The sequence below is a fragment of the Manis javanica genome, chromosome 4, assembly GCF_040802235.1.
Source record: "Manis javanica isolate MJ-LG chromosome 4, MJ_LKY, whole genome shotgun sequence".
NCBI lineage: Eukaryota > Metazoa > Chordata > Mammalia > Pholidota > Manidae > Manis > Manis javanica.
In genome coordinates, this window is record NC_133159.1 from 101,295,290 (window position 1) to 101,367,378 (window position 72,089).

The 72,089-nt window shown below is 42.4% G+C and overlaps 1 protein-coding gene and 1 long non-coding RNA gene across 4 annotated transcripts; one reads left to right on the forward strand and one right to left on the reverse strand.

The window, feature by feature from the left end:
- Positions 1–5,545: 5,545 nt before the first annotated feature.
- Positions 5,546–17,846, forward strand: CD2 (CD2 molecule). 2 transcript variants are annotated; one of them, XM_017650327.3, is made up of 5 exons: positions 5,546–5,684; positions 5,810–6,112; positions 9,924–10,157; positions 13,961–14,083; positions 17,070–17,846. In XM_017650327.3, the coding sequence occupies exons 1-5, from the start codon at positions 5,624–5,626 to the stop codon at positions 17,381–17,383; spliced, it is 1,035 nt and encodes a 344-aa protein (XP_017505816.1). In that variant the 5' UTR covers positions 5,546–5,623; the 3' UTR covers positions 17,384–17,846. The 2 variants fall into 2 exon arrangements, with proteins under 2 accessions (XP_017505816.1, XP_017505817.1); XM_017650328.3 differs by lacking the exon at positions 13,961–14,083.
- On the reverse strand, positions 17,825–36,317 carry LOC140848955 (uncharacterized). Of its 2 annotated transcripts, XR_012130292.1 has the most exons (3): positions 36,191–36,317; positions 20,323–20,453; positions 17,825–18,202 (listed from the first exon to the last, which is right to left on the reverse strand). It is a non-coding gene; the product is annotated as an uncharacterized lncRNA (long non-coding RNA). The 2 variants fall into 2 exon arrangements; XR_012130291.1 differs by having other exon boundaries at positions 17,825–20,453.
- Positions 36,318–72,089: the final 35,772 nt, after the last annotated feature.

Sequence of the window (72,089 nt, forward strand, 5' to 3'; positions counted from 1 at the left end):
CCCTGGACGACATCCCTGTAAGTTTTTCACGGCCTCTCTCGCCATACAGCGTTGTCCCCGCTTTTCTGGAGTACAGTGAAGGTTTTCATCAGTGATCTTATCTAGCCCTCACCACAAATCTTTGAACTAGATTGAGCATGCAGAACTATTGCCCCCTCCCACTCCTCACCGATTTAGACCTGATGAAACTGTTCAAACAGGGACTTTGAAGATCACACAACTAGCAAGAAGGAAAAGTTAGAATTCATTCTTGAAACCTGGGTCTTCTAGCTTGAATTCCATGACACCACCACATTTTTTTTTTTTTTTTTTTACTTTTTCTGTTCAGTCGTTCATACAACCAGCAGTTATTGGGTTCTTGCTGTTTGTGGGACCGCTGCATGGGCATCAGGCCATTTAAGCCACTGTGCACCCGCCCCCAGCCCCAGCCAGCTCGCCTCTCCATCTCCATTCTGCTTTCCACTGCGTGCAGGCTTGCAGTCTGTTTTCCTCTACTCTGGGCAGCTGGCTCCATCTCCTTGTGTCCGGGCTGGTGTCCCTGGGCCTGGCATCTGAGAGGTGCTCTGTTGCCCTGTGTCCGCTGCATCACTGCTTAGGTCACAAACTCCCAGGTCCTGATCGTGTCCTAGCTAAGCAACCCTGAGAAATAAATAAGGAAGGGTATGACACAAAAAAGTAGAGAAAAGGAATACGCCTAAGAAATCTGGTCAAGCTTCCTAGTGCATGTTGGTATCAAGTTCCCGACTTTCTAGCTGGAAAATATCCAGAAGCCCTGAGACCCACAAGCTTTCCGGGCTTATTTCTGAAGGCAAAGCTTCTCAATTTTGTCCCCACCCTTATTCTCCTAAGTAGCCCCCTCATCAGGCACATAGCGGCAAACAAGGAAGAAAGCTGATGTTTGTTGAGCGTCTCCGTGGATCCAGGCACTGCTCTAGACAGTGAACACACATCACCTCATTTGACTCGCAGTAAACTTGGGAATGAAGTATTGTCCTCTCTTATAAATGTGGAAACGGAGGCACAAAGACATGAGCTGCGTGCCTACATCCAAATATCTGTTATGCAGAGGGCCAGGTCTTTATGGTTCAAAGCTCTCTTCTCTACAACCACATGGTTATACAGCTGATGGCAGACAATCATGTGCCCCCCCAGGGGACTTCCAAGCGGGGTGAGTCTCATCTCAGAAATTCAGACTTCACACCGGGACTGTTTCTGTGGGTTGATTCTGTCCACCTGACTATATGGGCAACAAACACAAAAGGAAAAGAAAACTCAGTTTTTGTCCCAAAGGAGACAACACCTTGGCAGAGGCGTAGGCTCTAAGAGATGGGGGGTCTCTGTCATGGAATGTGTACTAGGGCCAGACGGCTCGAGGCCGCCTGGTGAGAGCACCCGGCTCCTTGCCTTGCCCGTCAGTGAGAATGGTTGCAGATTCTGTTGCTGGTTCGGACGCCACCGCTGAGACACAGCCACGTGGGACAGAAATGGGACCGGGCTGCATGCACAAGGCGAGGCCTTTCTGGTCATCACGGAAGCCACGACATACTCTGTTTTTAGTACAAAATGCTGCATGCTAGCCTCCTTTTTCATGTTTCTCGCCTGAGTTTGTGGGAAGATGTAATGAGGCATATGCAGAGGTGCCCAAGAGGAGATGCATGGTGGGTAGGAAGGCAAGACAGGAAGAGATTCCTGAGTTGAGGCAGCACACAGGGTGTGGCTGGCACAGAAGACCCTGAGGTCCCAGTAAGAAGCAGACAGCGTCCCAGAGTCTGGAGCACAGGTCCCAGAGGCTGGGGAATCAGCTGCTGATGTGTACCTGGGGGTCAGGCACCAGCCTGGGCTCAAGACCCTCATCTGAAATGTGAAGAGGAGACCAGGTCCCTTCCTGAAATTCTTCCTTTTCTGAAATTTGACAAGTCAAGACATCCAGTTGGGCACAAACTGCCAGTGTTAAAAACACACCTTAGTTCGCTGACAGCACTTTATTTTCCTCGGCACAGGGAGAGGGAGGTGGGAGTCCGGACTCAGGGTTATTTCCCTGGTCAGGGAAAGGGTAGATGCTAAAGAAAGACCTTTGAGAATGTTTCTTCTTCCTCCTCCTCCTCTGCTTCTTCCTCTCTTCCCTTTAGTCTATGTTCGCAGGAGTGTTAGTTTGGGTTAGAAAAGAATCCATGAAGACAGAGCAGGATAGAGCCCCAGACTACAATGAGGATGGTGAGAGAGAAACTGGAATGAGTCATGGGCCAGATTTTCCAGACCTCACCCAAAGGCAGAACCGCCCCCGTACTCTGCACTGGGAGCTTTTACCTAAGTGCTAGGCCACTTCAAATTAAAAAGAAATCCACTGAAAAGTAATATATGTTCAATTAACAAATATTAGGATAGCAATGACAACCAAGGACAACAGAATAATAGCCCTTAGCCCACCAGACAGGGACCAACATGCTGGTGGATGTCCTTCCCAATCATACCCAACACGCTTTTTGAGAAACACAAATGGGATTATACTGTTTATTCTGATCTGTTTTTTCCATACTCAGTTTAGCCATATCATGATTTGCTCAACTAATTTCCTCCTTGGGGACTTATAAGTTGTTTCCAATTTTGACTTATAAAAATGCTGCAGTACATAAACATATAGCCAATTTATAAGTCCTTCATTATTTCCTTGGGATAAAATCATTGTTGTGAACTTGTTAGGTCAAAATAGAAATATTTTTGATGCTTCTAATTCACAGTGACAAATTGTTCACCGGAAACTCTATAAATGCACATTTCTATGGGTCATGTACAAGAATATCTGTTTTCACCATGATTGACACTGTATATTTTCACTTTTAAATGAAAGATGAGAAGTGTGTGTATGTTAAAATTTACATTTTTTTGTTTATTAATAAATTGACTACATTTTCATAGGCTTTTTGTTCAACTGTATTTCTTCTTTTGTGAATTGTCCCTTTTACAACCTTGACCCAATTTTGTATCAAGGGGTCTAACTTTTTTGTCTACATTTACGTGAAAATTTTAATTTTAAGAACACTAACCCTTATTATATAGCTTGAAATAATTTGCCCCCTTTAGTGTTTGTCTTTTATTATTTGCTATGGCTATGTAAATAAGTTTTAAATTTATGTAGTCATGTCTATCCAACCTCTTTTTTTTCATGGTTTCTGCCTTTGAAACCATGTTCATTATTCAGAATTTAATGAGATGAGAGAGTAGTAGAATTAATGTTTCAAAAAGAAGGGCAGAAAGCTGCTATCTCCTTGCCCCATGAGTTCTTAGGAAAAGCTCAGGAAAGTGGGTGCAAAAAGGGGCAACTTCCCTTAAAAGCTGCGGCAGGTTACATGATGGCCATCACATTGTCTGGGCTAGGCCTTAAAAAGCTGGAGTTGGACAGCTGGCTGGTGGGGTAGCCACTTACAAGCAGCGAAACTAGAGGCTAATGGTTTCATGCATATGCTCTTGAGAAAGCCTGTATTTTAAGCATCCTTTATGAAAAACACTTTTTAAAATTTTTCATTACAAAAATTACATGTTCATTAGAAAATTTCTAACTTCAGAGAAGTTAAGTAAAAAGTGAAAGTTTCCATTCGGCCTTCTCAAAATCTAAGGCCTGAAAGGGGAGCACTATTAAAAGGTGAGTATGAATCCTTCCAGACTTTTTCCCATGTACACACTAATTACAATATGATACAATATGATATAGTCTTACTTTTAGGTCTACTTCATTCTATTTTAGCTTATATAATATTTCATAATGTGACTATACAATAATTTTAGTTGTTTGCAATTTTTAATACAAAAAAAAGCTACAACAAATGTCCTTAAAGAGATTTTTGCACATTTATGCAAATATTTGTGTAGGATAAATTTCTCAAATTAAGATTATTAGGTTAAAGAAATACATGTTTTTTAAAATTTTGGTGAAAATTGACAAATTCCACCCCAAGAAGTATGGATTTACATTCTCTCCAATATTGTATGAAGGTGCCTGTTTATTCCTATATTCTCACCAATAATATAATTATTATCTTTTCTATTTTGCCAATCTGAGGGTAAAAATGGTATTTTGTGGCTATGAGATACATATATATATATACACACACACATATGTGGTGGCATTAGATATCATCTCATATATTTATAGATTTTTCTTCTATAAACTCATTTATATCATTTGCTCATTTTAAAAACTGAGTTTTTATTATTGATAGGAATAATTTATATATTTTGGATATTAATAATTTTTCACATATTTGCAACTGTTTTCTGTCATGTTTTTTCATAATGTATATTGTCTCTTTGCCTATACTTATATGTTACATTTTTTTGTAGTCAATTGTGTCCATCTTTTCTTTATTACTTTTGGATCAAATAGTATATATAGGTAGGCTTTCCATACTCAAACATATGAAAATCTCTCTCTCTATATTTTTAGCACTAGCATAGTTTCTTTAACATTGAAAAATATAATCCAACTGTAGTGTATTTTTGCGAATGATGTGGGTTGGTGATTTATCACTTAAATCATGAGGTAAACACTCTATTTAGGTTTCCTTTTACCCAGTCAGTTGAGATCCATGCCTTTGACATAAATTTCATTTCCTGGGCAACTTTCAACCATATTTGTACTTAAAACTGAAAAAGAAAATGAGCACAATTTTAAAGATTTTTTTACTCACTCTGTCCTAAAGAATCACAAAGTGGAAGTTTGCTTTGGGAATCCGTCGCCGGGGTCCTCTGCTCTGTGCCCGGGCCTCAGCATTGCCCTCTGTGCAGCTGGAGCAGCCTGCAGCACATTTTTCTTCTCTCTCCCAGTCTACTTGCTTCTTTTTCTCCTTACCTCTTCTTTTCCTTAACCTTTAGAGTGTTAGCCTTCTTAAATGCTTTTTGAATTATTCTGGTTGTTTAACAGTGTTTCATAGACTTTATGCATTTTTATTTGGGAACAAGTTTTTTTCTACTACCTAACTGAATTTCAGCAGAGTTGTAAAATGTATGTTACATGAAAAATTTAGGGATTTCGAGCATTTACAGCTAAGACCCTATTTATGTGTGTTTCTTTTGATCACAGAACAACTTTAGAACATTAAAAACACCTTATGAAAAAGAGAAAAAATTCCATTTTCATAATTATTTCATATGTATACAACCTCTGATATTTGTAATCATAGGATAAATATTTGTATTCTGCTATTTACTCATGAACATTAACCTACGTTTCTCTGTGGTCTTATTAGAGACAATATAAGCACAATGGATAGAATGAACTGTGTGGTTGAATTTAGCTTCTCATTAACCAAAGGGTAATCCTGAGAGATTTCATTAGCCTCTCAGTTTCTGTTCTCTTCCATGAGGATAATAAAACTCACCTAAGGTTGTTGTGAGGATTAAAATGTGATAAGAAAACAACACCCTTAAAACACATGTGCTTTGGCAAAGGAGTGCATTGGCGAAGTTACTTTGGGGACTGTCCATGCGTGTGTTTTCTATGCTTCTGTAAAGGAAACAAAAATGAGAGGCACGTGGTTAAGCTCTCAGGGGGTGGATTCCACTGGTCTTATTTCAGCTGCTTTTTCAAGAAGAGCTCAGAATCACAACAAGGAAACTAACCCCCAAAATGAGCCTCACAAGTAAAATCGTAGCCCACTTCCTTGTGATTGCCATCCTTTCCCTCAAAGGTAAGTTGGTATGTGGGTCTCCACTAGAGACCCTAAAGTGAGTGTCTTAAGAGTCAATGAGGTCACAGCCCAGCTTTCCCTGGCAGTGAGTCTCAAGATTTCAGTAACTATCTTGTTTTTTATAGGTGCAGTTCCTGAAGAGATTAGCGTCTGGGGTGCTGTGGATCAGGACATCAACCTAAACATTCCTGGTTTTCAAATGAGTGGAAGTATAGATGATGTGCTATGGAAAAAAGACAAAACCAAGATTGCACAATTCAAAAAAGACAGGACACCTTATGAGCTAAAGGAAACATACCAGATACTAGCAAATGGAACTCTGAAAATTAAACAGCTGAAGAGAAATGATAGTGATACCTACAAGGTAACCATTTATAATACGCAAGGAAAAAACTGGATGGAGAAAACGTTTGTTTTGAAGATTCTAGGTAAGTCTCTGTTCCCTAAATTGCTCTATCTCAGTATGGGTGCTATTTAGCAAGTTGGAGAATCTGTGGAATCCCCAGCCCTGACCTCATCTGAGTGAGCCCTCAAGGAAAGCTAATGGAGCCCTCCCGCCCCAATGGAGACTCCAGCCCTGTGGGTCAGAGGGAATCCACACATGTTGGAAATCGGCAGCGAGTAAAGCTCAAGTCTATCTGCCTAAAACTCTTTCTTCAGTGGCTATGGGGATATGGCGCTGAGAGGAGATCCTGGATTCAGGTGGCATTAATCAGGAGGAGGGGAACAGGTGGGAAAAGGAAAAAGGTGGCTGTTCCAGGTGGTTGACGAAGGGGCAAGCTAGGCGTGGGGCAGAAGGGGAGACTGACGGGAGAGCAGAGGGTCTTCCATCCAGAGGGACAATTTCAAACCAGGATACCCTGAAGGAGTGGCTACATGGCAGGAAATGGATAAATAATGAATGTAAGGATGAATAGCCCTTGTTTCCAATCTACTCCATGTCAGGCTGATCAAAGGTGGAAGATTTCTGCTGACATCTGTAGAAAGCACACGAGGTGTGGCTCGGTGTGGCTCTGTATGTTCTGCAAGGGCAGCAGTGGGTATTGAAGATGGCGGCAGTGAGACTAGCCTGGAAGCTACTGCTCAATCCAAGTGAAGTGGGAAGGCGCCGGCTGGTGATTCTGAACACAGGAGGCCTGTTAGAATCAACTGGGATGCTGTTTTAAAGTTACGGACACCTTGGTCCCATCCCAGACGGATTCTATCAGAACTGCCTGGCCTGGGGCCGGGTTTTTCTCATGAACAGCCACAGCTGATGACCACTGGTCGAAAGGGTGACTGTAAAATGAGGACAGTGAGTATACTGAGGGCCACGTGTCGACAAACGACAGGCAAGCTGGCTTGTGTGCAGGATGAGGGAAGAGATAACAGAACTTGGAATGTCATTGAAATTTAAAGTCCAGGGGACACCTGGTAGGGGTGATGATAAGTGACAAGAGGAAACTGCACTTGGCTTGGAGAGGAAGACAGGACCCCCGGCATGAGCACAAGCTGGAGATCCAGTGAGGAAAAAACATTTCTGTGCTTCACCCAGGAAATATTGCCAGAAGCAGGACCCCTTTCTCCTATCCAGGGTCACTCTCCAGCCCTTTCTTGACACATGCATCTGGCAGCAGCCCCACTCCAATAATGCCAGCTCCCCCCAAGTGACAATTTTCCATACCCTGGCCTTGCAACCTTGAATGGAAAGTACGTTCTAGAAATGGGGTGGGAATGGAGCCAGAAGGGGCCTCTGCTTACGGGCTCTGGGAATCCCAGATCTCAGGACTCCTGCCCGCAAGGACTCCAGATCCTGTTTTGAACATGAGCCTCCCATTCGTGTTGTGTTTGGTATTGCAGTGGTAGTACTGGCTGCCTGCTAGCGGTAGGCTGTTGCTACATAAAAATAAAATAATTTTATTTACAATCCCGAGAGACAGTTGTTATTATTCCCTTATTATCTGTAAGAAAGCAGAAGTGACTTGTCTCACAGCTAGTCAGGACCAAAGTCAGAATCCAAACCCAGGGCTTCTTTTAGCAAGAATGGTGGTATTTTTTCCCAAGCAGTTTTATTGAGATGTAATTCATATACCATGATAGTCACCCATTTAAAGTGTCGGATTCAACGGCTTCTCCTATATCCACAGTGTTGTGCAATCATCACATGATCAGTTTTAAAACAATTTATTCCCAAAATTAAACCCCACACTCCTTGGCCAAAAGACGGAGATTTTTCCATGACACAACAGCCACCTCACTGCGTGTGTGTGTCGATGCCACACCGCGAAGTAATTCAGTTGGTCCAGTCACCCTTCCTTGACTCATGACCTTGGGCAAATTCTCTACCTGCTCCGCGTCGGATTTTCATAATAATAACCCCAAGGGATTTTCAGAGAGACAGCTAAGCAAAGGGGCCCTGCAGTGCTTGGGAAAGAATACCACTGTGCTCAGTGCCAATGCTGCCCCCGTCTCTTTGTTTCTCCATGCTTCTCTCGCAGCTTCAGTCTTAGTTCCCTCATCTCCTAATGGGGGGACTGCTGCTCCTGGCTCAGGAGGCAGGGGAAGGCCCCTCATATGCAGGTGGTACTGAAGGAGTAAATTCTAGCAACCTAGAATTAAGGATTGCTCATCTATGAGTTGTGCCCCCACTTAGTCTGGTGGTGCCTCTTCTAGGAAGCTCTCTTACAGAGAAGATAAGTACAAAGATACGATTTCGAGAGGCCGCTCATCCCTGTGTGGTTTATATTAGTGAAATAATGGAAAGGATTCAAAAGTCCCTAGCAGTCAGAAACTTATTCATTAAATTAGGAACGCATCATTTAAAAAGATGGTGGAGATGTGTATTTATTGATGTTCTTAAAGGGAGTAATTTCATTGTAGACCATCAGTAAAGGAAAAATCTGCAGACTGCAAAAATCATATGATCCAGTTTTAGTTTTTAAAATATTATTTATATGTGTATGTATGTACAGAAAACATGTAGCAAAGCTATACTTTAAAATATTAGTACGTATTGACTCTGGATAGTGGAATTGCAAGTGATTTTTAATCTTGAAACTTTAAAAAAATTTTTGCAATGATTGTACTGTATTACTGTTACAATGTATTACTGTTGTAAAGAGAAAAACGATTACTTCCATTTTGTAAAGACAACACCTTGACCTGTGTCCTACACACTATGCCTTGACCCTGTCTTATTGTCTGGTCACACTGAAGCCCCTGATGAGAAGAAAACTTAATTTCTGCACGCCTGAGTACTGGGGCAGAAATGTGGTTTGGTGGGAAAAATCCTGGAGCAGATATTGTTGCCTGGGAGGCAGACAGGGAGGGAAACACTGAAAAATAAGCTTTCCAGCTGCATAAGGAATGGAGAGAAACTGAGAGGGAAAGTTGGGGTCCTGCAGAAAGAGAGCAAAGCATGAGAAAAAGAACAGAGAAGAAGAAAATGGAAGTGGGGCCACCCAGCCGGGAATGGTGGAGTCAGGATCTGGACCTGGCCTGTCTGACACCAAGAACAGGCTGTGTTCTTTTATGAGACAGCCTTTGAATATTGTCACACAGGAAAGGTGAGGCCAGAAGTTTGTGTTTATGAAAGTAACAACTACCAACAATAACGTCAGTACTTAACAGTTTGCCCAAGGCTTTGTCACATGCTGTGGCACTGTGACAGGTGGTGCATATCTTCCTTGCCTTTCTCTCACAGATGAGGTCCAGGGAGGCCTGGTAAGTGGCCAAGCAGCTTAGGGAGCAGAAAGGGGCTCATGACTTTGAACCTCACAGCTGGAGCTGCACACCCAGCCCTCCACCCCCAGGGCCCTAGTGGTGGGGTGGAGACAGGGCGTTCATTTGTGATCAAGGTCCCAGACCATACATGTAACAATTGCCCCAAGGTGGGGTTTGCGGCTGCCCTCAAAGTATGGCCACCCTCAAGTCTGTGGGTGTCTGGAGATGGTATGAAATGATTAAATGCTCTCATGATTAAATGATATCATGTATGTGAAAACATTTTAAGGTATAAAACAACACATAAGCATTTGCTATGGTATATACTGATATAATTAATCTATGAACTTCATCAGAAATAAATTTCTGAATGTGATATATAAATAAGGTAAAATGAAAATGATTTTTGAAAATAGCAGGTGATCTTTGAAATTGTTCCCTGGTCCCAAACCAACCCTGTGTCCCTCTCTATAATAAGTATGTCCATTAAACTTAGAAAATTACCTAATATGAACTGGATCTTTATTTTCTTTTCAGAGATGGTGTCACAACCTGAAATCTCCTGGAATTGTACTAACACAACCCTGACCTGTAAGGTAACAAATGGAACTGACTCTCAATTACAATTGTATCTAAATGGAAGCAATGTCACAAAGAATAATCAGACGATCATCACATACAAGTGGCCCACCAAATGGAAGGCACTATTCAAGTGCACAGCAAGTAACAAAATCAGTGAGAAAACCAGCACAGTGACCATCAGTTGTACAGGTGCGTGACCGGCACTGGTCAGATGCCCTGAGTTTGCTAACCTGGCCTGCCCGGCCCATGGCACGGCCCTCTCCAGGGCCTGGGCTGGGAGGCAGCCTTGGCTCAGGATGAGAACTGAAACAAGGGAAGTCTTAGAGGAGAGAGGAGGTGGTGATCTGTTCTTACCCATCTTGGGCATCCTCCCATGGAGCACTATTTAACCTCAGGCAATTAAAAAGATCCTCTTCTGGAGAAAGAACTGCCAGATGCAGAGGGTAGAAGGAGCTGTAGAGGTTATCTTATGCAAATCCCCATTGTTCAGTGAGGCAAACTGACCTGCCTGGGGTCCCTCAGCTAGTCAGTGAGGGTAATGATGGAGAAGGGAACAAAAAGATTCCTTTCTGGAGGAGGAACAAGGCTACAGTGTCTGCAGAGACCTGGGAGCTACCAGGGGGTGGGGGGTGCAAGCAAGAGCTTGAGGCCCATGTGACCGCGGGCTCCTCCTGCCACGAAGCTGGCAGCCCGGTGTTGCCATCAGCACCAGGAAGTCCTGAAACCTAAGACTCTAAGCTCTTCTCCCACATCCCAGGTTGACATCACTCCCCAGAAATGATTTTTGAGAGGCAGCCTGCTGAAGTTCTTAGCTCTGGGAGCCAGAGGCCTGGACGTCTAGTCTGTGTCTGTCCAAATTTGTCAGGGTGACCTTGACAGAGTCCTCTCCCCTCTGTGGGCATCAGCCTCCTGGCCCCCACACAAAGTGGGCCCATGGATCCTCAAGCGTTGACTCATCTCCTACTCTGTGGTTATCTTTCCAGTGCCATCTGGTAAACCCCCCTGAAGGGGTTAAAAAAATAGTCATTTGGTCAGAGGCTCTGAATTTCTATAGCCACTATAGCTGGTCAGTGGGCCTAGGATGCAGAAGTCAGAGTTTTTTTTATTTACAGCTTTTTTATATATCCTTTGAATGAGTTACCTGTTGCTGCATAACAAATTGCCCCCTAGGTAGTGGCTTAAAACAACAAGCAGCTGTTATCTCAGTTTCCATGACAGATGATCTGGGAGGAACTAAGCTGGTCGGTTCCAGTTCCGGACCAGGGTCTTTCAGGAAGCTGCCCTCGGGAGGCTGAGAGGGGCTGCAGTCATGTCCACCGTGTCCAGGCTCCGCTGAGGGGGCCCCCACCACGCTCCCTCATGTGGGTCATTGGTCTGCCTCACAACATGGCAGCTAGCTTCCCTCAGCACTCTCTGAGAGAGAGAAAACAAGTGCCGAAGACAAAAACCATGGTCTCTTTATAACTTAATCTCGGGAGTGAGAGCCTTTCACTTTGGCTGCATCCTATCCTTTAGAAGCAACTCAAAAAGCCTAGTCCACATTCAAGGGAGGGGATTGCATAGAGGTGGAATGCCAGGAGGCAGGGGTTACCAGGGCCCATTTTGGCATCTGCTAGCACCAGCTTAGATCGGCTTCATTTCAGCCCCAGTGTTTGTCACCAGTCACCCCTCTGCGCTCGCCTTCACTGGGCGCAGTGAGCGAAGCTGCCTCTCCCTGACTTCAGGGGCTCTTTTGCCCTGGGTTAGTGCTGTAGATTTAGCATATAAGAAGATAGCATAAACAGGTTCTAAATGTTGCATGGGACATACTGAGAATTATTTATTGTTTACCTGAAATTCAAACTCAACTTAAAATACAGGACATCCTGTATTTTATCTGGCAACCCCATTCTTTATGTGTATTTTAACTAGATCCCACCTTTATAGAAATGTATGCACATTAGGGACGGAGGGAGAGGAAAGTCTTCAGGGGAAGCTGGGGTTTGAATACTGGAACACTCAGGTCCCTTACTCTGTGGTGCAGAGCAGAAGCCCGTCTGGGGGAGTGTGCTGATGGGGCAGCTGGGGAGGTGGAGGCTGCTGGAAGACCCTAAAATGGATATAAATATTTTACCCTAAAAGGCCAAGTCAGAGGGGATGATGGTAAGACTCACCATTTGACTCGGAAAAGGTTATAATGCACTTAAATCTGAAATACAAGGAGGAAGGAACAGGTTTGGACACAAAGATGCCACCGTAAACTTCTAGGCACATTATCTCCAAGTGGGAATGCAAGATGGAGTGTGGCGGAATTTAGAGGCTGTGATGACATAGTTTTGAGTGATAGAGCCACAGCTGCCTCTGAGACAAGCTGGAATGTTCTGCACAGAGCACCCCCTGAGCCCAGGGATCTCAGAGACCCGCTCTGGGCAGACCTGTGAACAGACTGTATAAGGCATTGCCACATCCCTAGATAAAGATGCAGCCACCCTCTGTGAGGACTTTGAGAAAAGATGAGCTTGTGGCCACACAGTTTAGCCCTGAACTCTCCGACTTGTTGCAGGCCTGCCTGGGGCCCGCTGGACTGGACTGCTTAGCCTGTGGCAGATGCCAGTGGCCCTGGCCCTTCTAAGCCAGTGGAGCCTAAGGGACCCCCAGTCCTTGGCCCGGTTTCATAGCAGTTTAAGATTATGCCTAAATCTACCTTTCTGGTGGCAGCCCTTTATCCACAGAGCAGAGAGAGGCTGTATACCTGGCAAGCAGAGAATGGTTCAGGGAGAAACTTGAGGAAGGAAAGGGAGAATTAACCATTGCAGCCTGAAAATCTGTTCAGTTTGGTTTCTGGGCCTCTGCCTTGCTCCTGGGGCCCCTCCTGGACTTCATGTGTAACAATATCTTCCCAGGAAAGTTTGGCTGGAGAGGGGTTTTCTTGCGGTGCTGGGCTGAGCTCCAGTTTGTTCTCCAGATGTACAAGTCCTCTGACCCTGGCCCCAGCTGCTGCCTTTCTTATTGCCGTTAACTCACAAAGGGCAGATGGCCCAGCACCCCTCCTGGGAAACAGCTCCGGGAAACACCAGTGCGCAGTGCTCTCCTAAGACCAGGACCTCACCTTTGTGTGTTGTTTTACGGTTTACAAAGCACTTTCATATCCATTATCTGATTGACTTCCAACAGCCACCCTGTGACATAAGTTTCATTACTTCCATTTTACAAAGAATAGAACAGGCTCAGAGAGGTGAAGTAACTTGCCAAAAGTCACACAGCTCTTGCCTGGGAGAGCCTGGACTCAAACCTATTTCTTTTATCACTGAGTCATTGTTTTCTCATTGCATTACAGTGACTGAAGGTCAGCAAGCTGAAGATCAAGGCCACTGTGGCTGCTAAGTCACTATGTGACTGAGTTTCTCTGACAGGCCAGGAGAAATCTGGGAGGGGGTGCTGGCTGAGAAGTTGGAGGGCTGGGTTGGACAGGTGAAATATTTACCAAGTCCTTTGGAAACTGCCTGGTCCGAGGGTGAGAAAAACAACATGACATAGGAGGGCAGCTAGAGATGAACTGGATAAATAGTGCAGAAACATTAAGAAAAGAAGCTGCTTAAAGGGACCACTCAGGAGCAGATACTGTGTGGCCTCAGGCAGCTTGTCTTCCCTCTCTGGGCCTTGTCTGTGAAACTAGATATTACTTCAGATTGTCTCTAAGATCTCAGAGCTAAACTTCTGTGACAGTCTCCCTGATGGGAGGCAGTAACAGTGCCTTGACATATGAAGAAGGAGGCATTTCTGGCCCAGAGAACAGCTCTCCAAGGAGGCTTCTGAGGGGCTTACCCTGGACTCTGCATCCTTCTAGGGACTGACATGATTCACAGCCCTCCATGAGCTTGGTCTTTGAGTTGAAAAGTCCCATCAGGCTCTTTATCTGCTTAATGTGAGAGGCAGGGGCCCTTGGCCAGAGCAATGAAATGGCCCCTCTGTCTAGTACCCTTCCCTCCACCCCACTTCTGTTCCTCTTGCAGAGAAAGGTCTGGATGTCTATCTCATCATTGGCATTTGTATAGGAGGCACCATCTTAATCCTCTTTGTGTCACTACTCATTTTCTACAACAGCAAGAGAAAAAGACAGAGCAGCAGGAGAAATGGTAAGCTATTTTCTGCCCCACGCAGGCCCAGGCAAAATCCCCATGGGAACAACTCATGGGGATCCACTTTGAGTCTGGAAAGAAAATAATGGAGATGGGCAGTTTCAGAAGGCCAGGGTTATAACTGGTGGTTACAGTTAGTTCCATTTTGTGGTTACCTTGATTTTTGAAAAGCAAATTCTAGTGGTAACAATGTGAAAGCTTTGAGAAGCTCAATCCAGGGTGGCCTCACTGGAATCCACCACCTGAGGCTGACGTGATGCGAGGCTGTGTGGACATATTTTGAACAAGACACACATCTCTACGTGGGTAGATAGATTAGCTTCACAACCCATTTCTATGAACAAACACATCCTGTCTTCTCCTGAGGGGGGCACCCACAGTGTGTTCAGGACTAAACTCCTACGAACTCAGGTAAAATTTCAGGGCATCTGGGACTCACAGGAACAGATTTCTTCTAAAACCAGGTGGTTATAGTCCCTTTTCCAACTTGCTGCTCAGAGGGGATGTGTTAAGGACTGGGACTGTTTCTTTCTCAAATCAGGCCTGTCCAGCAACCTGCTCAGCATGAAAAGGTCATGCTCCTAAGTGGGGATCTGGCTCTAGGGGCATCCAAGCACCCAAGGCAGTGTGTTCAGGTAATGGCAGGCCAGGCATGTCTGCAGGTGTTGGGTTGGGGTGTCAGGATGCCATGCTGCAGGGGGTCCAGCAGGGGTGTTCAGGCAGCAGTGGGCCATGCGGCCATGTGGGCAGGCCCCTGGGGTGCTGTGTAGTCTTACAGTGCCGGACTTGGTCCCCTCGCGCTAGATCTCCCCTTGAAAGGGCCCAACACACCCATGCCAGCTGCCCTCAGCACTGCCCAACACGGCCCTGATCTGAACCGCCCCCAGACAGTGGTGGCCTTGGGCCACTTACGGCTTTGGTTTCCTCACTTCAGACTCCCTTCCCTGCCTCTCCCTCTGCCCCATGGCCCAGCACACCACTGCTGCAGCGTGGCGCCATGCTGCCGCCACCATCTTTCCTACACTCTCCACCCCAGGAGAACAGAACTGCTGGCTGAGTCCCACAGGCACCCCTGGTCTCCTCACCTCTGTGCCCTACTCAGGCATCTCCACTTGCCCACAAAAGCCCTTTCTCTGTTACCTACTGACCAAGGATCACTGTCCTTCCAGTGTGGACCCCACACACCACCCCACAACAAGGGGATCTCTGCCTTCACTGGGCTAAAAGGACCAACATGGTAATTAGCTCACGTTGACTAAGCAGTCACTTGTACCAGGTGCTAGTCTCTGTAATGTGATGCTTTGTATTCATCAACGTGTCCTGCTTGCTGAGTGATCTGATGAGATAGAAATACTCAGACAAATGAGATTTAGACTCAGTGAAGTTAAATGATTTACCCCCATCCTGTGGTTAGTAGGCAGAGTCAGGGCTAGGGAGAGGCAAGCACGGAGACCAGGGTGCAAACTTGAAGGAAACCCTATCCCTGGGGCTGATACTGCCTTTGCCCATCCCCTAGAGTGTGGGCTTCCACCAGTTTTGTGCACTGGGTATCTTGCTTGCTGCCCCTAGTCCCAGCCGGAGGTTAAGGAAGCCAGAGATGAAATGACAGAGGGACAGGGCCTGGAGGAGTCACTTGGAGCAGATTCTGCGGCACTGGCTGAAGTTGAGGGCATGGGCCTGCTGGGGCCCATAGCCCTGCTGTGGCCGGGCAGGCTGCACAGAACCACCACTGGCCTCACCTGCCCAAACCAGCCTGAGGTCTCAGCCACCTCGCCACACCTCACTCCTCTGCCTGGAACTCACGGGGCTCTGTGTACCTCTCTTGGTTCCCTGGGCTCTTATCAGAGATTGACATTGTGATTTGCAGTCCCAGTTTGTGTCACTCACTTGATTTCAGGCTTCCTGAGGACAGTGTCTGAGCCATCATTACACTTAGCACCTAACGCCTTACAATATGGGGAATACATGTCCGAAGAACAAGTGAACAGAACAGTGGGTAAACAGTGAGCAAATGGCCAGGCCAAGCTTGCCATTCAGAGGATGAAACAGGATCGCCATGGTTCCGCCGCTGGGAATTGGGGTTGGGGGTGTCAAAGTCCCCTCCGCAGCCTCCTGGGATGCCCTCAGCTAACCCAGGGCACCAAAGATGGCAGAGGGGATGTGTTTTTCTCTTCTGTGCCCTTTATGTTTTACGCTTAGAGCACACCCGCCTCTCGCATATGAAAACCACACCGACTTTGAGTCCTCACTTGCAAAGCCACCTGAGGCCTGGATTTCCAGCAGTCGAAAGAGGCCATTTGCAGCAGCCTCCTCCCTGAACTTGCAGGGTGATGCTCAGAGAGGGCAGCTGCTTTCTGAGCCGCAGGCAGGTCCCTGCCCCAGTGCGGGCAGCCACCCATCTACCCCAGGGAGGACATCCTCTTCCCGGCCCCCTCAGAAGCTGCAGGATGCTGTTTGCTTCTGAATTTCTGATTAACTTATAAGTGTCTAAGGACTAAAATACACAAGCCCCTTGTGTGTATTCCAACCCCTCACCAGAATGTGGGCTGCGTCATAGTGGGACTGGGTGAAGGAAGGCAATTGCAAATGCCCTCTCTGACTACTCAGATCCTTGAACGAGGGTGCCAACCCCGAGGTGCTCTCTGGGCACGGCCTCTAGTATGCCACAGAGGCAGGGACCTGGGGTCTGAGTGCCCTGTCTGCTCCCAGGAGACCCCAGCACAAAGCCCTCCAACTGCCCGCTTGCTTCCGGCTCCCTGAGTTCTCGGAAGCCCTGGGCTCCCTCCCTCCCTCCCTTGCTGGTGGGCTTTTCTGTCTCCCCTACAAGACCTGGAATCATTAGAGGGTAGGGATGGCTTCTGCTTTCTCCTCACATCTCCCAAATGGGCTGGCGTGGGGCACTGTGCATGGGAGGTACACTCCATAAATAGTTTTATTAATCAGATTTTGCCAAGACAACTCTTTGGATGTTTTATTGTTGCAGATGAGGAGCTGGAGATAAGAGATCACATAGAAGCCACTAAAAAAGGGGGCCGGAAACCCCACCAAATTCCAGACTCAACTCCTCAAAATCCAGCTGTGTCCCAACCTCCTCCACCTCCTGGTCATCGTCCCCAGGCACCTGGTTATCGTCCCGGGATTCCAGGCCACCGTGTCCTGCACCAACAGCAAAAGAGGCCTCCTCCTCCTCCCCATGGCACCCAAGTGCACCAGCAAAAAGGCCCTCCTCTGCCCAGGCCTCGAGTTCAGCAGAAACCTCCCCGTGCTGCTGCAGCAGCTCCCAGCTCTGTTTCCTGATGCAGTTGTCACTTCCTCTGATTAGAAAAGATAGAAGTCATCCTTCCCCATAAAAGGCCCTACTGAATTTCTCCGCTATGGGTGTGCACGCCTGCACTTCCACTGAGTGTGTTCTACAAGCAAAACATTATTGTCTCCTGAGCTCATGGGCCACAGCCGCGTCTGCACCTTCTAACTCATCCACGTGGTGTGACATCTGGAGTCTCTGGTGTCCTCATAGCTCTCCATCACACCAAGAAGAGAAAACAGTTCAATCACTAGGATGATGGGGGATGGAGCACAAAACCCTAGAGATCACCTTGTCTGCCTCTCCGGCCCCGTGTGGATGTGAGACATCGTGCTGTGCTGTGCTGTGTCTCCCCTCAAGCAGCCCGCCTGCTCAAGAGTCATGGGTTTCTTATGTGCTAGGTGGACACCTGCCCCCCATCGCAGGAGCAAAAATGAAATAAAAGCTTTTATTTGACCCCAGTGTCTACTCATTGTAGAAAGGAGCCCATCCTCAAGCTGCTGAATGAGAAAAGAAACTGGTTGGTGTAACAGTAGAACCAAACTTGGTTCACGCCAATTTCCTGGCATCATAATCTCCACCAGAACAACCAGAACGTGCCCTCTGGTCTCAGCTACGGATCTGGCCCAGCTTCAAACTTATTTTTAGATTTGTATAATGAATTGAGAAACTCTATGCCCAAAAGTCAACAAGAGGCACCAGAAAACATGATTGATTGGGTCTCACTTCCTTGATTGTTCATCCTTCATACCAGTGATCTTCAGTCATCCTTGAAAAGAGGGGATTGCATGAATACTGGAGGTGTCAGGAGCCTATCAAATGAAATATAAAAGGGCAGGCTTAGCGACAACTCATCCAAATCAAATCCCAAGTCTTAAGTCACCATTATTAAAAGGTCAGACCCCATCCCCAGCTAGCTGTCATGTTACCTGTATTTTATGGGAAGTGGGGAGAAAAAAAAACAGTTTTCAGTTAAGGTTCTAAAACAATAGGTGGTGAGGAGGCACCTGCTTTGAAATGTTGACACCATATTTGTGGTCCCGTCTGCCCTCCTTCTGGCTTCTTAGACTTGTTAAACCTTGTCAGGCTCTGGCAGGAAGTTCTGAGGTCTAAACCACAGAGTCTATGTATAGTCAGGACTTCCTGTGAGACCTTGCTGAAGGTTGAACTGCTTTTTCCCTCTGAACCTGAGGGCTATTGTTTCAGCACCCAGAGTTAATTATTAAGAATGATGGTAAATGAAACCCTACAGCCTCTTGAAATGCGAACACAAAATACAGCCAAGGAACAGTCATTGCAGGATCTATCCAGCAGGATAAATGAAGATCTTAACATTACCCCTTTCTTATTCCTCATTGCAGTCCTCAGCAATTCTACCAGCCATCCTGCCAGAAAGGCACACAACCCTCCCACTCCCTTCATGAAGACTTCCTGGCCTTTCCAGCCCTGTGCTCTGCCTTTCTTCTGAAATCCTGTGGTTTTGTATATCATGCATTACATAACTATAACTATTCAATCCTTCATCATTCATTGATTCAACAGTTTCTGAACTTCTGCTACGTACCATGCTCTGTGCTAGGAACACAGAGGTGGGCAACTGCATCACTGCATCTTTGCATCTTTCCAAGAAGCTCAGAAGGGTAGAACTCATTTAGGATAAAACTCAGCTTGGTAAGTGCAAGTCAGAGGCAAGTACAGGAGCCCAAAGCAAGGATTTGAATTCAGATTGAGTGGTAGGACTAGGGTAACACAGAAGGCTTCTTGGAGGAGGAGACATTTGAATGGAGTTGTAATAGTTGAGTATAATTCGTAAATCAGTGATGCAGAATTTCCCATGTAGAGGGAACAGCACGCAAGGCTCATGTTTGCTACATGTTTACGTGAGTATATTGTTCCCTTTTTCAATGACTGTTTCATCAATTTGAAGATAGTGTGGTTTTAAGTAGCACCATTATTTTATATGCCATAAGAAAAAAAAAGACACTCTCAATTTCATTGTAACAAATGCTAAGATACAATCAATTTTTAGGCACAACCCCATTTCTGATATGTTAAAATGTGGGGAAAATGTGCATTTTAGAATTGATGAGAACTTGAGGACAATGATCATTGTGCACAGCACTGTATTGAAAATATCCCTAGCTAGATGATTTAGTGGCTGAATACATCCTGATGAAAAGAACGGAAGTGAACATATGTGGCATCTGTATACATAGGACACACTCCCTGTCCTGCCAGAACCTCTACTGTGCAGCAGAAAACCTGGGCCTTGCTCAAGATGTGTGCTGCAGTCACACCTGTCTGATGTTGTGTGATCTTCCACTGACCCTGTCCCAGGGTATGCACTTTCTGAAAAATGAGCCAGCTGCATAAGAATAGATTGTGGAGCCTGCAAAAATATACCCATGATTCAGTTGGTTAGATTGGGGCTCAAGCCTCTATATTTTTAACAACCTCTGTGAGTGATTCTGATGGACATTCTAGTTGGGAACCACAGGTCTACTGGTGCTCAAATTGTAATTGTTAGTAACTGGTCAAACTTGAAGATTTTATTGATAATATATCATTGTAAGAAAAACTGTGATAGATCAATTAAATCCTCCATGAGGAATTTGAAAATACAAGGAAGTCACCCATATTAGAAAAAATATCCGGATAATTTGAGGGACTGGAACATCCTAGAGAGTTTTAGGAAGACAGAAAATTCCAGTCTTTCTGATAACCCCCTGCTCCCCTAAAGAGCAGTCAGATTCTAGCGGTGGGGTCAGCCTAGCTCCAGAGGGCATGCGCTGTGGTCTGGCAACTGCATCTCAGTCTTCCTCTGTGGGGTCTCTAACGTGGGCCCCTCAGGGGTCGCCCATGCTCGCCTGGCTGCAGCCACGTGGTTCCTCAGGGTCACCCACATCTCCCACCCACGGCCCACATTCTTCACCTGGCTCTTCATCCATCCACACTCTTCCTTTATGACTCAGATCGAAGGTCATGAGAGAGGCCCTCTGCTGCGACAGGAATCTTGTGAGACCATCTCGTCTTGTGTCTCTATTGGTTTCATTCTGTGGTCACCTAGTGCAGAGGAAGGGAAGGCTCATGGGTGCCAAAGCCAGAAGGCCCGACTCTCTTTCATCGGTTTTATAAGCTCAAGTAATTTACTCAGCCTGGCTGGATACTGATTTCCTCACCTGTAAAATGGGATAACACTTCACAGGGTTAGCATGAGGATTAACTGGAAATAATGCCTGTAAATATTCCTGGTATGTCCTGGTGGACAGAAGACATCTGATAACTGAGCTTTCTTTCTGGCTTGATACCTGACAGGGAATACCCTGGATAGCAGATATAAATGGTCTACTTACTGGCAAGAAACACAACCCATTCAAATTAATAAATAAGTGCTCTGTAAGGTGACCTAGTATGCTGTGAGTTTGAGTCACCTGAGTCAGCTTCCTAACACTGGACCACATGGGATAAATACCAGATGTATTAAAAGCTAAAGAACAGATTTGTAAGACCATCCCACAAAGCCTACATTGATCCAGCAACCTGCTGTCACCTCCTGGGCCCCATGAGCAGGGCCACCCTGATGAGACATCTGAACATTGCTCCCCAAGACAGCCTGGTGGTTTATTCATAACAATTCAGAGCAGGGGTAGGGGAGACAGGAGAAAGTCTGGTCTTTCTGATAGCCTACCTGTCCATAAAGATCTACCCACTGGTCTGGGTTGGCATAGAGAAGGTGCTTACAGAAAAATGTTTGGCAGTGGGCAATGAACTTTCATTCAAGCGAATAGTCAACCAATCCTGGAGGTGCAAAATGAAGTGATGCAGCAGAGCCCAGCTGCATGGCTGGGGAAGCAATACCTGAATTGTAAGGAGCTGTCATCAGGGAGGGGGCAGGGTGGGGCTAACAGTAAGGCAGGGGAAATTCTAGTTAAGGGTAACAGCTTAACTCATACATCAGCCTTTACTCCCTTCTGAAACCCAACAAAAATAACATTAAACTTTACAAAAAGAAAAGACATAAACCACAAGGTCAAAGAGAACAGAGAAAAGAAAAACCAGTAACACAATTTTAGTGTTGTAAAAAGTAGAGGGAAGGGTGGTAACTGAATAAGACGACTTCAAAAGTTCAAGGTAATGACGGGGAAAGCCCTGGCACAAACTTATTTATTCTATTAAATGCTCAAAAGGCATAGGAATTGGTGGCACACTAGGCATCTCCAGAAGTAGCAATTTTTATGAGGTGAAAACAGAAAGACCAGTTAAGACCTGCATAGAAGCAGTTATATTCCAGATCCCATCCTGGACACCATGCAGACCAGTTACTACCCAGTAGAGACCTGCAGGTTTATTCTCTGGAGATGGCAAAACAGAGGGGCTCTGCATTGGGGGGCTCTATGCAGAGTTGATTGAAAGGAACTGAATTAAAAACAGAGGATTAAACAAAAGTTTTCTACTGAATGTTGGGACTGAGCTCCTACGCCACTCAGCTTGCAGAAGTCAGGCAGAATACTGACGATATTTTTCAGGCAAGGTATTGGAAAAGACTAAGCAGTTTGAAAAAAATCCTATCAAAAAAAATCTTATCAGAGAAGACCTAATGACTCTGACATCCAGGGTTCCCCAGTGAAACCACCCAGCCAGCTGACCCTGGAGTGAAGTCTGCAGCCACCAAGCCCCTCCTGCCCATACAGAGATTTCAGTCTTTAATGTTTCTCTCTTAAATACGAACAGACAGTTACGGATCCCCATGACAATGAGGAAAGCCTCTAATGTGAAAGACAGGGACTCAAACAAACATAAACATCAGAGGCAAGGGAAGAAAACTTACAAAACACATAGCTCTTAATATGCTCAAAAGAATAAGAAAATGGATCCATTAAACAAGGACAGAGTGTTATGAAAAAAAAGAATATTCAAACAACAAAGAGTATTCTTAGAAATTATAAAAATAATAGCAGACGTGAAAAACTCAACAGAAAGGCTGAAAACTGATGTTGAGAAAATGCCTCAGACAGTAGAGCAAAAGGACAAAGAAGGAAAATGGTAATAAAAATTTTTTAAAAGTAGAGAATGTGTCTAGTAGGTCCAGAACCTGAGTTAAATAGGTACCCCAGAAAGAGAGCAGTGGATGCAGAAGGGTGCTTACTGTCCATGAAATAATTCCAGAACATTTCCAGAATGGAAGGACATATGTTCCCACATTAAAAGAGCTCACCAAAGACCTAACACCGTGAAAGAAACTATATCCACAGCTATTATAGCCTTGTAAAACTTCAGAACACTGAGGCAAAGAAAAGTAGGTGGGTGAGATGGAGAGAGAGAAACTCCAAGAATCAAGAATTAGAAAAAATTAGAATAACATTGAATTTCTCAAACTGTACCAGAAGCTAGAAGACAATAGAGTGACATCTTCAAATTCTGAGGAATCCCCAGTCCAGTATTCTAAGGCAAACTATCAACTAGGTGGGAGGGTAGAGTGAAGGCATTTTCAAACAGATGCACTGATCTAAAAAGACATACTCTGATTTACTCCCCGTTTCAGGAAGCTACTAGAGGAATGTGTTCAGCCAAAACGAAGGTTAGAAGCCGAGAGGAGCCAGGACATTGCACAGCAAGCTTGGAGGTCAGCCAGTCCTGGCTAAAATGGGGAAGGGGCCTGGGAGATAATTATTGAAAAATATGAAAGCGATGAAGTATCGGATGTATTTAAGATTAAGAAAAGATTTATATTTCCGAGGAAGAGTTAAGGAATAAATTAGGAATAAGAATAGAGCACATCACTCAATGAACAAAAGATAATAATTAACTGTAGGAAAAACAATAACTTGCACAGAAGAATAACTTATTGTCTCAGTTAGGAGGACTGAGATCCTACTCCACCCAGCTTGGATGGATAACCCCTAATAATAATCACTAATAACAGAAATACTAAATATTGATCTATCTAAAATTACAGGATTACTATATTGGGAAGACAAGCGGTGGGGAGTCTACATACAGTGCCTAAAATGGAAAAAATCAAGAAGCAACTGTATAACCATGTTATTTAGAGACAGGGATGTAAATACCAAAAGAACTGGTTTAAAAATCTGAGGGGGTTTCTCTCTGGAGAACGGGCAATGTGAAGAAGGAGGTCAGGAGGCTATTATTAGTTTGTTATTCTTTTTGGTAATTAGCCTTGTGGAACTATTTGACTTCTGAAAACTCCATGCATATTAAACCTTGATTTAAAATAAAAATTATATCTACCAAAGAAAATAAGAAAAAGAGATTAAGGTATATTTTAGAAAAAGAGTAGAGAAAGGTGATAGAATAGATAAACTGGAGCCTGAGAGAACCCCAGGCTGAGGAAATCGGACTATTTCAGGTTAGAGACATGCATGAGTGTCATTCAGTTATGACCCAAGAAGCAAAACAGGATCACAGAGGTCAGCCCCAGGGTACCACGTCCCGAACCAGAGTAGGGTCAGAAGCAAGATGACGTGATAAGAATATAAAATAAGAGAACTATGGTTGACACGAGGGCATGGTCTCTCAGGTGAGCCAAACTAAATTGCTGAAACTTGTCTCTATTTCCTCTGTTTGGTTTCTCTTTGTACTTTTTGTTGGTGATTTCAAAATATAAAATGGCCTCCAAGCTTAGTGTTGGTATTGGTCAGCTAGGGCTGCCATAACAAGATACCACAGACTGGGTGGCTTTGACAACAGAAGTTTATTTTCTCACAGTTCCGGAGGCTGGAAGTCCAAGATCAAGGCATTAGCAAGGTTGATTGCTGGTTAAAGCTCTCTTCCTGGCCCGCAGACGGCCACCTTCTCTCTGTGCCTCGGGTGGCCTTTTCTCCGTGCATGCACACTCCTGGTATTCTGCCTCTTCTTATAAGGGCACCAGTCCTGTTGGATTAGGGCCCCACCCTTTTTATCTCATCTAACCTTCACTGCTTCTCTAAAGGCCTTATCTCCAGATACAATCACACTGGGCATTAGGTGTTCAACATGAATTTTGGTGGACACAATGTAGTTCATACAGGGTTGAAATGCTGTCTAGTGTTCCTAAAGGTGAGAAGCCCCTGTGCCTTGTGTACAAAATACATTATGTTAAGTTTCACTGAGGCTTGATGTTAATGCAGCAACAGCATATCTTAAATAAGATGTCTTTAAACAGAAACATACATAGAACAAGGTTATGTATTGATCAGTTAATAAAAAATGTTGTGAACAGAGCTCAGAGGAGCCTGACCCTGTATTTCCCCTGGAGCAATGGTTCATTCAGTATTTGCTAATTCAGTGCTAACCCATGGTCACTTTAGAACACATAACTACTATGAATATGAGAATAGATAATGTGGACGTTTGTTTTTTCTCTTTGCACTGCCTTCAGCCTAGCTTCCCTCACTCTCTGCCACCACCACGCTGACTGGACTGTTGCCAATGAGTGCTGTGGTGATGAGGTAGACGATAGCCCCCGGCAGGGACGGGGAGAGCAAGGAGAGCCTGTACAAGCTCGCCCTGGGCCTTCTCTTCTCTATGCCACGTTATGGACACCGTTCTCCCAGTCCCCTTGCTCACCCTCCAACTCACAGAGTCTTTAGTCTTTCCAGTGCGATGGAAGTCTTCCATATCCACAGTGTTTTCTCGCCTGTAGTTCTGTAGTTTGCCAGGAGTTCATTTTAGAGGAAGGGACTAGCAGCACAAGCTGATTCACTGGCTTGTGAGACACTTGATCAGGGAGAATATATATGAAGCAAGAACAAGAAAGTGGAAATACCAACTATGAAAAATATAATAACTGAAACAAAAGACATAATAGCTGGGAAAAGTAACAAGATAGATACAATGAAAGAATGAATTAAGGAGCTGCAAGATAATCCTGAAAACTTGTTCCAGAAGCAGGAAAAAGTATAAAGAGATTTTTAAAAGTTAAAGAAATACTAAGAGATGTGAGGGATAAAAACACATCTACAACAGTATTTAGAGACAAATGTATAGTTTTAAATGCACTTATCAAGATATAAGACAGGCTGAAAACAAAGGATAATATTTAGGAAAATGGGAAAAGAGCAAGCAAAGAAACAGAAAGAAAAGAAAAATAGAGGTGGAAATCAGTGAAACAAAAATCAATGAAATAGCAGATAACAATTTCAGAAGAGATTAATAAACTGGTGTTTTAGAAAGATTAGTAAGGTAGACCTCTGGCAAGATTACTTTAGGAAAAAAAGATCTAGAAAATCCAAACAAGAAAAAATAAAAACAGAATGCAAAAGAGAAAATAATTATAGACAGAGCTTTAAAAATTAATAAGAGTATCATAAATAACTAACTATAGACTGATTTATTTTTAAGACTAAGGTAATTTGATACATTCTTTGAAAAATAAAAGGTACAGTTTGCACAAGAAGAAATACAAAATTGGAATAAACTATCAGGCATTAAAGAAATTGATTCGATCACCAGAGTTCTCCCTTTGGAAAAAACGTCTCCAGTGCATTTTCACAGGTGGCTTCTATGAAATGTCCAGGGCAGAGTTAATTTCTATCTTATACAAGTAATTTCAGGAAATAGAGGAATAGTGAAAACAGCCCAGCTCAATTTATGAGACTAATATAATGCTGATTCTAAAAATGAATAAGAATAATATAAAAAGAAAAAAATATGAGCCTATTTCACTTACGAATATAGATGAAAAAACCTTACATGAAATATTAACAAATCCAATATTATATTTAAAAAATATACATCATGATTAAGTAGAGTTTATCTAAGAAATGCAAGGAAAACCAACATAAAAATAATCTATCAATAAAATTACATTAATAGCTGAAAGAAGAAAAATTATAATTATATTAATGTATGAAAAAAAATCATATGATTAAAAGCATTAGCATAGTAGGAATAGAAGATCTGGCCTTAACAGTAATTGGTCCCTTTCTATTGATAAAAATTGACTTGGACACATGGCTGCCAAGCTAAAGACTACACTTCCCATCCACTCTTACTTCTGATGGGGTCAACCAAATGTTTAGGTTCTGATCAAAGGGACATGTTCAGAGCCATCTGGCAGGGCTGAGTCAAATCAAGAATTCATACAGCATTTGACCTGAAGTCCACCCCTGAGTGTATATATCTTAGAGAAATTCTGCACAGTCCTTAATGTCTGTTCTTACAAAGAATTATAGGTAATCTAGGAGGTGACCAGGAGAATGGATAAGTAAAATGCAGTACTTATGTACAATTTATGCAATAATTAGAAACAACAAATTAAATGAGTACCCAGCAACAGGCAGACATCTTAAAAGCAGTACTGCTAACCAATCAGTGTTTGCAGGGGAAAGCAATTGTGAGGAGGTAAACAAGGGAGCTCATTATGGTGACAGAACAGTTCAGGATCGTCATTGTGGTGGTTATGTAAATCTGTACATGGGACCAAAATACATAAAGCTGTACACACACACACACACACACACACACACACACACACACACACACACACACACAGTTCTTGTAGAAACCAAATAAAATCAGTGATTTAGTTAACATTACTGCACCAAAGCCAATATTGTACTGGTTTTGCTATTGTAATACTGTTACATAGATGTCACCACTGAGGAAGGCTGGGTGAAGTGTTCACTGGACACTGGGCACTATTTTTGCAACTTCCTAGGAATCTATGATATTTTGCAATAAAAAAACTAGAAGAAAAATCAGGTGGGACTGTCTATTGACTATTCTAGAGCAATGAGACATTTATGCAAACAATTGGAAGTCTAAAGGAGAAACCCAAAGTCAGGCCAGCAAAAGCCATCTATACAAGTACTATACAAGCAGGGTCTGGAAGCGATGGCAGAACTAGGGGCCAAGTCATTAGGGAGGCCATGAAAAACAGTCCTTAGAGCTTTGTTTTCCTGTTGCAATTTCATTTCCTGACCAGGAATATTATGATATACTTGAGCAGCAGCAGGCTGGTGTTTGGCTCACAGGAACGGGACTGTGGAGAGCCTGGTGCTCAGGAAGTTCTGTAACATCACAGCAGTGCATGCTCTACTTTCCTTATGGCAGCAGTGGATGGATTCGAGTCTTTTACAAAGGTGATTTTAAAAAAAACAGTGCTGCCTGAGAGTCATCTTATTCCCACTTCCTCCAAGAAAAGGCCCACCTCCTCACTGCCATTTTTTGAAACACTTCCCACCTGAACTCTACCAGCCCCTCCAGCGTTTTTCACATGCTTAGCTCCATTGCCAAGTTCTGGGCATAATTCAGCTTTAAACATAAACATTCTAGGTGTACTTGTTTCTTTAAACACATTTAAATTTCTCACTTCTGGGCCTTTGCACATGCCAGCCCAACTGCCTTATTTCACAAACTTCTATTTGTCCTTCAGGTTCCAGATTAAACATCATTCTTCTGACCTAAGACCCCAAACATCTTTGTAACACAGAGACCGGGGCATCGGCTCCCCTTCCTGAGCTCCTGATGGCACCCTGAGCATCCCTCTTTACACCTTACCTCCATTTTAGAGCTGTCACCTGTTTAAGGTCTGTCTTCCTTGTGGGGCCGTGTGTCCTGGGTCTGTCTTTTTGCCTCGGAATCACTAGTACTTAAAAGGCGCCTGAGACATGGTTAAGCTCCATAAACACTTTCTAACAAATTTGTTCATTCATTCATGAAAATATATTCACAGAAACACGACTCATTCTGGAATCTGCCTCAGGAATGACATCCCTGGCCTGAAGCATCGCATAACCGAGGTGGTAGGTTAGGGGCTTCCTGCGTCAGAAGCAGGATGGGCCTGGTCAGGACTCTTTGGAGCCCTGGCACAGGGCTGTGTCTGCAGGAGAGAAGATGACATGACCACCCCCCCGAGAAGCATGGAAGGTGGCAGCCAGCAAGGAGCCTGGGGACCCACGGCAGGTTCCCCACTGACTCTGCATGGTCCCCTCTTGGAGGGAGCTTGAGAAAATAGGCAAGCAGTGCTCCCAGAAACAAAGACATCAGTGTGAATATATTTATCTTTTCCATCCTCACCCTCAGCAGACTGAGCAGCCCTCAGAGGGCTCTGGGAGAAGGCAGTTGTTCTCACAGGGCTGTTTCCTGCCAGAGACCAGCCCACAAAGAATTCAGCTGCTTTGTCTTCCTCCTGCCTCCAGTCAGGCCATTGAGGTTGATTTAATAGGACACTGTTGGGGCAAAATAGCACCATGTGCATGAAGATCACTAACATTAGCAACCACTTAGCAACACCACAGGTACCTAAAGTAAGACTGCTAGGGAACCAGTGTTCTACTGCAAACACCCCACATCAGTATGTCCATCAAGGCAGGCAAACCTTGACAGGAAAAGGCAAGGAAAGTGTGACCTAGATTGGTCACTGCATCAACAACACCTGCCTTCACAGAGCTCATAGAGGGATTCGAGAGGGACTGTTAGCAACACCACAGGAGCGTTACCCTAATAATGAAAGCGGCAAAAAGTAGCAGCAGAAATTCCTGCTACTTAGCGAGCAGGCCCCAAGTGGTCCTACTACTCACCTCTCAGGGGCAGGGGTCTTCTGTGAAGCTTCAAGAAACTGGAAGAAAGTCCCTTGTGTCTTAGGGCCACAAGGAGAGCACCTGGTGTGATTTCTGAGGGGCCTGAAGGCCTTCAACTCCCTAGGTGGTTCCCTTAGCCCTGGCTAATCGCAGATTCTACTATTAAAGCTTCATGTTTCTCTGCTTGGAGTAGCAACGAGGGACCCAAGGACTGAGAGCTAAGGATGTGCGAGAAGCATCGGACGGGCCAATGATTTCAGGATGAATGCACAGATACTACCTTAGTGATTAGAGAGCCAAGCTAGTTTCTTTACTGACCCCCTTTCCTTCAGTTAATTAGGTTCTCTATGTCTTGAGATCATTCACTGTTGGCTTTTGTTTTGCATTTTCATTTCAGTGGAAACAAACAGGACCTGTACACATTTTATTTTTCCTGACTAAAAGGAAGGCTATTCACCTCTGGCTTAAGGGTTTGGGCCCTGTTAGAATGCAAGTCCTCCCAGAGAGTGCAGCCTTTTCTGTGTGGGAAGAACATTTTGGCTCTGAGTGTTGGGAGTGTAACAATGGTAGGTTGAGATTGGGGGACAGAGTGTGTAGCTTAGGGGTAGGAGGGTATTGAGAGGAGGGGGTGGGGTAACGTTACCCCTGTCAGAGCTCTGCCTGAGGCCAGCCCTGCCCAGAGCACAGCAGGCCTTAGAGCCCCGGAGCAGATGGATGGCCGCAAGCCAGCAGGTGCTCTCCTGGGCCTGTGGGGAGCCTGGCAGACCTGCGGAGCCCTCTGCGGGCAGCCTCCAGGAGCTGCCGGAGAGATGAAGGAGGAACCTGCCCTCTGAGCTGGCAAGTGCCATGCTCCAGGGAAGAGAGCATATCCTCAGCCCAGAGCTCAGGGGAAAATCTGTGGGGAAGAGACCAAAGGAGATTTGCTCAGTGAGAGTCCTCCTTGGGGGGCTCTCCTCAGGAGGAGCTCAGGGAAATTCTCCTCAGTGGGCACCTATTTCAGGGGGAGCTTTCCTGGGGGGAGTCCTCAGGGGGTGCTTTCTCTCCCTGTTAGCATGGTTCCTACAATCTCTCTGCTAGATCTGTTCCTGCTTCCCAACAGAAAGGATCAGATAGCGTCATGTGTACTCTCACAGAAAATGCAGTCACACACAATCACAATGCTTCTCTCACCAGGCCCTGGCAATTTATGGAGACCCCTGGTGTCTTCTAGGAATTTCAGCAAGTATAAGGGACAGGGCAGGGACTGTCTGAGAGCTCTTCTCCTGGTATCTCAAACCACGCTATGCTTGTGGCTGGTGCTGGAGTGTGACATTCCTTCAGGGCTCGTGGGGAGGCTGGGGACAGACAGCCTTCTCCCTGCTGCCCTGGGACGTGGGAGCACCTGGCTTGGAGCCTTGCCCGATGGAACCTCAGCCCAGGGACTTGCTCCTGAGCTGGCAGGGGCTTTCAAGAACACCCACAGTAAGCCACACGTGTGTTATGTGCTGTCTGCACTGGGGCCATGGTGAAACACACTCATGGAAACAAGCTGGGCGGGAAGGTTTTTGAAAAGTCAGAAATCTCTTTTGAATAATAAAAACACAAGTACAAAGTAAGAACTTGTTTTCAATGGAAAATAACTCCTGATGTGCCTCCTATGTGCTCTCCTCTGTACCAGTCAGGGTGCTGGCAGGGGGCAGAATTCCCCTCAGATAGCTCAGTTATGGAGACTCCAATGAAAGGGCTCCTTACGATGCTTGGACAGGTCAGGAGGGTTAGCAGAGTGCTGAGGTGCCCAGAGGCTGGGAACTGCAGGAAGCTGTTACCCCCTAGACTGGAAGGGACAAGGGGTCCGGTGAGAGCTGGAGCTGCAGAGAAGGGGTCACCAGGAGGGAGCAGTGACTGCAGAAGGACACAGCTGCCCTCGGACACACAGCACCGAAGCAGGGAAGGAGTGGGGAGGAAACCACAGCATCCCTCCCCTTCTTGCTCTTGCTGCCCAGTGGCCAAACCCCCAGCAGCCGAGTGGTAAGGGAGCCCACATGGTGCAGCCCCCAGGGGTCAGCTTCCTGATACACAGAAAGGTGTGGAAGGGTGGAGACTGAATTCTAGGGAGAATAACCAGTACATGCATTGTCTTGCTGCATGTTCATATTCTTTAGGTACAGTACTATTATAAAATATCTTACAGAGGACAGTCTCCTGCATTTTCACTTTTATGCCCCCCACCTCCCCCAGCTCACAGATACTTACTAGCAACCAGACTCATCTTCCTGGATCATGAGGACTACCTTGGACCTGCCATGAACATAAGAGGGACTATTGGCTCTTTGAGCAGCTCTTGTGTTTCTCCTGCCCACAGAAGTTTGCCAGTAAACGCATAATGAAGGGAGTCGGAGAGAGTGTGTGTCCCTCTCCACCTCAGACTTGCTGCCATCCCTGCTACCACAGGAGGCAGCCTCCTTGTGAGCACCCAAAAGTGGTGGAGAGACAGTCCTAGGACCATGTGACTAAGCCACACCTTGTGGTGCTAGGGAGGAGGCAACATGGAGCAATCCCGAAGTTTTGTTGGCATTATGAGCATGTACAATTGCTTAGAAAGTTCAGGAAATTGCTTGGGTGCCTTCAGAAGCTACCTTGCCTCCTTCCTCTTCAGCTTCATTTGTGGCTTATTCTTCAGTTCAGAAGACCAGGAAAATATAAGGTGTGTTGTTCATTTGGTTGTTCATTCATCCCTTCAGTGATTTTTTTATGGTGAATGTCTATCATGTCAGGCAGTGCATTAGGCCCGGGGATGAAAGGATAAAAAATATTGTAGCCAACTTAGAAAAGTCACCATCCAGTTGAGGCATACACACATTTATTGCCAAATCTTAAAAGCCTGGGGGATAAACAAGGGTAGGAGTAACAAATGCAGTGGTCCTTGACTGGAGCGCCCATAACAGTTGTTAAGCTCCAAGCCCCACTCTGAATCCCAGAGGCAAACACTCCCTGGAGCCACAGTTGCTTCTCACATCATTACCTCCATGTCCCAGACAGAGCCCTGTTGCAGCATGGGGGGCTCAGGAGAGCTCTTTAAGCAATTCCCATCGAACCTCCTGTGTCCACTGCGATTTCTGGACTGTCCGGAATCTCCGTTTATCTGGGCTGTCACTCTGACACGATAACTAGAAGACAGCCTCTACAATTTTTTGAATCATCTACTTATCTCACCTGAAGCAATTTCAGTCAAAATACACATGATATCAGACCCTTTTCCTGTTTTGCAAGCAAGTTGAGAGGACGAAAGTGCTGACTGAGGGGCTAGGGCAGGGGGGAGTCCCGGGGGTGGGGGTACCAAAGAGGAGCAGGAGGGCCAAGAACCACTGCCCTCATCACCCCCCGGCCGAGCTGGCCCTGTTGGGCTGCAGCATCTCAGTGCAGGCTGGGCACTCCATGTCTTGTGGGACAATAGAGACTGCCTTAGGGGGGTGCAAAGGCCTTGACAGTTTAAGTCATGCCCCAACTTGCCTGCCTTAAATAAATAAATAAATAAATAAATAAAGACCTAGTCATTCTAAGATGTCAGATGTGTCATCAAACATCAGAACATGAAATTGTCGCTGCTAGATTAACTCCATAGTCCACCCATCCACTGACAAATGTTGGTTGATCTCTCTGTACAAGGACCAAGAAATGTGTAAGAAACAGCTCATTTTTCTCGAGATGCTTACTTTCTAGTCAGAGAGGTGACATGTGGAAGGATGAACCACATTTTTTCCTCACTATTCCCTCCCCTTCCCAGAGAGTGAAGCTCCCGAGGCTAGAAGAGTAGAGAAGTTGCATTTCTTGTTGTTGTGACCCTAGGTCTTGGAACGGGACAGTCTTTTCATATGACAAGATGCAGGAGGAGGTTAACATTTGTCTTCTGAAAGATCTTGTCATAATTTTAAATATTCCATCTGATGGTCAGCCTCTCATGAAGGCTCCTTCCCTCCTTTTTTCTATTTCAGCACCCAAAGTTCCCCTTGGTCCCCTTCCCAAGAGCAGAAGATGCAGCAGAGGGTGACTCACAAGGTATCCAGAAGCTTAGACACCAGGAGAGGCAGGACACAGGGCTGGTGCTCTGGAGGCAATAGATTCAAATAATTGCCAGGAGGGAAAGGGGGTTAGCCCCAGAAAGATGCAGGGTGGACCCTGCCATCTGTAGCAGCTGCTCTGTGTTGGACCTCAAGGTTGAACAGGGAGGCCTCTACCCAAGAACTGGAGTGGGAACAAGGTGGGAGATGAAGTAAACTAACCATTGGGACCATGAAGGCTTTGGATTTTAAGGCCTGAGAGAGAAACATAGATCTGGTTTTATTCTATGTGAATCCGTTTGTGTGTTTGGCCAAATGAAACTTGTATTGTCACCTTTCCATTCCCCCTTGTCTCCCCCGCTTCCCTCACCAGCATGTTGCTGGGTGACATGGTGGTAAGGACATGAAGACGGCCCCTCCTGGAAATGACTGCCCAACACCTGGGAGACCGCTGTCCTTAGGCTCCACTACCTTCCACAAGAACAGATTGGTGCCCAGGTCACAGACATTTGCGAATCTTAAGTAGAACTCACAAAATGCTCTGTGAGTCCGAGAAGAAATGTTAATTCTTCTGCTGCGATGAAAGGAAAGTTTGATGGAGGAAACAGTATTAAAAGGGAGCTTTAAAGGACAACTATAATCTAAGTCTCTGGAGACAGAAGGGGAGGAATTCCAAGCAGAGAGAGCAGAGGTGAAATGGGAATGTAAATGAGATGTGTAGTCTTTATTTATCAGGGGTGTCATGGGATATGATGTGGAAAATCATTGTGATTATTTATCTCCATGATGCTGACCTCTTTGCATCTTTGTAATAATAACCTTGGCAGGAACTTACATAAAATCCCAACTGGAACCAAATATTCATTTCTTATTTTTAACTAAACCACAGATCAAACCAAATTTGAACTACACACACACACACACACACACACACACACACACACACACACACACACACACATCCTACATATATCCCTAAGTTTGAACCAGACAATATTATTCTGAAAATTTTGAAAAGTCATTGGACCAAATTGTTGGTAAAAAAGATACATATTTAAACTCTAAATTCTTTTTCTTTTCTAAATATAATGTCAAATTTTTCTGGTAATCTGAGTTTGTAAGCCTCTTTATTAGCACACCGAACTCAATGAGGTGGGACTATATGTAATGATATTGATTCCTGCCTGTAGCTTGCAGAATTAGTCTTCATAATTAAACCCCTGTACATTGTTATATCCACAGGCTATCAGTCAGGGTCCTTAATTGAAAACACCATTATCCACTTAGCTAGTTTAAACAGAAAAGGAATTTATTACAGGCTATCAGATATCACACAGACTCTCTGAGAGGGCCAGAGGTTGGTCTTGGAAGCTACACTACCCAGCATCTGATAGGACTATAAAGGCAAAGGCCACATGGGACAGCACTACAGTGCCCTCTGGTCATGCCAGGCACTATACATCAGAAGCTCTGTCACTTGCTCCCTAGAAAAGCAAACATGCTACTGCTCTTTGGGCCAAAAGATACCTCCATGTATTCTTGCTCTTCGTATTGGTCTTTCCAAATCTGTCTTATACTGATGCATCAACAAGGCAGAATCTAGGTAGCATGCCTGCTCCCTACACTCACGTGGGCAGCTGGGGAAATGACTTCTGGCTTCCACCTTAGGAAGTATAAGCCCACAATGTGGGAAGTTCCCCAAACACAGGAAACGGTTCAAATAATGTGGGGTAGCTACAAAGCATGGCAGAAGTCCACTGCACATGGATGTTGATGTTGTACCATGAGTCATGCTGCTATGTCAGTCAGTTTTACTTATGTAAAATTCTCTGTGTTCAACTTGTATTGCATTCTGGTGATTTCTGTTTCTGGCAGTGTTGTGCATGAAACAGCTTGAGAAAATATCCCAGTACAAGACACGAAGAAATTCTGGGTAAAATATATCAGCTTGCCTCTGAAAGCATCACCGATCTTGACAAAAAATGGTAGTGAAATATCTACCAAAATGAAGCTGAAGTCGGAAAACCCAGAGGCCAGTTGACTCTGAAGCTGTAGTTGGCCTCTGGGGATTTGCTGGTTTCTGTAATCCAGAGGTTTAGGTTTAATGGTTGTGTTAGGACTGATATTAAAGCCTTGGGCCCATCTCAGGGTGAGAGTTGGAACAAAGCCCCCCATATAATATTGAAATAGTCGAAGAGCCTCCGTGAAATTATGTACAGAAAAGTGCTCGAAAGCTAAGGGAGTCCGTGAGGGAATTTTTTTCAGCCTGCCCTGAAACTGGCTAGGGAAAAAAGCCTCTCCTAAAACTTGGAGTTTGGGACTCGATTCTGCACTATCTGTGCAGCCCATGAGGGCACAAACTGCAAATGTAGTGAAGGACTCCCAGGACTGCAGTCTACATGGTGACAGGTAGGCATAAACACTCATTGCCTCTAGAAGGCATAGCCTTGACCCAGGTCTCTCAGGATCCCCACAAATGCAGTTCAAGCAAACACAAGATCACATCATGAAATTATAAAAGACATAAACAAACAAGCCACCACAAGTGAGTCAGTAAAAATAACAAGCAGTTGAGTTAGATCATCTACTAGATCCTAGATACTAGAATTACAGTACAGTTTAAAATGCTAAAAGACAGGGAGAAAAAGGAATTGGAAATGGGACCAAGATAAAAGGTATCATAAAAAAAGATGATCAGATTATACAGAGCTGAAGAGAGAATTAGGGAATGGAAAGAAATCACCCAGACTGCAAAGAGTAAGTCAGAAAGATGGGAAAAATAAAAGGGAAATTAAGAGACATGGGAAATAGAATGAGGTCTAACATATGATTAGCTCAAATTCCAGAATAAGAGAACAGCAAGATTCAGGGATATTGGAATTTAAGGGAAAGGCCAATAAATGACATTCCATTCTCCACTGTGTTTGAAACCAGTTTTAAAAATGTTCATTGGGTTCAAGAAGATGAAGATAAAAGTGCCAAGATTTATTACTGATGGAACTGTTGAATGACTATGCATTAACAGTCTTCCTAAAATACTGCATCTCAGAATTAGGCAAGCTTACCCACCCCATCATAGGCAGTGCTAGATAATTAAAGCCCCATCTTCCCTCTGCCATCCTCCACAATGTCTGCCCTGAAAAACTTAGCACAGACGAACAGAAAAGAACCTCTTCTGACAGCTTCTAAAGAGGAAGAGCACACAGGCTTAGCTGAGCATACTCAGTTAATCCAACCTCACCTGCTGGATAAGTCGCCTTCCTTCCCAGGGGAGGAGACAGTGAGTAGACAGACAGGCCAGGAATGTTACCTTCAAAAAAATTTCCTCCTATCACAGGACAGGCATTATTTGAAGAGATACTGAATGTTTTTCAGGATTGATGAGGAACTGAATCCTTACATCAAGGAAGTATAATAAATGCTGAGCAAGAGAAACAAAAAATAATCTAAAGTTAGATACACTGTAGTGAAACTTCAGAACACCAAAGGCAGAGGGAATTTAAAAGCAATTAAAGGATAAAGACAGATTACCTACTAAGGACTGTCAGAAGACTAACCAACAGCAAAAATAAACCAGAAGATAGTATCTTCATATTGTTTAAACAAAAGAAGTGACAATTACAAATTTTTTTTATCAAGAAAAAGAGTAAAATAAAATGTTTTCAGGGCAAAACAAAACAAAAATACGCATACATACACACAAAACTGGGTGCCTTGCTAAAGAAAATTCTCAGATACTGTCATTTGAGAAAGAAACAAAAAATATATGAGAGGAGAAGCCAGAGATGCAAGATGAAACAAAGTATAGGGAAATCTTCCACTTTCCACCTTTTCTAATTTAGGCCCTTTATGAAGGTTCTGTGGCTTTATTTTGTGAATTTGTTGTCTGGGCTTTGGAGTAAAATCTGTGACTCATCATTAGTCCGGGTTCTCTATAAAACCTAAACAAGGAAAAGGTGCTGTCACCTGCTCAAAAGGTTCAAGCCCATGGTATTAGGGGTGAGGAAAAGGCAAATGGAAAAAGGAAAAATATGAAGTCTTGGTATGTGGTGCATCACCAAGGTGGCCCAACCCTCACAAGGAGTCATGAAGAAAAGATTGCTCAGGTGAAATTTCCTTTGAAAATGTTGCAAGAAAAATCCATGCCTTAGGATATTGTATGGAAGGGAGAAAGGAAGATGAAATTTTATCCACCTGTCCCTTGATAACTCCTGCTTTTCACTAGTCAAAGTTTATCCCAAGTGGAATACACTCCCCTGCATTTTTAGGTGACATTACTCGGCTGCTCAAAAAGTCAGATTTCATGCTTCATGATGTACTATTTCAATTAAATTCCAGACGTGGAATTATGACTTGGAGCAAACAAGACTAAGTGTGTGAAATGCAAGAACTATGCTGGTATTGACCTAATCTACAGAGAGTTCAGAAATCTTGGCAGGGTATCACAGATTGGCCATGGCAATGGTAGTCAGGGGAGGCAAGCACAGCTTGTGAAAATCAGACAATCAAGGGAATCCGAGAAGGCACACAAAGCTTGAGTCCCATAGATGCCTAAAACAGTTTTTCTCTTCATGAAGTTAACTGATCTGCTTAGAGATTTAATTTGTGTCCTTGACCTTGTTAGTACTATTGCCTAACCGATAAGCTAACTAAACCAGATGCAACTTTTTAAAAACTGAAAGTTAAATGAAATATCAAATGTTCTACCAGTCTGGATAAGATAGGTTATGCTGTGATAATAAACACTCCCCAAATCTCATGGTGTAACACAGCAAAGGTTTATTTCTCATTCATGTGACATCCATTGAGGGCCCAGGCGACTCTTCCAGGCAACCATCTTCTGTGAGATCCTCAGGGGGAGAGGCTGCCGGCAGGTTTGCCATACTTTGTTGCTCCTTCTTAGCTTGTGACCTCCTACATGAGAATGGCAGGAGCTGAGGAGCGTGGAGAATCATGCACCTGCTCTTTAAAGTTTCCTCTGAGAATTGACATTGGCTGACAGCATTATTCAAAGTTAGATGGCTCTGCCAAACTTCAAAATCTTGGAAAAATGTAATCTCCATGTATCTGGAAGGGGAGGAGACCCCTTGGAGAACACAAATAATACTTCCTACATTTTTAAAAACAGTGATATGTTGACATAATTTTAATCACTAAAATATCTCCCTCATTCTTCTTACTGTCCCTCAGATCCCTATTCTATACAACTGACTGTATGCAGCTTAAGCATGAATTTTAGGAAGATTTAAATTTATTTTCTTTGATAATTCCATCATTTCCTGAACTAATCTAATGAGAAGTCCTATATTTTATTTTTCTTAAAGAAAGTTTCAACAGTCAGTAGAGTTAAAATTGGCTTAAATCAAATAGATTGTTTTAGAACTGGAAAGGATGTGGACATTTCCCAAAAACATGTTTATAGGAGGATTAGCAGAAATCTACATAGTCAAAATAAGAGTTTGATTTTAATCAGCCAGTGCCCCCCCAGCACTGTCAGGTATCATCATTCTGTGCTTTCCCATCTGACCCAAATGTACACTTATCATCTCTCCCTGTACCGGCTAATTGCCTGTGGACAGAGTCTCCTCGCCTCCCGGTCCCCATCCAGCCCATGTCCCATGCTACCGGTCTGCTCTTGATGCTCATTTACACCTGTATATCATTTTAAATATCAGACACTGTCTCTACAATTTTCTTATTATTTCCTAAATGTTTGTTGTCTCTGTCAATACTGAAAGCTCCTGAGGATTAGAACCATTTCCTATATTGTGACATATTTTCTCGCATCCTTACTTCCTGCCTTTTCTAGCAGTTGGCCCAGAACACTGTGCGTTCACAGTGCGCTCAATAAATACTAGTTGAATTGAATTCTCTAAACCATACTAATTACACATTCAGCTCAAGTCCCTGTGTCTATGTAGAATGATGGATTTCCAGACACCAGGACTGAGGGTCAATTCAAATCTCTTGAGAGCCTATTGGATTTACAGTTGCATAGCACCTTCCCCTTTCCTCACTGGTAAATAGAGGACATAGGATTATGCCTCCCAGGATTTCTAGGCAGCTGCCCTGCATTTTATGCCATCCCTAGAATTAGTCCTAGTGGCAGTGATGAAAATAAACCCACATTTTTTCTAAATTCTGCCAACAAAAGGGTCTATGAATGTCAAATTAATGACTCATTGAAAGTCCACTGCATCCTGTTTCTCTGACTTCTTGGAGGAAGTAGACCCCAGGGTTTCCGAGAACACTCTTAGCAGTTTCGCCACAAGGCAGTCCTTTCAGATGCTTGCCAGAATGACAGTGTCTGCACTGTTGTGAGTCTAAGACTCTGTGAGCCATTCTGGTATGTGATATTGAAACATTGTTTCTAGTTTGGAGTGAAAAGGGTGAGCAGATAGGAGTAATGCTATGGATCTCACTGTTTCTGCTTGTTTTTAAGTAATGTGATCATGAAGGAACAAGAAGAAAGAGTTGTTACATAATGGAAGAAGACGCTGGTAATTGTTGGGATCGATTTTAATACTCCATCAAATAAACTGGCAAAATGGCAGCACCCTATGTACTGAGAGTACAAAAGTAACAGGAAAACTGCGCAAGTCATAACATATAAAGGCTGCCACTGAAACCGGTTCAGTGAATCACTAGGTGCTGCGGGAACAGGCAGGAACTTTTAAGAAAAAGCCAGAATTTTCCCAGAGCTGGGTAGTTTCCCACAGATTGTCTGGCCTGATTAAGGTATGTTCTTTAAACACGGACTTTGCATGGTTTGCAGTGCTGTGGACTGTGCGTACCAAATTTTAGTTTTTCATCGTTAAGTTTGAGACAGGATGTTTTATGAATAATTCGAATGAACTTGATTTACGAAGTCACTTTGGGGGAAACCGATAAAGAGATCCCATTAGCCAAATATCTCTGCACTATCACATCACTGTACATATCTTATTGATATTTTTAATAAATTCAAGAAAATCATTGTGGTAGTGAACACTAATAATGTCTTTGGACTTATAACTACAGATAGCATTAGAGATGAAACTGAGACAAGTGTAGAATTGATATGAAAAATGAGTTAGGTTTACTATTTTGAAGCTGAATGCACCCCTATCAGAGATAAGAACTGTGGTATAAAACTGTGTAAAAGTTAAGGATTAAAATATCCTAATATCCAAAGTACATACATTTAATAAAATGTATTTTCTTCTGAATAGTGGAGACATATTATCTGAGTCCATTTATTCATGGTCTACATGTAGAATAACAACCAATTAAAGAATGACAGCAGTTACTAGATACTGTTAATGATTCAGCTTTGAAACAGTCACAAGACGCTCTATCCCTCTTCAAGTGTCTAGAATAGTTCATTCAAGAGCATTGTTGGATTTAAGGCAGGATATTTTTTGAAAACTTATGTTTTGTGGTTTCTATCTGTATTGATTCTGTTCCATATCTGTAATTAGCAATGTCTCAATGTTATACCTTCCCCACAAAACACAGAGATCAATTGGCTAACATGAGATTCAAACTGTTCTCCATAATCTCTGATATAAAGTTATCGCTTTCATCAAAACAGCACCATTTTTGACTGATTAATTCAATAATAAATAAATTAACATATTTGAAGTAAAAAAAAATTTGAACCAATAAAATATTAGGGATGCTGACCAAGAATTTAAATTTGATAAAATGCATTTATTGCTAATAAAAATATTTGGAAAACAGTGAAATAAACTTTAGTTATGAAGTCTTTGAGGTACTAGGATCAGAGCTATATCACACTGGGGCACTTCATGTGTAAGTAATTGTCATTTAATCAGTAGATCTGCAGAATTCTAAAACTGCATGATAAAATGGCATTCATGATTCACATAACATTTTACATTTGCCAGGACACTTTCATATTTGTTATCTCACCTAATCTTCAGTACAATCCTATCATACAGAAGATAGCCTTTTAGGTCTAGGTGGACAATGGGCAATGTGCCACAGGACCAAGGATTTGTAATGAGTCACTTCAGAGCAGATGGTCAGAAACCATGGATCTGGAGAGGCAAGTCAGGAACAAATGAAGAATGGACAATAATAATTGAGTTGATAGGCCTCCTGGCTTTTGTACAGAATCACTCCTGAGGGCTACAGGGGGGGTGAGGAAAGGTAAAACTAGGAAAATCATTCTTCATCCTCAGTCACTGTGAAGGAAAGCAAACCAGAGACATGGAGGACAGTTCCTGGGAGTCAGTCACCCACTGGGGAACACATGCAGAGCTGGTACACTGATGGGGTTTCTCTCAGTAAGGGGCCCATCAAAGGCTTTTTACCCAGAGCTGGAGTTTTACCCAGTTGCCTGGCCTCTTGCTGTTAAGCATACATGAAGAGTAACAGGAATTTCTCAGTTTTTAAAACAAACTGTATCAAGGAAATTCATAAAAACTCCTTGGAGTAGAACACATTTATTTTAATGCCAAAACAGTGCAGGGGGGCTGAGTGAGAAGTAAAGGCTGAAGTCTAAAGTGGAGAAAACTCGGTAGGCAAAATCACAAAACTTTATGCAATAAACATTTCCTGAGCACCCATTTTTTGAATATAATATTCTTCAAATTTTCCATCAGCCCTATGGAAAAAATAAGCCTCAAATAGTTTTGGTTCCTCTCCCAATATCACATGACCATTAAAGTGCTCAGGTGAGATTTGAACTCAGTTTTTATGGCTGACTGCAGGCAGGGGTCTTTCCAGTTCTCTCAGCCCTTCTCTGATAAGTTGTAATAAAATTTGTAGTATTTTTAATGCCTGTAGAGAAAAGAGTTAATGTAGCAGCCTAAACTACTAATTCTTGGAGAGAGCTACTTTGTAAGGTTGGCCATTGGCTGGCATCTGGCAATTTGCATGATAAAAAGTTTCCTAGACTGATATAAAACTTTCCCTGTGATTAAGAGTGGCTCCCTGTGCCTAAACTGTTTGCATAAACAATGTGGCTTGTACTGAACAACTGCTTTCCTTTTGGGAGTCTGAAATTTTGCTATGTGCTAGGCAAAGGATGTCTACATTATCGGCCCCCAATAAAAACGTTGAACACTGAGTCCCAATGAGCTTCCCTGGTAGCAACATTTCATATGTGTTGTCTCAAGTCCTTGCTGGAAAACTTAAATGTGTTTTGTGTGACTCCACTGACAAAGAACTCTCAGAAGCTGTGCCTTGTTCTCCTCTGGACTTTGCCCCACGCTCCTTTTCCTTTGCTGATTGTACTTTGCATCCTTCAACTGTAAGGAAGCATAGCAATGAGTGTGACTACATGCTGAGCCCCATGAGACCTCCTAGCAAACCAGCAAACCTAGGGATGGTTTGGGGGACACCCAACATGCTGCCTCAAAAATAACAAAAATAGTAATGATGGATTCAAGTCATTGAAATTCTATGTTTTCATATATAATTATTGATTCACACAATATTTGCCCAGAGCATACAAATTCAACAAGTACTGGAAGGCTTATACCAAAGAAGGGCATTTCTTCTGGTATTTACTATCCATATTGATATGTATGCTTATACTTAATATTTCTTGATTTTTCAGGTTTAGGCATTATCTATTGCCTCCTTCCTATGGAAAATGAGGGTTTAACTTCAACAAAGTTTTAAAACTCCTCTTAGCAAGGCACACGCCGAAGGTAATCTATTATTTTCATTTATTTTTTTGAGATATCCCTTTAGGGTTCACTGTCCTATCCTGCAGATGTGTCATCTAGGAATCCTCTCTGCTTCTCTCCTATGTTGGATGCGCTGTTTTACAGCTAACATATTTTCCTGTTTCTTGGTTTGATGAAGTATATTATCCAGTAGTCTCGTGGAAATGACATAAGGGAGTAAAATGTTTGAGACTTTCACGTCTGGAAATGTATTTATCCTACTATCACACTTGATTGATAGTCTGACTGGGTATGGAGTTCCAAATTGGTAATCATTTCTCCTCAGAATTGTGAAAGCATTCCTCCAGTTTATTCCAATTTAGTGTTGCTGATTAGAAATCTACTGGTTTTCTGATTTTAGGATCTTCCCTTTTTCCTAATAGTCTAAAATTTTACAACACTATGTCTCTCTGTTATTGTTCTGGAAACTCAGAGGGCCCTATCCAAGGGATTTTCTTAAATTGTTATTTTGAATTTTTTCTGTTGTCTCTTTCTAGAATGCTTACAATTATGTTTCTTGGATTGATACTAATATTTGTATTTTTCTATATCTTTGTCTTTTTGGTTAATTCTAGGGGATTTCCTCCTCTTTGTCTTCTAATCTTCTGTTGAGCTTTTAACTTACCATATTTTTCATTTCTGAAAGCTCTTTTTCATTTTCTGAAGGTTAATTTGTTTTTTTATTGAGTTACATATAATAAAATGCACAACTCAATGTATTTTGACATGTATATACATTCATGTAACCATCACCCAGGTCAAACATTCTAATTTTTTCTCTCCTGCACCTATTTTGTCCATTCCCCTACCTGTCTCTTCTATGGCAACCATCAATCTTACCTCCATGACCATAAGTCTATTTCTGTATTGTTTTTGTAGATTGTAGATTCTACGTATAAGTGAAGTCATATGCATTCGTCTTTCTCTGTCTGACTTATTTAGTTTGGTATAATACCCTCTATAAGTCCATCCATGTTGTCACAATTGGCAAACGTTCATTCTTTTTGTGGCTGAGTAATATTCCATTGTATATATGTACCACACCTGTTTTATTGATTCATCTGTTGGTGGGCACTTAGGTTGCTTCCATATTTTGGTTATGGTATATAATGCTGCAATAAACATAGGAATGTATATATCTTTTCAAATTAGTGATTTTGCTTTCTTCAGGTAAATTCCCAGAAGTGAAATTGCTGGGTTGTATGGTATTTCTATTTTTAGTTTTTTGAGGAAACTCCATACTGCTTCCATAGTGACTATACCAATTTATAATCCTACCAACTGTGTACAAGTGTTCCCTTTTCTCCACATCCTCACCACTTGTTTTTTATCTTGTTTCTATTAGCCACTCTGACTAGTGTGAAGTGATATCTCATTGCAGTTTTGATGTGCATTTCCTTAATGTTTAATGATGTTGAGCATCTTTTCATGTGTCTGTTGGCCATCTGTATATTTTCTTTGGAAAAATGTCTATTCGGATCCTCTGCCCATTTTTTAATCAAATTATTTGTGTTTTTTTTTTTGGTGTGAGTTGTATGAATTCTTTATGTATTTTGGATAATATCCCCTTATGAGATATAATATTTGCAAATATATTCTCCTGTACAGTAGGTTGCTTTTTTTGTTGATGGTTTCCTTTGTTGAGCAGAAGCTTTTTAGTTTGATATATTACTATTTATGGGGTAATTTTCTGAATGTTAATTTAATAGGTTTTTTTTCCCATATGGATGCAATATTTTATGCCTCAGATTATATTAAATCCAGAGTATTTTATTCTTTCTTTTAGCGTATATTTTTCCTGTTTCCTTGTTACTAAAATTTTGTAACCAAAACTATTTGTCATGGAGAAAACAATCCTCAATGCCCAGTGATTTTTTCCATCTATTCATATTATGAGCAAGGAACAAAAAGCTGGTTATGTGCATAGGGAAGCTTGCTAACCAATGGGCTTCACTGCAGCACTATCAGGTGTAGAACCTCAAAGTGTCAGTGTTGCAAGTCTTTTCTCTTAGGTCATTCAGTTTCTCCAAGGAGGAATCCTCCTGCCTAAGGAAAATAATCCTGGGTGATAGTGTTTTGAGAGTCAAGGAAGGAAAGAAACTTTGGATCTCACCTTCAAATACGAGGATTTTCACTTAATTCCCATTTTCAAACCCTTGCACTATATCAAAAGACAGAAACCACACTAGTAATTCAAACAAAGGGAAGTATAATATAAAGAAATGTTAACTAGTAAGAAGTGGTTGACTACCAATAAAAAAAGGCCTCTAAAAGCTCCAGAAGTAGCAAAAGAAAAAGAAAAATTCATCACTTTTAGACTGCTTAGACTTCTTAGTGGGCCATAGTGAAAATGGAACTAGGAACTAGGATAGTTATACCACTTTCCCTGCCCACCACACACACAGGCTGAAATTAGATCTCCTCTTTGTCAATTTCTAGAGCACAGATCCGTCTCCTGGTGGGGTAAGGGAATGGGCCTGTGGTTCTGACTGCTACCAATATAGACTGTGAGCGCTCCTCTTTTTAGCCCCACTCCTAATCCCTAAATTCAGAGGTTTCTAGTATCTCTGATCACTGAGCCTCTATGAGGCTCACTTGAGCAAAGTGTCTTCTCATTATCACCTCTCCCACTGCCTGTGGAGATTTCTACTTCCACCACACTGCTTCATCATTGGCCGCTTGTCTGTGCACTTCGTGACTCCCAAGATCTTTTTGACATCTCTCTTCTAGTGTCATCTTTTCCCTGTTTTTCTTTCTTCTTGTGGATTTATGATTTTTACAAAAATCCATTTACTGTCCTTTTATTGGAATGTCAGGTGGGATAAAGTTAACTATGTCTTTCAATTCCCCATGCTTAAACCAAAAAAATTTTACTGAACATTTAAATATTTACTTATAAATTGAAGAAAACTAGTTAGTTTTAACAGTGACTAATATCAAATAATTTTTAGTTTCGAAGGTATTTTATTTTATGACCATGGACATTTGTGTCCTCAAACCTTTTCCTGTAGCTGCCAAATACTGGTCCCCAAAACACAAGCATCAAAATCAATTATAGTATTTGTCGAAAATGCACATTCTTGAATCCGCCCTAGATTTTACGTACCAGACTTTGAGGGTTAGGCCAACTAGGCTATATTTTAAATACATTTCTTAGATGATGAGCAACTCTAAGTCTTGACAACCACTGTTCTAAATCTTAGATGATGAACAGCTTTAAGTTTTGACAACCACTGTTCTAATTTGTATTACTAATAAGTGACAGAGTATTTTGATTTGGTGTTTTGGTGAAAAACTACATTTTATTAGGAAAAAGATAATAAAAATGACTCTTGAGTAAGCAATATTTTTGTTTGCTTTTTTAACATATGTGGTTAAGCTTAGGTGGTTGGCCTAAACAGCCATAAATGAAAGTACCATCATTCACCTGTTGTTCGCTATCTGAAATAGAAGGAAAAGAATCTAAGAATTCAGATTCCTATGGACATGTCCCCCAGATTCAGATGCACAAAAGCAGCAATAAATGTAGCTGCTTCCTTTAGACTGGGTAAAAATGAATGCATGTTCCAAGGCCTTGATGAGCTGAACCAATTATGCAAAGTGAAACTCTACCTTAGTCTTTTGTTCCATTCCTCATATAGCTGACTGTAAAGAGGAAATCAACCTTCAGCAGTTCCAGGAAAGCCCGAAGCAGGTAATGAGCAGCCTCCACCCTCCATCCTCTAGGAGTTATCCACACAAAGGCAGGTTTTGCTCTGCAGCAAGGTATTTTGTACTCAAGATTATTTCCTTTTCTTTTAAAATAATAACCTTAATGCTCTTTCTGATTATAAAAGCAGTATGTACTAATTGAAAAAAAAATAAGAAAACTGAGAAAAGTGGAGAAGAAAATAAAATCTACCATAATCTCAGAGGTAATCAGTGTTAATACATTTTATTGTTTAGAACTAGAGTTGTGCCATCTCTTTTCCACACTTATGCATTTTGCATGGTCAAGACAAAGCCTTTTAGCTAGTTGTATACCCTGCTTTGTTTCACTTAACTTTTGTAAGCATGTCTCCACATGAACTTCTTCATAAATACGTTAAAGGTTGTATAACATTAGTTGTATATCTATGCATTCATTTAGCCATTCCCCAATTGCTAGATATTTATGTTGTTTCCAACTTTTTGCTGTTACAAATAACATGATGTGAGGCTTTGTAGATAAATTTTGCCTGAGACTTCTGGTTCCCTCCTAAGGAAACATTTCCAGGAGTTATGACCACTTTAAGCCTCTTGTCAGCTATTTTCCAGAACACTTGTCTCAATACATACTTCTGCCAGCAAGCAAGGAGAGTGCTCCTCCTACCACAGTTCAAACAGGTCTCAATATTATGAATATCTTTAAATCAAAATGATATATGTGTATTGTTTAAAAAATAAATGTTATCAAGGAGCATAATAAAAAACACTAGCCTCGTGGCCCACTGGGCTCTGTCCTGCTCTTAACTTTTTTAGCTATTTGTTTTGGGTGCTTACCTCCAGTCATATATTTATTCTATAATTTCAAAATTGTAGATGTTATTTATTCACTTACTGCTGTGACTTATTAGGATTTAGCTCATTTACACCAACACCCTGGCTTTTCATTCCCACATCCTCCTAATGAACTTTTATCATTGTGTGAGTTTAACCAGTAATGTCAATAATTAATTAATATAATATCTCATTGTGATTGCCATTAATATATTTATTAATAATTGTTATGTATGATTAATATAATAATAAATTGTAACTGTATGAACAGTATTCAATGTAGACCCATGTTGATATTAACATTGCATTTACATTCCTGTCTCTTTTGGTTTGGGCTGGCATTTCTAATTTCCCTTTTCTTGAATTGTGTTCTTTGGTCATCGTTCACATATTTTAAATGCACCATTATATTAGGTGTTGTGTTGAGTCCTCCATTTTCCTGAAGATTTCTCTGCCAAAGTTCTTCATGTTCCTGCTTCAAGATGGATCCGGAATCAAGTTGGTCTCTAAGAGGACTTCTAATTAATCCTCTGGTTTTTAATTTTCCAAGTCTCTTGAGCCTTTTTTGGGGCCTGGAGTTACGAAGCCAGGAGGTGCTGCAGGAATAGCCAGCTCTTACCTGCAAGGCATCCTGTGATGTCTCTGTGGGCACATTAAGCTTTGTTCTTGCTCCATCACACACCACTCTTCAAGAATCTCGCTGAGATTCCTCACCCTGAGATAGCTCCTATCCCAGTGGCTCTCAACTGGGGGCAGATTTGCCCCCCAAGGAACATTTGTCAATATCTGCCTACATTTTTGGTTGTCACAACTCGAGAAGGGAGATGCTACTGACTTCTAGTGGGCAAAGGCCAGGCATACTGCTAAACACCCTGAAATGCTCAGGACAGCTTCCACAGCAAAGAATTATTCATCATTTTAGCAGCACAGATCCACACTATATTCAAATTGACATCTTTACATCACTCAGTCTCTTGGAGATTCAATTTCCTCATTGATAAAATGGGATTGATACTTGGGACTATTTTAGAATTATTAGGACTAAATGAGATGATGTTTGAACATGGTCCGAGCCATAAAAATTCTTTGAAACTAGTCAGAAGTTATAATTTTAAAAAAATTATAATTTGATAGATTTAAAAATGCTATCTCGTTTGCATTTCTTTGTACTGGTGAGGCTGAACTATTTCATAAGCTTATTTGGCATCTGTATTTATTCTGCTGTGATTTGTCTGTTTAAATCCTTTATTAAAATTTATTAGTATTCTATGTTTCTGTAATTCAAGGACTCTGGCCTCACCAGCTTGTGACTGTAAAACACAGTCACGAAATTTACTTTAACATCCAAGTTATCACTCTGAATCGTTATACATCTCAAATTAATAAAATATTCTCTATGTTCAGGGTTGCTCCCCGCAAGCATTACTGGGAGTCGCCTGAACACCTGTCCTCGGCGCTTGCTGCCCCCTGCTGGGATAGCAGGAACTTGCGCTCACCCCCGGCTGGAGGGGCTGCACTCTGGCTGTCCTCTCTCTGCATTCCCCCAATGACCCTACTACTGGTTTCCACAAGCCTCACATGCCACCATTCAGCCCCTGGTGGTGGTTACTGATGTGCAGCCAACACGGCAAACCTCCGCGGGCCTGCAGAGATGGAACCCAATCGGTCACCTTCTCCCTCTCCCAAGATTCTGTTGTCTCCATTGCCTCTGGCAGGAACTGGCCAACCCTCCCGGGTGGAGATGGAGTCTCAAGACACGATGGAGACGTCAGTATTCGCGTCAAGGAGGGTTCTCCCGCAGTGAAACTGCCCTAAGTCCAAGTGAGTCAGCTTTTTAGTGATATGTGTATGCTTAGTGGTTTCATATATAAATTGTATTGAGCATTTACTATGTGCCAGATACGGCACTCAATACTTTACATGAATTATGTCACATTCATCCTTCATAACAATTTAGGAGGTAAGTACATTATTATTATAATTCCATTTATAGATGAGGCTTGGACAGAGGTAGTTATGCCAAAGGACAGAGTGCCACAAATCAAATGTAAAACTGTTGGTCCTCCCTGCCTACATTCTGCACAACTAAGGTATTATTTTTTTCAATTTGCACATACTGTAGTCATTTCCTCCAAGGCATACTTGGGTGGAGTAGAGGGCATCTAGGTGTGGACCCTCTTCTCTCTGAAGGTACACTGGCCCTCAGGAGTCACTATACTTAATTCCTTTATCCTGGCCTCAGTCGGAGCCACATAAGTCCATCAACATGTTTATATTTTTGAAATTATCAGTGGGTTAGGGAGAAGGGAGGGGTGAAGGACTTAATTTTTTTCCCAAAAGAAGACTTTCCCATACTTAATAAATCCCATACCTAAAAAAATTAATAGATTCAAAGACAGACATAAGGAAGGCCCAGGTACCCATGGCAGGTTGGGGAAGGATGGCCTCTAACTCTCCTCTCAGTGGTGTCAAAGCCCCAGTCCTTACTAAGCCAGTCATATCCCATTGCATAATGCCACTAACAGTTGGTGCATCCTATGTTGCTTTTTAAAATTATTATTTTATTGTTTGTTGAGGAGTTGGGATTTCCAAATGTTTCTATTCCTGGGGAAAGGGCAGGAGACAGACAAGCTCAATGGGCTCCATCTCTGTCTTAGTTTGATATTCTAGCATCTTTAGTGTGATAGACTGGGATGAGGACAGACTCTAAATCAGAAAAGAAAAACAAAAGCAGCCAAGAACACTTAGGGCCTGTACACTTCTCCCTGCTCCCCAGTGGTGACCCTTCACATTCCACTTTACTGATTCCTGGGACCCTGGGAACACACCCTCTCTTCCCAGCTTCTTCACTGATCATGTTATGGACCAGGTATCTGTGTCCCCACCGAATCTCTGTTGAAATCGAAGGCCCCTTGTGATAGTATTAGGAGGTGGGGTCTTTGAGGGGGGAGCATTCATGAACTGGATTAGTGCCATTATAGAGAGGCCAGAGAACTAGCTCACTCCTCCCACCACATGAAAGTGCAATAAAAAGTTGGCCATCTTCAGCCTGGAAGAGGGCCCTCACCAGAACCGACCATGTGGGCACCCTGGTCTTGGACTTCCAGCCTCCAGAACTGTGAGGGAATAAATTTCTGTTGTCTATAAACTACTTGGTACTTGGTCTTACTACTTGTACTTTCCTATGGTACTTGGCCCAAGCTAAGATAATACTGTTTGGTGCAGTGAATTAGGAAAATGATCTCCCTGGTAATTTTTACATCTACTCTGAAATAAAGCTGTGGGTTAGGCTTTCAATATGATCAGACTACTACCTCATTTCCTTAACCTTGCAATTGAACCCTAAGTTGGACTGGCAAATTTGGCAAAGGGAAAGGTAATTTCAACGCCTTTAAAATCACTGGTTGAGGGTGGAGTCTCTGGAACCAGTTTGAGTCTGGCCTATGTTTATTATCTCAAGCCTGGATCTGGGCAAGTCCCTAACTCTTGTCACAGAAGGATGGTAATAATACCTGTCCCCGTGGGGTGGTCATGAGGACTGCCTGCAGCGGTATGTGTGCAAGGCTCAGAGCAGTCAGTAGCTGGAGATCAGATCTTGGCTGCTGTTACTTATTCTTTCATCTCCAATGTCTGGTGCAGCACCTGGCCCCATAGGGTGCTATACATTCTTCTCACTGATGTCTCTATTGTCTCCACTGATTGAGTCAGGTTTTGTGCAGAATTTCCAGGGCTGGGGCCTATATCTGCCCTCATAGAAAAGCACAAAATCCCGAATCTTGATCATCTATTTCCTCATTTCAATCTAAATTTCACACAGGAGAGAAAATGCTCCATAAGTTTCAGGCTTACCTAATAACAGAAAGACCTTAACGTGATTTTGAGAATCCCTACCTATTTAAGTTTGTGTCTAAATTCACAAGTTAATTAAATCTTGCATCTTTTTTTCTCTTAAAAGCAAAAACACAAAACCTGAGGGATGGGGTGTTTGTAAGAAACTTCCTTCAAAGACAGAGGTCACTCCAATGCCACAGGTGCGCCTGCAGGATATCTCAGTGCAACAGATGGTGCATAGCCATTGGCTCCTTGCTTTCTTTAGAGAAGCTGCAATTGGGCCAGAATTGGTTGTATTTCTGTTTCACTCTGACATGGAAATAAACTAATGTCCTACATTCAATTTATAATTATTATCATAAGCTACCATTATGAACTTACTTCTTAACTTGTACTAAAGGGCAGGTAAATTTTGTCCCAGTAAGGATGACAACAATTTGAAACATGGGAAGAGGTCTCTGTCACTGTAAGCCACTGCAGTCAGTGATGTCTGTCACATCTTTGTGCCCCCATAGCTCCTGCCACCTGAGGGCTAGTACATAACAAGCACTCCATATATTTTATCTTTAACTTGCGCTCTCTCTATTTTCTTACACAAATAATATAAAGTATGAAAGAACCTGAATAAATTTTGAATGTTTAAAATGGTGTCATAAAAGTTATATTGAACCCAATTTTTATTATTAATGAATTGGAGGTATGACACATTTCAAAACGCAGAAGATATTACATTGCATTTAAAATGAACTAAAGGCTGATGAGTAGACTGCTATCTCAGTCATTTCATCTGAGCCTAGTTAATTTAATCTATGAGCTTCTTTTGAGCACATGTCTTCTGGGTCACACGAACTCCCTCAATCCCATGCTCCTGAAGAGGTTACAACCAAATTAGACTTCCTCTTCTTGTCTGGTCCAATGTAATGTCGCTAAGATTTTCAACCTTGGAGCAGAGACAGAGGGGAGGCCCCAAGCAACCCATGAGGGCCGCCGGCCAGTCTGGCAGGAAGGCATTGGCATTAGGACTGAGAGACTGTGTGTGGGCCCACATGTGTTGGGACCCTTCACTGAGGTCACTGAGCCACCTTCTATGGTGCAGCCATGTAAGTCTTAAACCTGAAGACTAAACTTCTTCATGTTCACATCTTACCTTCCTCATTAGACACTGAGATTCTTAAATCAGAGATTACTACATAACTTCCACTAGCTGCACCCACCCTACATCTTTCAGGAAATAGGTGCTTAATAAAGCAATATTCATTGATTAACTGAAAGGATGGATGAAAAAGTGATGGCCTTCAATAAATGGGAAGGAAAAACTCAGCGCCTGTTCCCTCTGCCTCTGCCTGCCCCAGGGCCTCACAGCTGTGCACGCCCCACGGTGTCACCCGCCAGCCCTTTCTTCCCTGAGCCAGGTCCTGACTGAGAGTCCAGTGTGTGAGAGACCTCAGGACTCTCCATCTGCCTCCATCTACTTCTTCATTTTTGTAAGGCCTCAGGAGCCACTCCCCTTCTCAGACCTCGCCTCAGAAGCAGGCCTCGGCTCCTCTGTTCTTCCTCACCTTCTCCCTGGTGTTCCCCCAGGTTCTGGCCTGCATGTCAGTAGCCCAGGGCTCCAGCACACCTGGCCCTGTACTGAGGCCAGACCTGAGCTCTCACACCCATGAGGAGAAAGTCTGCCCACACCTGTCTACCTCCCCACAGCCCCATTCTGTGGAAGCTCGGGGAATAGGGCCAGTCTACAGTCTTAGAACCTGAACTGTAGATCTGACTGGTTATGCTTTTGGTTCCCTGAACCCCATCCGGGAGCAGAACATGAGCTGGAGGTGCTCATTCTACTATTCTATTGTTGCCATCTGACCTGCACCCTGTCCTAATGCCCATTGATGTTCAGGCCTCTGGACATTGCCTGCCATCCACCTGACCCTGAGGACTGACAACTGTGGCATCTCTTTCTAGCCTAGCACCCATTCTTCCTAACAGAAATCTTCAGGCTATTTTCTGGTCATGCCTATTTTCTGGTCATGCCTGAACTTACTCCTTGAGGCATTATGACTCTCTTTTTTAGGTACTTACCGCTGTGGCCAGGCCATTTCCCAGGACCCAGTCCCAGCATCTTCCCTCTCTGTGCCATCCTCCTTCCGTCACCCTTCCTGACTGAGCCTCAGTTCTGATGTGGACCATAGCTCAGGAAGGGGATCCTGAGCGGCCCAAATAACTAGGCCAGAGAGTGCGCACTGACAGACTGATGTGTGAATTCCAGGTTAGGACTGAGGGGGCAGGGGTCTTCTTCATTTTTGTAACTTTGTCCTTTGTAATGATTTCATAATTATTTGATGACTGGGTATACACACAAATGAGCAAGCAGACCCGAGGGAGCTCCGCACAGAAGTTCACTGGACTCTCCTTGGCCTTGTCCAGCTCAGTGTTTTCATCAGTGGCTGCACTCTGTGAATATCCAATAAGTGGTGATGTGGAGAATATGATTACCAATTGCAAATGACAGAATGTGAGTTTGTTAATACTGTATTTCATCAATTCTAAGATGCACATTTTCACATGTCTAAAATCAGATGCATCACAGTCAGTAGCATGTCATAACTTAAATGGCAGTATTTCTTTTTCAAGGTCATTTTTTTTTAATGGTGCATCTTACCATTAAAAGAGTCTTGTATTGGATGAACTATGGTATGTTGGTATGTTGGTTGATGCAATCCAAATCAAAGATTATCAATGAGATAGAACAAATGAACTAACTCTACAAAGATGGAATTTTGTAGTGATAAACAATATAGTCCTGCACTTAAGTTCAAAAAATCAATTGCACAAGTAAAAGATGAAGACAACTTGGCTTAAATCAGTTCCTGTCACAGCAGCAGAAATAGGTGTGAGTAGACTGCTAACAAAGAGTCAATAGCCATATTGCTGTCCCCAAAGCTAATGCAATTGTAGGTTGCATTAATAGAAATATAATGTCCCCAAACAGGCAGAAAGATCTCATTGCAATTTTCTTTGATCAGATTGAGTCTCAAATCTTTTCTTGCCATCTTTTAAGAGGCACATTAAGAAACTGGAGTGATACTTTCACTGAAATCATTCTGGAGTTAAGACCTAGATCTATACTGAGAGGTGATTTTACAAGAAACAGCTTGAGTAAGTGTGTTAGTGAATTTATTATAAGAAAATTGTTGGGTGCATTCTTCTTTAAGAGGACTCAGGAAATTTTCTTCCATTTTCAGACACAGCAATAGCTGTGTCTCCTGTGTGCCTTTATGAACACTGAATTGTATGAATGGTATGGTTCGTTCCCTTTTTGGCCTTCGTTGCTAGAAAGTTCCAAAGGCAAAATTAGGGCCTGCGTCTTGCCAAGTTCAGAGAACTGTATGGCATATGTCTATGTGCTATGTTTACCTCGGGTCAACATTTCCTGCATTTATTTCCTCTACTTCAACATTTTCTCCATTGCTTTTATAATCCTGCCGTATTGTTTCTTTTGCAATAAGTTGGGGATATGCGTGAATAAACACAAAAATAACTATGAAAAATGGATGCATGTTCAGAGGAGAGCAACCTGGAAGGCAAGTTTCTGAGGAAATTGTTCCTGGGGGATAGGGGCGAAGGAACTTGATCTATTTGAAAAGCAGAAGACCATTTAGGAAATGAGAGCAGCCCTAAAAATGTATTCAGGCCCATCACATAGGAAAGTGATTGAATTTATTTATTCTAAGATAGTAAAATGAGTGGAAGTTGGAAGGAGATAGATTTTTTTCCTTGATATAAAAGCAAAACATGCTAAAAATGAGTCAAAATTAGGATAACTGCTTTGTGAGATAATGTGCTCTGTTTTTGGAAATGCTCAAGTGGAGGCTGCATGACCACCTGTCAAGGAGGGGAAGGATAGGATTTCCTCGGAAGTCACATCTGCTGGAGAGTCAGCATTCTGTGAAATGGAAGCCGAAGGGAGGAAGGGGAAGCCACCTGCCAAGGGATGGGGCTCAGCCAAAAGCCTTGCCCCTGTGGGATGGGATTCAGCCAGGCATGTGCCTGTAGGGAGAGAGGCCACCTCCCTCCCAAGAAGGGCTCTCCTCCTGCCCCATGGGGACTTTCCTCCAAGCACACAGAAAACTGCACAAAGGAAACTCCGGGACACGTATTAACACCGAAAAGCACAGACCTCGTCTGGCCTTCCTGCTCTCCGCTGCCCTCTCACGGAGTCGCAAGGGAGGCACAAGAATGCGGCACTCCCAATTCCCCAGGGGTCTTTTCTATTCCCTTTCCTCGGTTCACATGCCATCCTTCACTCTGATTGGCCAACAATTACCTCATTGTTCCCTCACTTGCTGGAAAATCACATCTGCCCTCTCGGCCCCTCCCTCCTTTCCCAATTCCTCTTACACCAAAATGACAGAGAGTGTTCCCTGACTGTGTATTCCTCCCCTCAAGTTCACAGCTCCCCACTGTCCTCGACCTGAAGTCCCAGGGCTCAGCCGGTGTCCTGACTTCATTAGCTATGCAGATTTATGCACGCTTCTCTCGGTGCTCTGCCCTGTTCCCTCAAAGGCCAATATTCAGTGTCTCTCTTCACTCTGCTCCCAGCAGATCTTATCCCAAACTGCAGCAGCCCCTCTCCCAGCTGGGTGGGGTGGGGGGGGTGAGGAGGTGCCGGGGTGGTGGTGGGGTTACCACAGGACAGAGCTGGAAACAGCCGGGGCTGGCGGTGGGGACAGGAAGGCCAGGTCCACCCTGGGCCCAGCTGCTGAGGGCTTTAGCCAAGAGTAGGAGGCAAGAATGAGGTAGACCCGGCAGCACAGGCTAAAAACAGACCTGGCCACCTCTAAAGGTTCCAGAGATTAGGACCCTCTTCCTCCCTCTGCATTCCTGCCATCATTCCAAAACAGGAAATTGCGAATCACAAAGCCCTGAGTGGCTTCTTTCCCACCAAGGCCATTCAGGATGTTCCTCTTAATTTGATTTTGACTGACCCAAATAAGAGGGGGATAGAGGGAGTTGTTATGATCTGTTCTCCTCCCTCCCCCAACCCAGGGCAAGGGCTTCCTGGGCTTTGGGATAATTTACAGCCTGAGACCTCAGAAGGCTGGAGCCAAGCCAGGGCCATAAATTTGGTTCAAAGTGCCGTTTGATAGTTTATGGTGAAGGACAGACGCCACTTCCTGGCCGTGGGCCTGCTCCTTCATTACCTTGCACCCTGTTTGCTGCTCTTCTCAAAATGTTCACAGGCAAGTGGAGTTGAACCACAAACGTCGAGCAGACAGGGCTTCTGCGTCCTGGGGCCACACACACCTGGGTCCTCACGCCCAGATCCTTTAATGCTGAGCTGGGGCCCAGACACAGAGGACAGGGTCACAGAGTAGGCACATAAAGCCGTATCAGAGGCGGGCTATGAGGGAGGAGCAAGAGGCCTTCCATGACCCCCGCTTTGTCTACTGGTGAAATGTATGCAAATGAACTTCAAGAGCAGCCTTAGAGGAAAAAGACCATAAGACAAGAGGGGGTGGGGAGTTTGTGATGATGGATGGGCTAATTGAATGCTCGGGCAACAAAAGTGTAAGTGCTTGGCCAGCATTTGTCTAAATAAAATGTCACATTTCTATTTAAAAACAAGTCACGGAACCTATTCTAATCCCTTTGACTGCAGGAAACTTGGTTCTCCCACCACGCATCCTGAGAATCCACCTGAGAATCCTTCCCTGGTTGATGAGTAGCCTTGGCAAGCCTGACCCTGTCCCTCAAACTGGGCACAGGCCTGTCCCTCAATTCCCCACCAGGACAAGTAAAAATCAAAGCGTAACAGTTAAGATTCTTCCTAAAACTGAGGCTAGGGGATCACAGCACAGCCACAAAACTAACCTAAACCTCCATGCTAGATGAGGGGGTCACAGAATGCACGGCAGCCTAGCTGGACGCCACCTGCCACTTCCCAGCATCCTTCACTCGGGAAGAAGCCAACATTTCTCTCCCTACATCTGAGCTTTGAAATCACATATAGCCCCCTTCGGGCCTATCACCCATCACCCTTCACAAAGCCATGGGCTCTGCTTCTTAAGGCTCAGGGAAACAGACTGCAGCCCTGCTGGCCCACTGCAGGCTCACTTCCCACCTCAACATTTTCCAGAGTGATTGACAGTGGGGTGGCTCTCTCCTTTAGGATCTCGGGGATGACCAGCCAACGTCCTGGCCTCTGGATGCCTCCCTCTGCGCCCTTCCGCAAGATTTTCCTCCGTTGCGTTCCAGCCATCAACTCTGTAGCCAGCTCCCACCTTGTCGTCACGAAGAAGTGCACCAGCTCTGAAATTTCCCTTTCCAAAACCCCAACTCTGTCATAAAAAGACATGAAGGAACCTTAAATACACATTACTAAGTGAAAGAAGCCAATCTGGAAAGGCTACATACTGCATTTTCACGACTACATGACATTCCCAAAAAGGCAAAATTATGGAGACAGTAAAATATCAATGGTTGGTGAGGAGTTGCGAGGAGGAGGGTGAATGGGCAGAGCACGGGAGATTTCAGGGCAGTGAGAATGCTGTGTGTGCTGCCATCACGATGGATCCATGTTATTACACAATAGTCCAAGCCTGTGGAGTGCGCACCATGAAGAGGGGCCCTGATGTAAACCACGGGCTTTGGGGGATTACAACGTGTCCGTGGAGGGGCATCAACTGCAGTAAATGTCCCACTCTGGTGGGAGCTGCTGATAATGGGGGAGGCTGTGTGTGTGTGTGTGTGTGTGTGTGTGTGTGTGTGTGTGTGTAGGGGATATTTGGGAAATCTCTGTCCTTTCACTTAATATTGCTATAAACTAAAACTTCTTTAAAAAAAATAAAGCCTATTTTTTAAAAAAATTCCCCACTAATTTCCTATCCCTCCAGCCCAACTGCTCTAGTGCCCTCTTGGCCCCTATTCCTTGATTACATTGAGACACAGCACATCTCTCTCCTCAGCAAACCTTCCTGTCTCTGCTTTGCTTCTTTCCTTATCAAGATAGATTCCAAGAGCCCAGAGCCCAACCCGATAAACACTCCCTCACAAATCCCTCCAGGCCCTTGCTCCTGTATTTCCTGGCAAAACCCTTACTCTGCCCAAACCTCAGTAACTGCTTTCTCTCTACCTGTGCCCAAGCTGCTAAATATTCCTAGAGAAATTCTCACACCAGGCTGACCCGTGCACTTTAAATTCATGATCACAAGTCTGAGACAGGTGGATCGTTCTAATTCACTAAGAAAATAGAAGCTTTCAGATAAGAATGCTCTCATCTTCCTATCACCAAATCTAGAATCCAGCCTATTTCCCATCAGCCTCCTCTTCAGGCCAGTCAGGTGGGTTGAAGCAGCCCTCTTCTAATCAAATCCAATCCCTCCTCTTGAGGTCTAGACATCACCTCCTTCTTCCTTTTCATGGGACCTCTCCTCATCTCCTGCAGAGATCCCCAATATCTCCTGAATCATCAAGTTCTCCCTTTACTAGGCCATTTGCATTATTTACAAACACTTTTGTTCCATTCATCTTTAAAAAAAATGACACATGAAAAGATGCTCAGTATCATTAGCCATCAGGGAAATGCTAATCAAAACCACAATGAGAGACCGTTTCACACCTACTAGGATGGCTATAATCAAAAGGACAGATAATAAGAATTGTTGGTAAAGATGTAGAAAATTGGAACCCTGCCTCCCACACTACTGGTGGTAGCGTAAAGTTCGGCCACTTTGGAAAAGTGTGGCAGTTCCTCAACGAAGCTAAATATAGAGTTACCATATGGCCCATAAATTCCACTCCTAGGTAAAAATCCAAATTAAATGAAAATAAATATCCACCCAAAAACCTGTCCATGGATTACATAGCACAATTATTCATAGTAATCAAAAAGGAGAAATAACCCAATTGTTTATCAACTAGTGAACAGATAAGTAAATGTGGTCTATCCATACAATGATTATTTGGCACTAAAGAAATGAAGTACTAACACCTGCTACAACATGGATGAACCTTGAAAAGTATGCTGAGTGAAAGAAGCCAGACCAAAAAAAAAAAACCATATTATTCCAATTACATGAAATGCCCCAATAGACAAATCTATAGAGAAGAAAAGAGATTTGTAGTTACCTAGAGATGAAGGCTTTGAGGAAAAAGGAGACTGACTGCTAATGGAAGTGGAGTTTCTTGGAGGGTTATGAGAATGTTCTAAAATGGATCATTGAGACAGTTCCACAACTCTGTGAAAATACTAAAAACCACTGACATGATTTAAATGAGTGAATTTTATGGTATATGAATTATATCTCAATAAAGCTGTCATTTAAAAAAAGAATAAGAAATTCTCCTTTGAACCCTTATTCCCCTCCATCTCCTGCCCCTCTCTTTGTTCCCCTTCACACCAAAACTTTTGGAAAACTTGTTTTTACCCACTATCTCTACTTTCTCCCCTTTGTTCATCATTTATTACCATCATTATGGCTGTTATTATGATTGCTGTTGTTATTTATTTACGTTGGGGCCACAGATGAAAGAAGTTGAGTTATTCCTACTCCTCAATTTACATCTCTCATCTTTAGGGTGAACCAGTCTCCTCTGTGTTTTATTTTGTTTTCTTCCCTTTCTCCTTTCCCTCTCTACCACATACACACATGCTCAAATATGTTTTCCCAAAGTCCTTGAATTTGTGTTATTTTTGACAAACAATGGTATTGTTTTGTGTTAGTGTGTTTTTAATGTACATGAATAGTGCTGTGTATACCTTTCTCACTTAGAGATAATGAGCACGCTGGTAAGAGTGTGGTCTGGAATCCCAGCTCTGCTGCTTATGCATGGGATGACTTGACACACGTTGTTTTATCTTTGGCTCTGTCCCATGACTGTAAAGTGGAGATTCATTCCACAAACTTTCGCAACTATTTACTGAGGGCCTTCTATGTGCCAGGCACTGTTCCAAGCACAAATCCCTGTTCTCATGAAGCTCATATCTAGAACTGTTATAAGGATGAAATCAATTAGAACATGAAAGATCCTATTTGTATAGTGTTTTCTTTTTTGTTTTTTATTTGACATCGTATCTTAAAGTACCTGTGTACTGTTGTTTGTATCTCCATCTATCCTGTAATGGCTGGCAGTGTTCCATGGTTTGCATCCCCATGTTTTGCTTACTTATTCTCTTGCAATAGAAACCCAGGTTGTATAAGAAGACTCAGAGACAAGACTATTTGGAAAAGAAGAGCAGAAGTTTAGGTACAAAGAGATACAGAGGAGTCAGCCATTAGAAGAACTGGTTTATCAAATAAAAAAATCAACAGGTATTTAAAAGAAAAGTGTGATGTTACCAATGCTGCCAAGGTTTCTATCATCTGTTTGTGGTGGGAAATGAGCATTGCTATTTTCATATGATTTTCCTATCTGTGAAAGTGATCACCAGTCTTCAGATATCAGCATTGCCGAAGTCAGGGTGTGGGTAAAATTGCAGGATTTCCAGAATCTCTCGCCTGGCCTTGGTGCACCTCCATATCAATAGGTGTTTCCAAGGGGTGGAGAGAAGTAGTCCATCTCCATACCAATAGGTAATTACAAGGGCAAGTGAGGGCATATCTGGACCTGAGAGGTTGGGTGGGGCCCCTTTTTCTGCAGCTGGGTCGTGAGAGACACGGGCGAGCAGAAGTGGACAACTGCTTGTAAGCAATAAATGGGTTTCTCCCACTTTATTTCTCCCTTTGATTCATTTCAGTTTCGAAGGTACTTTGCCCAGGATTTTCCCCCCATTGAGTTACACAGGAGTAGGGCTATTTCCTTTTGTCAGTCAATAACATGTGAGATACACTCAATGCTTTCATTTATTTGGAGGAACAGAAATAGACTGATAAACCCATCATTTGCTATAGCTGTTTTTATTGATGTTTATCTCAATGTACAATACGTCCTGCCCCAAAGTGGTGGGATATGACATACACACTCATAATTGCATGAGGACAAAGATGCAATTTTGTTTCCACAGATGCTTTGAAATTCTTGCCACAATATGACATACATCATCAGGCATGCCCTTCAGGGACCTGTACATGAGCTTCTCTGAAAAATTACTCAGGAATGGAAATGCTGGGACATAGAATAAATGATATAGTAAGCAATATCATTTAAATTAAAGCAAATATCCAAATATATAAAGCATCTAATAAATTTGAAAGGAGCACATAGATAGCAGGGTGCATATACCAAAATACATTATAAAATTAAGCAGAATAAAAGTTCCAATTAAAAACAAAGATTGTCATGTTGAATAAAGCATTTTGGATAGACTGCCTACACACAAGGTTATAGTAAGTTTGAAAGGAAATAGATGGAAAAAAACGTGCTATGTAAAAACTAACCAAAAGAAAGTTAGCATTCCTGTATTAAAATCACACAAAGTAGATATCAAGACAAAATGCATTAATAGCTATAAAAATGTTCTCTTTATAATGATAAAAGATTCAATCCACCAGGAATATACAAAATTTTAAGCTTGCTTTGCAGCTATAAACTAGGCTCAAAATGTGTAAATAAAAGCTGACAAATATAAAAGAAGAAACAGACAAACTACCAATGATATTTGGAGATTCCAATACACCCTATATCAATGCTGATAGAACAAGCAGATTAAAAAATAGAAATGGTTTAGACTATATGAAAAAATAGTGTCAGCAAAACTGACCTAATTAACATATATAGAATGTGGTACCAGCATATCCAAAATACATATTCTTTTACTTGCACATGAAATATTTAGGAAAATTAACAATATGATTGGCCATAAGACAAGTCTCAACACATTTCAATGAACTGAAATCTTGCAGAAAGTCCTCCTCCAGCCACAATGAAATTTAGCTAAAACTCAATAACAAAAATATAGCAAGAAGAATTCCCCAAATGTTTGAAAATTAAACAAATTGCTTGTAAATAATCTATGGATAAAAGAAGAAATAATAATGAAAAAATAAAATATTTAGAACTTCCTCATGTAAGTGTAGATTAATGATAAAAAAAAAAAAAGAAAGAAAGAAAGGGGGGATTACTCCCTGATAGGATAAAACTAACTGTAAATCAACGATTAATGCATGCTTTAAATATCCTTAATTTTGTTCACTTAAAGGGTGTCAGATGATTGGCTATGGAGGTACATTTTTCTGATAATATTCCTTACTCTTAAAAAAAAAAAAAAGCAGTTCCTGTATGGTGACCTCCAATGAGTTCTACACAATGGTATAAAGGGCATATCAAAGTGTGGGCAAAGGGTCTGTTTGTGTTTATACAGAGGATCAAAGCCTAATTTGGCTACCCAGAAAATGAACTAAGATACGATATGAAGAAGAACTTCCAACATCAGCATTCTCTGGAAGAGTCATACCAGAAGATGATCATCAAAAAAACCTCAACAAAGATCCAGGCAATGCTCCCATTGGTTCCTGGACTTGCCATTGGAATGAAGAAGGAGATATTTAAGCTGGCCTGTGCATACAGTAAAACAACAAATTTGACTGGATCTATACTGTTGGAACTCAAGCAAGAATTAGGAGAAGTGCAAGTTGTAGTGCTCCAAAATCTTACGACTACAAACTATCTACTGTTAAAAGAACATACGGGATGCAAACAGTCCCCAGGAATGGGTTGTTTTAATTTGTCTGATTTCTCTCAGACTGTTCAAGTTCAGTTGGACAATATCCATCATATCATAGATAAATTTTCACAAATGCCTAGGGTGCCTAACTGGTTTTCTTGGTTTCACTGGAGATGGCTGGTAATTATAGGTCTGCTTTGGTTATGTAACTGTATTCCTATTATGTTAATGTATGTATGCAATTTAATTAGTAGTTTAAAACTTATACATGCTTAAGTTACTCTACAAGAAGATATGTCAAAGAAATAATCAATCTTCCCATGTTATCTTCTGTCTGCTAGTCCTATAGCTTTTCTTCTTCCTTCCTAATTACAATCCTTAAATAGAATTCGTGCCTCATATCAAATTTACCGAGTATCATAATTCTTCCAAGTGGTAAAGATACCTCAAAACAAATACTGGGCATAAAAGCCACAGGGCATAAATCTGCAAAGAAGTAAAAAGCTAACCTTTTCAAACAATATTGCCTTTCTCTCACTTGCCAACTTTACATTTCCCTATATGGCCCCGGAAGATGACTGGTTAGCCAGAGACGGGTAAGATTCTTCAAGGGAGGAACAACCTAAGACAGGCACAGTCGCAGGGGGGCCATCAGGTGAGAAATTGGGGATCAACAGAGGTGAGGCTTAGAACCTCACCCCCCCTGTTTTGAGAGAAATCTGCATCCGTGGATGTTTTATTGCCCTTGTCTAGCTTGGATTAACACTTAGTCTACAGGCACACACCTGATCATCTAAATTCGCTCTCTTACAGCACTAAACTATGTTTTCTACCTTTATCTTGCATCTACCTACCACTTCATCATTTTATTAAAAAAAATAATAATAATAATAATATGGGAGAAATGTGGGATTCACATATAAATCAAGTATAAAAATCAAACGAATATTCATATTTGACCTGATTGTTTATAGTTCATACTGTGTGATCAAAACTGAAAGTTTCTGCGATGACTACCCTTGTACTGTTCACCATGTAAGAACTTATTCACTATGTAAGAACTTGTTCACCATGAAAGAACTTGTTCACCATGTAAGAACTTGTTCGATATGCTTCAGAAGATTGGAGACTGATGAGAATTAGGCATGGTGTGGGTTAATGATTGTACATTGAGCATTGAGTCCCCTATACAGAATTTTATTGTTGTTAACAACCATTTGATCAATAAATATGAGAGATGCCCTCTCAAAAAAACAAACAAACAAAATATTTAGAGCTAAATAATAAAAATACTGCGCATCAGAATTTGTGAGATAAAGCTAACGCCATTCTTAGAAAGATATTTGTGATTCTTAATACAGATGCTAGAAGAGAAGTAAGGCTATCATTCATCCCAAAAAAGTGGAAAAATCTCAGCAAAATGAACCCAAAGAAAATAAGACAAACAAAATAATAAAGATAACAGCAGAAATTTATGAAATAAAAGACAAACATGTAATAAATAATAGGTCACTTCTTTTTTTCTTTAAGAGAAGATATAAATAAACAATGTCAGGAATGAAAAAAGGGACATGACTACAGGGAAGGAACCAGGGATAAAAATCCTGACTTTATTCTCGTCTTTTATCTAAACTCCTGTGGGGATTATCTTTGTAATGCAAACATTAAAGAGGTAATACAAAGATGAGTAAGTTTATATCAGTAAATTTGAAATTTTGATGAAATGAACAAATTCCTAGAAAAATACAATTTATCAAAAGAAAGTAAAAACTGTTAATAATCACAAACTACTACAGAAATTGAATCCATAATTGAAAATTTTCTCTCAAAGAATAATCCAGGCCCAAATGACATCACCAGAAAATTCTACCAACCACTTAAGAAAAAAAAAAATAATGTCAATATTATCCAAACTCTTTCAGAGAATAGAAAATCAGGGAATGCTCCCCAAATCATTTTGTGAGGTTGACATAATTTTGATTTCAAGGTTGTTTGACTAGTTCATAACAAGAAAGGAAAATATTAGGCTGATTTCACTTAAGAACACAGATTAAAAACAAACAACAAAATATTAGCAAACCAAATCCATCAATACATAAAAAGGATACATCATGACCAGTTGGGTTTGTTAAGAGATGCACATTGGTCTAGAACTAAAAAATTAGTAAGTGTAATTAACAGAGAAAATAGGAAAAATCATATGATTACCTCACTGGATTAAGTTCAACATACATGTGTAATTTAGAAAAAGAAAAAGAAAATTCTTACCAGACTAGATATAAAATGTAATGCCCTTAATCTGAAAAGTATTTTAGAAATTAACTACAACATGTATGGAATAAGATAAGAATGCTTAGTGTCACCACTTCTTTTCAACATTTTCAACGTGAGGCTCTAACCACTGGAATAGAGCACTGAAAAAAAACAGTTAAAAGGGTTGGAAAAAAGAAATAAAATTGCCATTATTTACAGGTGACATGTTTCTGTACAGAAATAATCCAAAAGAATTTAAGATAAATTATCAAAATTTTTAGGGAAGGTTAGCAAATTTGCTAATAAAATTTCAACATACAAAAAGATCTTTTGCTTTTGTATTTTTCAGCACGGAATTAGGGTATAAATGTTTTAAAAGCTATCATTTAAATAACATCAAAATATAAAAACTATCTAGTTATAAATCTAAAAATGATATGTAAGACATGCAGAAAAAAATTGAACATTGTGGAGTGGGATATACAATATTCATGGATGGAGAGACTCAACACCGTAAAAATGCATATTTTCCACAAGTTTATCTGTAAGTTCAATTCAATCTCAACATAAATTTCAAGTGTATGTTGGGAAATTTGGGGTGAAATTTGTAAGATTAATCCTAAAATTTGTATGGGAATGCAAAGACCCAAGAATAACCTAAACTATCTTGAAGGACAAAGTGTGAAGACTTGCTGTCCTTGAAATCAGGACTCACTATAATACTACAGCAGTTAAGACATGATCTTGGTGCAAGAAGAGCTAATAGACCAATGGTAGAAAAGAGAGCCCAGGAACAGACGCATACATAATATGGACTTTCAATATGACAAACAGCAGGTAAATCAATTCTGCATCGAAATGTGAAATGTAAATAATAAATCTTACAAAAATTATTAAAGAAGAATATCTTCATGATCTTAAGGTAGTAAATATTTTAAAAAGGATACAGAAAGCACTAACCACAAAAGTAGATGTTAATGAAACTATGCTAAAATTAAATATTTGTTTTTTAAAAGAGAAAAAACACAGTGGAAAAAAGGTACATGCAACACAAATATTTGGCAAAGGGTACAAATTCAGGATATTTAAATCCCTACAAATCAATAAGAAAATGGTAGTAGGAAAAAAGTATACAAGACTTGAATAAGCACTTCCCCTCCCCAAGATGCAAATCTGCTAAAACCATATAAAAAAGATTTATACTAAACTAGATGTCTTCAGTTTGCTTCTCCAGATTTATCAAACAACCCTTCTCTGTGGGGGGGAGTCCCACAGGAGTTCAGGGAAAGGAGGAGAGTGAGGTCAGGGTATTTATCTCCTCATTCCCTCCTTGAGAGCAGTTGCCTTAGACAAGTTATTTTCTTCATAAGTCAACACTGTGCTGAAAGTAGCCTACTGGATTGAACTCCAGCTCCACATTTTTGGCCTAAGGGTAGTGACAGACTCACTGCTGCTAGCTTTGATTTTCTGTATTATTTTCAGTATTTCCCTACACCAGCCCATAGCTATTAAACTACTCTAGACATGCATACACACGCACACACGCACGCATGCACACGTGCGCAATATTATCCTAAACTGAGTATGTTGAATATGCCAACTCTTTCCTGTTGGGGCTGTGTCATATATATAGCTCGATCTAATTATTGGAAGGTAAAATGTAAATTAAAACCACAATAATTACCACTTCATATCCACCAGAATAGCTAAAGTTAAAAGACTGATAAAACTAAGTGTAGGCAAAGGTATGGAAAAAGAAAGACTCTCATACATTGCTGGTGAAGTGTAAATAAGCATAATCACTTTGGAAAACAGATTGAGTTTATATAGCAAACTTGAACAGGAGCTCAGAAATGTTTCTTCTAGATATACCCTGCAGCATGGTTCTCAAACTGCACTCAGCCAGAGCATACCTGGAGGGCTTGCTACAACAGATTGCTGAACTCTTCCAGCATTTCGGATTCAGTAAGTCTGGAGAGGGAGTCAATATTTTCCATTCTGAACAAGTTCTCAGGTGATCTGATGCTTGGACCACGTTTTGAGAACCACCACACTAGGAGAATTCTTGCACATGTGCATCAGGAAACATCTACAAGAAGGTCCATAACATAATTGTCTTAATAACAAAAAAGTTTTAAATAACCAAAAGGCTTATCAACTATAAAATGGACAAATAAATTGTGGTATACAGAATAGTAATTAACACTAAAAAGAATGAAACATAGCAACAAACATCAACACTGATGAACCATGAGTAAACATAGCCAATTAACGAAGGATATGATTCAATATAATTAAAGTTCAAAAACAGGCAAAACTAATAAAATGGTCTTTAGGGATACATAGATGTTAAAACTGTAAAACAAGCAATGGAATGGAAAATCTGTAATTGGAAGACATACTGCGTAGTTGATCTTGAAATCAGTGTTCTGTTAGACTGACAATTGATTACACAGATGTTTATTTTATAATTATTCTTTAAGCTGAATGTATGTATCCTTGGACCAGGCTCTGAAGGACATTGCCCTCGAGCCTTCAAGTAGATCCATCAAAGGCTAAAAAATTCTACACCAGTACTTTCTCCAAGTCTGCTTCACTTGTTCCCGGAAAATGAGTGCAAAATAAATAGCCTTAGCTATGTCTCCAGCTCCGAGTGAGGGAGGGCTGGCCTCACCCTCCCACCATCTTCTGAGTCTTTCTGGAACAACTGCTGAGGCGAGAACACACATTCTCACCTTCGCAAGGACAAGTCACAATATATAAATAATGTGTGTAGTCCAAATCCACACTTAAGAAAGGAACATTTTTTGTGGGACTTACCCCACCAAAAAATTTTTTAAAAAAAGGAAAATATTCTTCATTATTATGCAATGCAGTTTAGTTCCTGAGAGCCAGGCTCTCAAACCTGTCATTCCAGACAAGGATTGTTGTTCTACATATAAGTAACAAAAGTTTCTCTAGTAGTGTCGTGTTTTTTTCCCAGGACAATGAAGCAGTCTGCATCAAAGTTAACCCAAGGCAGAAAACTGTCCAACTTTCAAATGAAACCAGAATGTACTGTTAATTCTGTATAGAAGCCTCTGTTTTTCCTTTTCTTTTCCTCTCCCTCCCCTTTCTTTCTTTAAATCATCAGTAACTTCTTCTTTACACAACAATCACCTATGTTTGTGGATACTCTTGCCCTGTTAGAAAGTTCTTTCCTTACTGAAATATTTTTCACTAGAGCTCTCACCCATTTTGGGGTCCATTTTTGATGCTTGCAGCCAGGGCATAAATTTAACCCCTCTTCAACATAATAGCCTTTCAAATAGGATAATTGCCACATCTTGTCAAAATTTTCTTTTTCTTTCAGTCCCTTGATCTCCCATATGACAGTTTTGAACCTGTTAGAAAGACAGACGAGCTGGGTAGAGAGAGAATAACTAGCCCACAAAAAGGGACTCAAAGAGTTAACCAGATAAAACCAGAGAGCCAGAAAGGACTCACAGAGTTAATTAGTTAATTAGTGGAAGTTTCAAAGGCCAAGAGTGACTGGAAGTGTCAGAATATTCCCCAGATGAAGAACAATTCCCCAGGTAAGAAAAAGTATCAGAGGGCAGCCCATGTCTTCATTGTACCAATTATATATCAGGCCTCCAAGGTCAAAGATTGTCAATCAAGGACTTCTCTGTCCTACCCCAGGAGGCACAGCAGGGAAATGGGATAAGGGTCATGCCATTGTAAAATCCACTTAGCCTGCAAAAAAGGCCCAGCTTATTATTTAACTTAAACTATATGCTGTTCTTCCTCTTCTTCTAGACCCTTTATCAATTAAGTAACTTTGTAATCAGTAGAGGAGATAGCCCTAGAAGTGTAAATAAGCCTATGTAGATAAAGAATGCGGAGATCCAGACCAGCACAGCCACCTAAATAACCCTATTCTTAAGACAAAACTTCAAAAGAATTATGAATCATCTGCATACATCATGCCTTATGCTGACTCCCACCCCAAAGGCCCTATAAAACACCAAACCCTAAACCCTTAAGTGCGCCTCCTCTCTGAGGCTGCCCACACTCCCCTTTCTTTGAGTGTGCACTTTATGCCTTAAATAAAGACTTCTTACTGCTCAGCTTATTACATTGGTCTCTGCGTTCTTCCAGCGGTAAGCTTTGCTATTTCATTTTATTCTCCAGACATGCGCACAAGTCATCACTCGATCTCTGTTCTATTCCAGATACGAAGGGTGGGGCTACTGAGAGCTCTGCTTCGGGCTTGGAAGCTCCCGTCGCCTAGCTGACCCGGATGGGACTTGTGCCGGAGTGGCATATATTGGGGAGGTATATTCTGCTACCTTTCACAGTCATTATATGACCAGTCTAGACTACAGAATGATCAACCCTCATGTTCTAGATACTCTAAGTCCTTTAATACCATGGTTTTCAGGATGATGAGGTACATAGCATCAGAAGGAATTACGGATTGATCCCAAGCATAGGTACTGGAGGAGAAAAAAGTAGGAAATTAGTTTGTCTTTTAAAAAAGCAAGAGCTATTACAACCATTTTTGTGAAATGTTTGTTACTGATGCCTGCTTGTCAGGCAGCACAATAACAGCTGATGTCAAAACCTGAAGGGTTGCCAAACAAATGAGGGATTTGTCAGATTACAATTGCCCTGCATTGAATTTGACAATAGCAGTGAACTCCAGATAAGTGGCCTCAGTCTTCACAGTAAGGAGCTCATTGTGTTAGCAACAGATAAACCCTGAAAACTGGTGATGTAATACAATGAAGTTTATTTCTTATCTTTTTATATCCATTGTGGGGCTTCTGTATGGGTGGCTCTCTTCCTAAGATTCAGGATCCAGCCTCCTCCTCTGCCACTGTCAACAGGCTCTTCCTAAGACTACCCTGAAGAGGAGTGGGGTAGAGGAAGGGGAGCCTATTTCCTTCCAACCAGCCAGAAGGGGAAAGAACGTGGTACTCACCCATAGGAGGCCTTTGGGCCACGTGTGGGAGTGAAGACCATCACTTCTGCCTATGACCTGTCGGTTGCAAGTAGGTCACAGGACCACCTAATCACAGGAAGGCTGGGAAATACAGTCTAGGTCTGTGCTTAAGAAGAATAATTGAATTATTATCTCTACACAATCCAATGTGAGGATTCTTATATGGGTGGCAAACAGTATCTTAGTATTTTTGTGAAAATTATTTTGACTTCATGGGCCCCTGAGTGAATCCTGGGGACTCCACGGATCTCATAGAACATCAGATAACCCTTCAGTGGAACTGATTTCACAGACCTACAGTATTACATTAAAGGGACATGAACCAATATTTTGTCTTCTTATACAGTTCATATTCAAGGTTAAAATGCCCTTTTACAGTTTCCTGCTTTCCCCAGGGTCAAGTCTAAGGGATGTAGTTCACTGTGTCCTCTCCATGTTAGGGGACTCCACAGCTCATCATGGCTTCTCAGTCCTTGATTGTCTTGTCTGTAGCTTACGACCTCTTCCCATCTGCTTCTTTCAACTCAGAGGACATATGGCCTTCCTTGGGGTAGATCTCAGCAGCCTGTCTCTACTGACTCAGCTCCCACATTTCCTCCTTGAAATTGACCAACAGAGGTGTAACAAAGCTCCCCTCTGACTCCCAGGAGGAAGTCCACCCTACACCCCCTAGCCAGCATCACTCCTTCTGCGCTTTCCTAACAGTCACTGCCCTCCAATTCAGCCCAAACAAATTGGGCTGGTCTCCTCCCTGACCCCTCAGGAGCCTGGAGTGTCTCGTGCTGCGGAGTCAATGCACCCCTCCCTCCCCCTGTTCAGGTGCATGTGGAACAGGTGTACCTGTGCAGAATCCTGCTGTTCCAGACAGGCTGTTCCCAAGGTCCCAGGCAATTCTATTTTAGATCCTGTCCCTCCAACTCCTTCTGGGGTGAGGGATTGTAACTCCAGGGGGAAAATATTTTCCCAGCCAAGGGCAAAATATCTTTGAAACCAAAATCAGTCAAAGAGAGAAATAAAGTAGGAGAGACCCATTTATTGTTCACAAGCAGCTGTTCACTTCTGCTCACTTATGTCTCTCCTGACCCAGCTGCAAAAAGGGGCCCCACCAAACCTCTCCAGTCCAGGTACGCCCTCGCTCCCCCTTGGAAACACCTACTGATCTGGAGATGCACTAAGGCCAGGCAAGAGATCCTGGAAATATTCAATTTTACCCACAGGGATAAAGATGCAGCAAACCTTACAGCTCCTGCACTGTTGTGGGAATTTTCAGAACTCTCTCCCTCTCTTCTGGCCAGTGTTCTTCTCTAAGTATGTGTCTGGGGTGGGGAGGTGGCCCTGGACCTGCTCTTCAAGTCTGTCAGTCTCAAGGGAGATGGAGGCCCTTTGATCTCAGAAGTCAGGAATCAGGCATATTTCCATAGGTCTAATCCCCGACTGACAACTCCCTCCTGGGGCAATATGGCAGCCTCACATCTCAAGTACAAATGCTAGTGGTGGTGGAAGGAAAAAACAAAATGTTTAATGTCTCAAGTTATTGTCTGCTGTGTACTAGCATGAGGGCAGATGCGTTAAGCAGTTTCTGAGCCACAGTTATATACTTCAAGGAACTTTTGAGAGAGGGAACTTTTTCCAAAGACATGGCTTTAAAGTGGGCACTTCTGCACAACCCTCCTGGCAGCCCGTGGGATAGGGGCAAGGTGTTTGGAGAACACTAGGAAAGAAGTGAGCAGTAACTCTGAAAGTGCCCCATGGAGGGAGATGACAAGAGCTATGTGCCCTCCAGGCCATTTTTATCTGGAAGGCCCATTTTTTTCAGTCCCAGCTCCTCCCCTCAGCTTCTGTTTTGCTGAAGCCCAAGCAGGCCTTCTTCTTCCAGCCCTCTGCTCCTGGTTTCATCCTTAACCCTGACAAGGGCATGGCTGTTGGGTGCAGGAAACCCAGGTAGCAAGAAGCCACTCTGTCCACAAGGAATTGGGCCCAAAGAAGGCAGAGGTGCCAGGTCATGTGTGGTCACGATATCCAGATTTCTGGACACTGACCAGCACCCACTCCCCGACAAAGACTCTCTCCTGGACCAGACCCTAGCCAGGCTCCTCTGGTCCCTCTTCTCAACAAGGCCATGACTTTTGGGCTCCCATGTTTGTTTCTGCATTGTCTAATTTTAGCAAGAATCCTGGTAAGTCCGTTTAACAAGAAGCTCCACCCTCAATATCACCCTCACATCTGATTGGATTTCTCACCTCCCCACCATTCCTCTTGGTGATGTCTGATCTCC

Excerpts from the sequence above, each read along its gene's own strand:
- CD2 (XM_017650327.3), top strand. The coding sequence starts at position 5,624 with ATGAGCCTCACAAGTAAAATCGTAGCCCACTTCCTTGTGATTGCCATC. Across the intron at positions 10,158-13,960 it reads AGTGACCATCAGTTGTACAG|AGAAAGGTCTGGATGTCTAT; the intron begins GTGCGTGACCGG and ends TTCCTCTTGCAG. Across the intron at positions 14,084-17,069 it reads ACAGAGCAGCAGGAGAAATG|ATGAGGAGCTGGAGATAAGA; the intron begins GTAAGCTATTTT and ends TTATTGTTGCAG.